The sequence below is a fragment of the Brachypodium distachyon genome, chromosome 2 (genome assembly GCF_000005505.3).
Source record: "Brachypodium distachyon strain Bd21 chromosome 2, Brachypodium_distachyon_v3.0, whole genome shotgun sequence".
NCBI lineage: Eukaryota > Viridiplantae > Streptophyta > Magnoliopsida > Poales > Poaceae > Brachypodium > Brachypodium distachyon.
Genome location: NC_016132.3, coordinates 20,244,405 through 20,312,576, shown reverse-complemented (window position 1 = coordinate 20,312,576; position 68,172 = coordinate 20,244,405). Strand labels below are relative to the sequence as shown.

The following is a 68,172-nucleotide window of genomic DNA, read 5'->3' as shown; positions in this document are numbered from 1 at the left end:
CGTATGGACGGCTCTAGCTTTGATAAATTCACGACGGACGCATGCTGGCTTAGCTCTCGATCTGCGATGGTGTGGTTTGCACCGCAAAGAAGTGCCAAGCAAGCCTGCAGTGCTAGAGCAAGGAGAAGAGAAGGGATCGATGTGGATTAAATTTGTGGGTTTCCGTCACGGCGGAAAATGGAGGAGGAGGAGCCTCGGATGCATTAATTGGGAAGGAGGAGCTAGGATGAATTCCACCGCGCCATGCACCTCCCGGAGGATGGAACGGGAAGGCTCCTCCGGGCGGCCGGTGAGTTATTTTTCTCACATGCACCCCGCTCCCGGCCTCTCCTTTTTCTCTTCTTCCTCCACCCTCTCCTCTGCTTTTTGTCATCTTTTTTCGCAGGTCGACATGTGACCATGCATGGCTGGACCTGGTCTAGCCCTCGGGGCTTGAGCAGGACGGATTTTTATTTTATTTTACTAGACGGGTAAGACTAAATCCGACTTATGTTTATCGGTCGAAACAGAAATGCGTCGTCTACGATATACACAGGGAGTAAAATGGTCAACGATGTACACTCACTATTGACCATGCATGGCTGGACCGCTGGACCGTATTGGGCATGGGTATTGTACCAGATCGATCTGAGTTTCGCAAAGCCCATATGTCCTACTACCAGCCATGAGCCCGCCGCCTGGGCCGTATAAGGCCTTAGCGGGGCCCCACCCCTGCCAGCAGGCTACAGAATACAGAATACAGATACGCGGCCGCGTCCAGCAGCCCGCAAGACTTCTCTAAAATAAAACCTAAATAAAATCAGCCTGCCAGCCTGCAAAACGAGATAAATCCATATTAATTGTCGAAGTATTACATGTATCTAGACGTTTTTACGCATAGATACATCCATATTTGGGCATATTTTAGACAATTAATAAGGATCTGAGCGAGTAGTACATTTTACTCACCGCGGATTCGATGTGTCCGATCATATGGATTTTGAGTGTCTGTCAGATCCGTTCATATGGATTTGACGAGTCTTTGTTAGCGTGTCATGATGCTTTTGTTGGTCTGATCTTTTTGGAGTCATTCTCTAGCGTTCTCGTGAAGATATTGTAGTTCGACGACTTGCACCTTAGGTGATTTAGGTGATCACCCCTAGCCCAAGTACGTTCAACGTTCGTGACTTCTCCTCTTTTTAGATGGGCGATTCAATAGACTTTTAAAACCTTTGAATCCAGTCAAGTTTGTGCAGGGTACCAATGATGATGTTGCCGCTCCGGTCTAATTTCCTTTTGCTGAAGGTTGGAGAATATTTCGTGTTGCAAAAAATGATACCATGGGGAGTATCTTTTCAAGAGATTTCGTTGTAATTTTCAGTCATAGGTGTTACTTTGTAGTTTCTTGTATCTATGAACCGAACTTCCGAAGCACTTTACATGTAATGATTTTGGAGTTTGAATAAAGTTACGGTTCATTCTAAAAAAAGTAATTTCGGATCAATGCGCATAATTTTTTTTTTAATAATCACATCGGAAACACATGGTAGTGACCATTTTGTGTTGTGCAGCGGGAAAAGGAGAGTAGGGGGTTTAGTTGGCATTTGCATGCTTGAATCTGGCTAGCATGTGTATGGTCAAATTCTGTGGTGCAGCTGAACCTACCTTACCTAGGTCGAACGAAACATTTTTCACTTTTACTTTTGCTTGCAAAAACTCCATCCTGGGATGAAGAGTATCATAAACAAACCTGCATGACTTTCAGTTTTTTTTTAAACACCATGATTTGCAGTTTGCCCATTGGCACTGGCAACCCCTTTTGGGTTATCATCATGCTCATTAACCATTTCAGAAGTTGTATTTACATGTGGTCTTCCCACTTTATATTAATTGGATTCCTCCAGAACCTTTTTGACCGAATTCACAGATACTATTAATTTCTTTACCCTGTTTAAGCTTTGCTTAGACCAATGAAATGACGAATTTGCCCATGGGGATCCCTCAAGATTGATTAAAGAACATATTGATAGAATCTGGGGGTAGTTTTCTTTCAATGTAATTACTGAGTACTGAGGGTTGTAAGTGGGCAGCTTCTCGTTTTGTAATCTCCAGGGTCAACATTAGCATCCGGGGGGACACATGTTCATGCCTAGTGTTATTCTCTCCCAATCTCTTTGTGGTCGATTCGTCCAAAAAGGGCACGGCCATCATTTTGGTTCTTCCTGCATTTCTTTTATAAGAAATAAGGAACAGGATGAGATGTGAAGGAAACACCTCATCACATGATTCCTCTTTTCTCTCTCCACTTGGCAAAGCTATTGGTTCCTCTAATTTGAAACGTCTTGTTGACCATCCCGTATGCAGCGGTTAGTACCTTTTTTTATTGACTAAATTTTAAGAAGCCACGGTACTTGGGCAGGTTTCTCACAGAACCACACTTTTTTGTAATTTGCTCGTAGAACCACACATCTTGGGGCTAATTGTCTCAACTTACCCAAAACTGATGTTTAAGCCATTTTGATAGTATTCCTTACATGTGGGGCCCGTTGTAAGTTGCCACGTCGGACGCAAACCCGACCTGATCGACTAGCTAACCCGGACACACTTTCAACTCTTTTTCCTGACATGTAAGGAAAAATGTCAAAATGGCTTAAACATCAGTTTTGGATAACTCGAGACAATCAACCCGAAGAAATGTGGTTTTGCGAGCAAATTATCAAAAAGTGTGGCTCCGTGAGAAACCTGCCCCGAGAATTTTGGTTCCCTGAAATTTACTTTTTTTTTATTTGTAAAAACTGACAAGAGCACTACTATCTTTTGTAAAGAAGAAATGGAAAATGCATATAACATGATGTACATACAGGGGGTGTTTTTGTGAATCGAACAATGTCCGAACAAATAAGAGTAGTGGGTTTTTTAAATGGAGGCAAAACATCTACAACGCCGTCATGAAAAGTGACAGCGCGCAAGCACCCCCAACCGACCTAGCAAACAACGCGGACTCTACACCTTTGATGAGAGGAAGACCGTTGTGACTCCGCACCTTTGATGAGAGGAAGAGCGTTGTGCGCGCACGTGTTATCGTCGTCGGACATTACTCCTCTCGAGTTGGCAACGGCCGTTCCACCAACAAAGCTTCAACCGCAACAACCACACAAAGTCTGAACCCGACAATGCCAAACAGCCGACTAACGCGTCGAGAACAAATACATGTAGTATAGTTAATTAGTACTTCACTGCAACAACGCATTATTACTATATATTTTTCGGTTTTGCTATTTCTTAGGCGATCGAGAAATAACTATTTTTTAGTCGATGATAACAACCTTTTGTTTCAATGATTCGTGTAAGATTAATGTAGGTCCGATGGATAAGAAAATTTTCATTGGATGGCTACGATTGTCAACTGAGAAATAACTATTTTTTAGGCGGGTGAAAAATAAACACTCCCTATATTTTTCATCAAAAACTCTTAGTTATGTACTACGCTTTTCTACACAAAATCTCGTACATCGCTACTAGCTGGGCTTGCAATCATGGTGAAAAATTAACAAACTTATCAGGTGCTTGTTAGTCGGCATTAGCGGCCGACAGAGAATCCGGCAGCCCTCTATGTGAGGGGGGGGAGAGGCAGTCAAGACTCAGCCGTAGTCTCCCTTACTCTCCCCTGCGATATATGCAACTCACGCACGCATAGGCTTTTCGCTAAAAGGGAAGGGAGATAGAATGATCAATGGTGCATATTGTTTTAATTAGCTCGCCACTGAATCTCCTGGTCAATTGCCCTAAAATAAGAGAAGTACTTAGTACTTCCTGCACTGCACTTCTCTGCTAAATTAATCTGTTCTCGATAATTAATCCCTGCCTCTCCATGTATAGGGACCCTGCAATATTTTGAATGTACTAACCTTTAATGTGTACTTTTCGCTGTAGTGAAGCCTTTTGTCATCGTTGACTTAATAGCTTCAATGATCCCTTGCTTACTCATTAATTCCTCAGCTGAGCTCTTGTTCATTGGATGTTTGCATGCCCATTTGCGTCTCTTTGTGGAGCTACGTTTCTAGGGCAACTGGAGCTGCTTTTTTCTTGATGATACTCATTTGCTGCAGCTGAGCGGTTTTAGATGGTCAAAACTGAAAAATGGATGGTGTTGAAGATTGGCTCCACTTCTGGTCTAAGGATCACATTAGTTTGTGCCTGCAGAAAGATCAGTACTCATGAGGTCTAGACTCTAGTTCCGGCTAATGTTTGACGGCTCTGCTTCGGTGCTCCTTGTATATAGAAGCTACCGAAATCTTAACCCATAGTTAGTAGAGTCTAGAGTATAGGTTGGGGCAAATTAATACCAACCTACAAAAATAAATCAAAGTGAAGAACACATACTTATACAAACTTTTGATCATAATTAAGTATGTACAAACTTGAATTTCACTCATCGACTACCAGACAAATCACACCCTCAACTCTCCTAGGCTGGTCAAAAGCAGTAGTGCAGTACTAAGATGATGTGATTTGGTGGCTCCTGAGCTCCATTGGGGCCCGAGAGTGGACTTTTGGAGCTCGAGACCATGGAGCCCAAATTTTTCAGAAATTCAAAAATAGTATTCAAACGTTCAGAAATATGAAAAAAGTTCCATGTGTACATATGTATGTATGTTTCATAGTTGTTAATTTTCATTAAGAAATATCTTAACATGTGAGCTACATAGAAAAGGCAAATATGTATATCTACCCTAGATGTATGGCAACGTATAAGGTGAAAATGAAAATATTTCAAACAAATGTCTGTCTGTTTTGTGTAGCCTACAAATGAAAATATTAATCAACAATTTTTTGCAGGTACATATTACACATTCATATGTATGTGTACATTTGTTTCAGAAATATTTGAAACTTCTAAAATACGGTTTTCAATTTTTTGAAAAAAAATCAAGCTCCATGCTCTAAGGAGCCCGAGCTCCGTCATGCAATTTCGAGTGATTTGCACCTTACATGTCTCGATAGGAGATCGGGATCCATTTTTGTATGCCACATCAGAGATCTATAAAATTTGGAAATAAAGAAAAAAGACTAGAAAATTTAGAAAAGGGGGGGGGGGGGGGGGCACAAACGTATTTCAAAAAAAAAAAAGTCTCATGTTGGTTAATACAGATTTGCTCGCACTTAAGATTTTAAAAAGTGCTTTTCTTTAAGATTCATAAACTTTCCTAAAAAAGCATAACCGAAGCATGTGGGCAAATTCCCATTTCCAAACTATTTGAAGAAAAAAAATCTTGATAGTTTGGAAGCTAGCAGCGTCGGGCTCCGGTTCTGACATGTTGGAGACAACAGTGTCACTACTAAAAAAAGGCTTATCAGTAACGGTTGAAAAACAGCATCAATAACGGTCGGGGCCGCCGTTACTAACTTCGTGTTACTGATGATACCCATCATCAGTAAGGGTCGCAGCGACCATTACTGATGTATATATACATCAGTGGAGGTTGCTCCTACACGACCGTTACTGATGTATATATCATCAGTAACGGTCGCTTTTCCACTCGACCGACACTGATACATTTTCGGTATTTAAAAAAATAATTAAAACCACAGAAAATACACAGAATAATATATACATCACAGAAAAATGTATCTCATCACAGAAAAATACATATAAAGCCGCATCACATCACAGCACATCACATCACCTAAAGCATACAAATGTATATAAGCCGCATCATTTAAAGCATATAAAGAATACAAATGTATCTCACTTGACGACATTGATTACAAAGTGTCAAAATTCCATAGAAGCATAATTACAAAGTGTCAAAATTTCTTGGAAGCATATAAAGAATACAAATGTATCTCATTTCAAGCTTGAATCTATTGTCGTGGGTGAATCCTAGACACAGCTTGTTCCACACGTTCGAAGAAGTCCCCACTAGACTTGATGACCTCATTGTTTATGAGATGGGCGAACTCCCTTTGAATGTTATAGACGACCCATTTAGGTCGGTGTCCCATTGTCATTCGGGGCCGCCAGTACTCTTCCATCGCCGCGACTGATCCTTCCCACTCAGGCTTGAACATGCTGGCATTCTCCATAAGGATGTGACAGCAGTAGTAGCCACAGAACACACTGTCGGGCGACTGTTGCTGGCAAGGGAACCTGTGGTTGTGATGAGGCTCATCTTTATAGCCTTTACCAGCTAGTTTTCCCTTGGTCGCCACATTCCAAGCAGTGTTAATGAGTGATTTGATGGGTTTCTAGAACCTACCTCGAACACCCTTCTTCGGAAGTAGTGAATCGAAGTAGTACACTGCGGACCAAGGCAAACAAATGAGTATTGTCATCCAATGGTCTCTGTTTTCAAAAGAAACAAACTTTAGTATCTAAGGGTGTATAAGAAAGACTGAATTAGAAAAAACAAAAAGTTCCATATATAAAATTGAACTTACTCCAAATTAAGGAAGAAGAGGATGAAGTCGTCGTCCGCGTATTTCTCGAGACATGCCACCAAATATTTAGATGCCATGGTTCTTGAGGCATCCTTTTCTGGCTCAAGACCGATGTCACCGTAGTTGAACATCGCGGGGTCTAGAATGGCTACTTTTTTTTACCTCCAATCGCCGCAGTTCTCTTATTTGGTAGGCAGACCACAGTCTTAAGAGGTTGATATCAAGCTTTTGGCGGTTGAAGAGGTGGAATAGTTCGTTGAACTCCACACGAAAGGTGATAGGACGTTCCTGAATGTTCCCGGTTTCTTGGTCAAAGAAGCCATAGTCTTTTGGGATTCTAACATTGATCTGTTGGGCATGCTGTTGAGAACCAGCTGATGCTTGCATGTAGAACTGATGAAGCTCTTGCATCTCTCTGGACACGGCACGCAGGGAATCTTCGGTGACCATCGGTCTTCCAGGATAGTAAAGAAGCACCCGGTCGAACTCCCTAGCCACAAAATATGATCCGTCTTCAAATCTCTGGCCTTGATATGGGTTCTTGATGAGAATGTCAGGCCTATTGTCCTCCCAGACTCCAGTTATGTCAGGCACATGGTGCATCTCATCTTGAGTGACATTGGAGGACTCCTTGATGGTTTTGCCGCCGCGCCCCCTCTTTTTATGCCTCCTCTTACTGTCCCATGCCTTGTACTTGTTATCGATCTTGCGGCCACCCATGGACTCAGCGGCACCCAAGAGAGAGAAGGTGGGAGGGACGCTTCCAGCCTATGCCGACCATGTGGTCTGGCTATCTTTGAGCTGTGCAGGCATCGACATTGCCCGCTCTTCATCTCCGCCGACATCGACAGGAGGAAGTATCCTAGGGGAAAGGCCGAGCGACGAATGAGAAGTACCTTTGTGGGCGGAGGGAGATGGAGTCATAGAGGGCCGGCGCTGGTTGTAGAGAGATACCAAGCTCCTAGGCCACATAATCCGGTAGTTTGGACAACCGCCTAGGATTTCCACGCCTTCCTCCGGAGGTAGCGGGATAGCATAATCCCGATGCTCCTCGACGACGGAGTCCACCATCACACTCACTTGTGCGTCGTTCATGAGAATGCCGTGCACCAGTGGCGGGGATTGTCTGGGCATCAGGCGGCCAATGGCGCCTACAGGCTTCCCAGGCTTGTCAACGTGGATACGACACTTCACCGGTGCCTGCGAGTAACAAGAAGAAGGCATATGTGTGTAAGATCTTTATTCATGAAGGTAAGGAGTGAAAAAGAGTTTGAAAAGATTGCTTACAAGGATGTTGTCACTCGGACCCGGATCGTCATCCCGGATGCCCTCGCTTGGGGAAGGTTGGCTACCGGGGGGGGGGGGTTGTCCATGCTAGGAGTCGGGCTGTAACCTGGGGTGTAGGTGTCTTCGTCCTCCATACGTGTGTCGGAGGCGGCGCTGCTCTTCAGCGGGGTGCTCTTTCGCGGGGGAAGAGGAGGAAGGAGGTTCCTCAAACCTTCCACTCCTCCCCCGAGTATGGTGCCAAGGGCGGGGTGGTCTTTGGCCAATGCCGACACCAAATGATGGACGGCTTGCACTGCATATTCCCGCGACACCTCTTGAGACATGATAGATGCCGGCTCTCGCGCCTCCGCCTTAGCTTGTTCTATTATCTCAGAAGAAGCAGGGAGCTTTTTCTGGACCCTGCTTCGTTTCGGAGCAGGCGGGAAATAATCATCCCAACATGCCCCTTCGCCTTCTCCTAGAACACGGCCTGTGTGCTCCGCCTTTTGCAAGCCAGTGGTCACAGCCGACTCCCACCTCTTGCTCTGCACGGAGTGTCGGAGGTTTCTGACCTCTTGCTCTCCTCCCATTTGTGGGCATTTTTCTGTTATCATATAAGACAGGACGTGAGTCTATATGGATCAGAAGTGTCATAATTAACGCCGAAAACAACTAAATGCACGTGAACCCTTACCATAATTTTTTTAACAGGCGGCTGCATTGGCTCAATGCCCACCCACTCCTCGAGTGTCATGTGCTGACGTGAATATTCTCTAGCACGTTGGTCCTCTAGCATGTCATGCACTGGAGGCACCTTGCCTGCCGCCTCGAGAATTCGGTTCTACTTGCGCCAGACCTTCTTCTTCCCCTCTTTCCCTGCACTCCCTAGCCTGTGGTTATAGGGCTTCCTCGCGCGCAACGCCCTCATGCGTTCACTCTTCACAATGAAGGCAGGGTCAGACGATTCCTTCTTGAATTTTTCCCATTTAGCCTCATCAGTTACGGAAGGCCATTTCTTCTTGATGATCTCGTAGGGTTTGTCCATCCACTTTCTAGCGGTAGTTTTCCAATTAGCAAGTCCATTGCGGACTGCTATGTTGACGGCCGCTAGGAATCGCTCGCGCCACTCGTCGGTGACTTGGAACCTCCTTGCAACGTCCGTGATGCACGTGTTTCTAACGACTTGGGAGATGTCACTCCACTAGTCGGTGATCTTGCAATACTTGCGTGCAACGGCTCCACAGGTCGTTGCGAAGGCCTTCTGTGCCCTCTCAGGCGACTCCGGGAGACCTCTCTCAGATTGCTGGGTGACCACATAACAGAACTCTTTCAAGTTGTGTCTCCCCCTCGGCGTCTTCTTCCTTTGCTTCTTAGCGGGAGTTTCAGAAGGCTGCAGGTTACTCTCTTCCACCCCTCGCTCGTTGTCGCACTCTTCTGAACGAGAGCTATCTGAGCCAGAGCTGGCAATTTGCTCTCCCGATGAAGACTCTTCATCGACACGATCTACTTTCTCCCGATCAAGAACTGGTTTCTGGCTACTCTTGCCCATTTCGTACCTATGCCATCAAAACCATCAAATATATATCAGCCGAAAATTTAGATGGACCATGATATCGAAGAATGATGGAGGGAAGAACATCTCGAGCTCGCACAGAATCTGTATCATACTATCCTTCAGTATCTGGCATCGTCTAACGGTGATTGACTTCTGCGAGATGCTGTCAAAGAAGTCAGAAAGCTTCATGATTGTCTCCCTTACGTGCGGCTCCATGATACCTCTGATTGCGACTGGAACTAACTGAGTGAGTATGACATGGTTGTCGTGAGACTTCATGCCAGATAGCTTGTGACTCTTCATGTCAACTAGATGCTTGATGCTCGACGAGTAGTTCGATGGGACTTTAATGCCCTGCAGGCACTGGCACATCCTATGCAACTCGTCTTTGTACATGTTGTAACATGCAAGACGACACCGCGTGGTCACCGTCACGAAACCATTCTTGTCGGCTGCCGACACGTGATCTTTGCCCCACAACTCTTTCCTGATAGACATGAGTTCCAGGTCCTTCCGTGCATTGGGTCCATCTTTCGTCTTCTCTGGAATGTTCGTCAGCAACCCCGACACGCTGTCGCATACATTTTTCTCCACATGCATGACATCTATGCTGTGGCGGCATTCTAAATGTGCCCAGTACTCCAAGTCCCAGAATACGGACCTCCTTTTTCACACGACGCCTTCAGGTTCCTTATATTTCTTCGCAGCAATCTTTCCGGGGACAACCTCAAGATCGTTCACAATTTCGAGAATTTGCATACCAGACTTCTTTTTCGGCGCTGTCCCGTGCTCCGTCTTCCCATTGAACCTTTCCTTGCCATCCCTCCAAGGGTCTTTAGCATCCAACCACTTTCGGTGGCCCATGTAAACAATTTTGGATGAAACGGGCAACTTCTCCGATGTCGTGTTTTTCCCGCACTTTGTACAGGCTTTGTACCCATGTGTCACCTGGCATGAAGTATTTCCATTCGCGGGGTAGTCATGCACGCAGGTCAGAAGCTCTGCTCTCATCGTGAAGTACTCCCTCCTGTTTGCGTCCCAAACCACTCTGCGGGGGGTTCCAAAGCTGCTTCAGCTCATTCTTCATTAGCTGCAGATACACATTTAGGTCAGCTCCCGTCTGCTTTGGACCCTGTATGAGCATGCACATGTGGATGTACTTTCTCTTCATGATTAACCATGGAGGAAGGTTGTAGACAAACAAGATCACTGGCCATGTGCTATGCTTGTTGTTCATGTTTCCGAAAAGATTTATCCCGTCAGTGTTGAGACCGAGCCTCAGGTTTCTGGGCTCTGCCCCGAAATCTGGAAATGCCGTGTCGAAGTTCCTCCACTGAGTCCCATCGGCAGGGTGTCTTAGGACCCCAGCTTCCTCCACACGGTAGTGCCCGTCAGGATCGAATGCAGCCTGCGCCGGATCATGATAGACGAGATACCTCGCATCCTTAACATTCTGCATCCAACGCTCAACTCGGCCACCTGCCGTAAGATACCAGACGGTCTTTGCCGGCCTTCCCTTCATCACTTCTTCCCCATCGTCTTCACCAGCTCTGGCGTTTTTCTTCTTGTATCTCGATGCACCGCATATGTGGCAGCTCTCATGGTTCTCGTACTCTCTAATGTATACCATGCAGTCGTTTGAACATGAATGATGTTTCACGCAATCTAATCCGAGCAGGCATGTAATCTTCTTCGCCTCGTATGTGCTCTTGGGCAACTTGTTTGGCTGTGGAAAAACCAAAGCAAGGTAACTCAACAAGTTCGTGAAGCCCTTGTCTGACCAGCATGATGCTGCCTTCAGTCTCAAAAGTTCGAGCGTCACTTCGAGCACGTTGTTTTCTTCGCCAGCTCCATCATACAAGGGTGTGTTTGCGTCCTCCAACAATTTTTTGAACTAAGCAGACTCTGCCTCATCTTCGGGGTCCTCCAGCTGGTCCCGTAGATACGGGTCATCTAGCATTTCGGCAATCCTGCCACGTGGAGCTCCTTCACCTTCCACATTAGCATCCTCATTGACCCTTGTTTCTTCCTCGGAATCATCGCCAAATCATACCGCAGGACATTATCATCTTCGCTACCGCTACCGACATCAACCGCATCCTCCCCGTGACAAGTCCAGCGAGAATAACCCTCCACAAAACCCGATGCCAGCACGTGCATCTGAACATTTTCAGGCTTCATCATGCATGTGTACATTTGCGACATGGACAACGCATCATCAAAAGTCATTTTCATTCCATATCACCTTTCGCGACTCCAAAAAAGACCGTCCATTCGGTTATCCATCGAGCATTGATTCTTTCCTTGGCGTACATCCAAGAACGATCCTTCGATCTACAACACAATACACAAGAAAACAAACAAAACAAAATAGTTAGCCTAATCATTGACAAGGGGATTAAGGTGTTAATTAACCGGAGCTAACTAAAAATTTGAAATTAGAGACATTCGGAGAGAAATTGGAGGCCGGCGAGAAAGATCGGGAGGGAGATAGAGCTCGCAAGCGAGAGAGAAGCTCCGGGCGACGACGAGGAGGCCGCATTTTGGCTGGCGGCCGCGGAGCTCAAAAATTTGAAATTGGGGAACTTCGGAAAGAAATTGGAGGCCGGCGAGAGAGATCGGGAGGGAGAGGGAAGCTTCGGGGTCGAGAATCGGAGCTCGCCGGCCGCCGGAGCTCCAAAAATGGAGCTCGACAGCCATGGCCACCCACCGGCCATGGAGGCGGCGCCGCTGGCGCAGGGGGGGGGGGAGAGGAGGAAGGGGGAGGGAGGAGGGGCTACCAGGGGGGCTCGCCGGCGGCCATGGCGCCGTCGGGCAGCACCTCGCTGCGTCGCCGGAAGTGAAGGGGCCGCAGCTGGTCCGTTACGACGCGCGGCGCGACCAGCTGCGGCTCTGCCCAGTCTATTTAAACCGCGACGATTATCAGTGTCGATCGGGGTTTGGGCGACCGTTACTGATAATCGTGGGCACATCAGTAACGGTCGCGCTAGGACAACCGTTACTGATGAATGGTTCATCAGTGGCGGTGGCTTCTTAACCGACCGCCACTGATGTAACTCGCGAGCTATAACTGTTCATCAGTGGCGGTCGCTTCGCGCGACCGCCACTGATGTATGGCTGGGCGGGGACGGGCATACCCCACTCTGTTCATCAGTAACGGTCGCGCCGGACCCGTTACTGATGTGCCGTTGCATATAGACCGTTTTGTAGTAGTGTGTATTTGTTCCTTCAAAATAGGAGAAATTTTTGCAACCGCACCCAGGCAGAAAGCTATTCCACCAACATTCTGATTCCACGATGCTGATGGCTGAAACAGCGTGCATCTCTTCCCCTGTCTAAGCACCATCTTAGAAAAACATGTTTTTTCAGACAATGTAAGGCATCAAGCTCTCCAAAAGACCAAAACCAAAACGACCATGTACAAAGACAGTTATGATACATCTTTCCAGGAACTCCATCTCAGTGGGCTCCTCCATCAGCAAGCCAGTGACCAGAAATGTATGCAACCAGCACTAACATTTGCCAAGTGGGAGCGAAGAACACGAGACAGAAACCAGACCCGAAAATCACAGCACTAATGTTGATTTGTTTCTATTTTCCAGGGATGTAGAAAGCAACAGCAAGGTCAAGCTTTATGGAAGACGATTGTAAAGGAGTACTACTACTAACTCGGAACACACCGAGAACAAGCTGAGAAGTGAGAGGTTCTCTTCCTCCTCGCCTCCTTTTCTTCTACTAAAATCTAAGCTGCACTAAGGGCATAAGAAGGTCAGCGACGCCGCTCTGACCGCTGCACGGCCTCGGCAGCCGCCGCTCGGTGCTCCTTGCACCAGACAGCATCAACCCAGACACTGGGTCAGGTGCCGGAGCACATGTCCGCGAGGCTGGCCCACAGCTGATCTTCGTCATCCAAGTTGAAACCAAGCTGTTGTGGTTGTTGCTGCTGCTGATGCTCATTGGCTGCCACCGGCATTCCCCACCACCACTTGTTGTCGTTGAACGTCATGCTGCTGCCGGTTTCCCTGTGCTGGTTCTGGCTGTCATAGCTGTTGCTGCTAAGGTCGTTGTACGAGCAGTACTCGTAGCTGATGTCAGACCCCACGTCCCTCTCGAAGTCTGCGACCACCTCGCCATCAGTCTCGACGTTCCTCGCGAAGCGGCCCTGGACCCTTGGCCTGCTATCTGCCAGCGTCTTCCTGCATGCGTACTGCAAGACAATAGGTATTGGTGAGCAAGAGATGCATTAGAGTTGGCAAGACAACGGAACGCATTTGCAGGTTGTGTGTGTGGGGGGTGGGGTTCAATACGGTGATCTTCTTCTGGAAGTTCCTCTGCTGGCGCTTGGTGCGGTACCTCTCAATCCTCTCCTTCCGTTCTTCGGTGCTGTAACGCCCCACCTTCTCAAGAAAAGGTTCAACTACTTCCTGGCTGCAGTTGTCGCCTGAAAATTGGGGTGGTGGCGGCGTCGGAGGTGAAACATTCTTCCCCTGTTTTGCATCATCAGATATGAAAAATGGTTCACAGTGGTTTTGTAGTATGAACTGCAGTTCCAACTTCCAGCTTGAGGCTTTGCATTACCTGCAGGTCACCTGCACTGAAGACACGCCGCATGGTTCCTGGGCAGAACTCCAAGAAGCCGCCAGAGGATGATGAAGGGGAGTAAGAAGCAGGAGGTGGATGCACCTGGCATGCTGAAGGAGACTGGCAAGAGAAGGTGGCATTACGGTTGAGGGCGTCAGGATATTGGAGGTGAAAGGGGAAGGATTGTGTGTTGTGGACATAATAGGAAGGGAGGGAAGAGGGGTAGGGAGGTGGCGCTGAAGCAGCAACGTTGGAAGGAGATATCACAGCACCGTTGTCATGGAAGAAACCACTGCTGCGGCGAGGAATTTCGGTTGGAGCCGTGGGCAAGGAGGCAGTAGAGAAGCTCACTGCATGGTGCATGGAGAGGTCATTGTAGGTGGGCACCGACGAGGAAGAAGGATTGAACATGGCTTTTGGATATGAATCCCTTTGGTGTGTTTGGGGCTAAGTGCAAGTGAAGGGGATTGGTATAAAAAGAGAACATCTGGTGTGCATAGTGTTATACTATACACCAAAGAGGGTAGGGCGGCTAGGGCCACTACTTTTAACAAGGCAGAAATTTCCTAATGTACCAGCTCAGTATATGATCTCTACAGCTAAGAGTAAACATGTCAGAGGATATCATCTACGGAGTAGGGCGGCTAGGGCCACTACTTTTAACAAGGCAGAAATTTCCTAATGTACCAGCTCAGTATATGATCTCTACAGCTAAGAGTAAACATGTCAGAGGATATCATCTACGGAGTAATGCATAGTGAACAATTCAAACTCAGTCAGGCTTACTTGGCAATCAAGCTGTCCAAATGAGCATCAATGAGCTGTGTGGCGAGGCAAATAGCTCCTAGAAAAGTTGTCCCTCTTTCTCTCTAGTGAAGCCATTGCAAATGAGACTCTTTTCCTTGAAAGGAAAAGATGTTAAAAAATATGCTTTCCTTTGATAAAAAAATGAAAAGTAAGCTGAACTTCATAGTTCAGAAGACTGAACAGGTGTCGAAATTCACTGCTAAGGAATATGCTACAACCATATATTAGTTAATAAACACAAGGAGATTGATGCCATTGGCTCTTATTTTTCATTCAACTGGCACAAAAATATTTTTCCACTCAATGATCCTTGACAACAGTACACGCCATGTTTCACAGCTCCAGAAGGAGATTCATTTTCACAAATGAGAACACATCACTGAGAAGGATTTTATACAACACATGCATATATGTGTGTCTACATGGAAAACTTGCACACACATGGATGCAAGAATCAGAGATGATTGACAGTATAATTCTAATTCAGTTGCACAGTCCCTGAACCTTTCATCATTGGAAAAATCTTCAGCCTTGACCCTTGTCTGCAAAGAACAACCCCACCCCGTATGTTCCAATCCTGCAAAGGAAAAAAAGCTGAGATGTGTTACATCTACATGTAGTGTAAGGTTACTAGAAGGTCCAGAATAACAGGTTCAAAGCCTACAAGGGCAGTTCAATGAGAACTAAGAGTGGTTTCATTTTATTTTTCAAACTATGGATTACATGTTAACCAAAATAACACCGAATCTCACAAAATCTGCACCTGGTAGAATCAAATTTACACTTTGTCATGTCTCCACATTTTTACACCTCAGTTTCAAGTATGAAAAGACATCACGCAGAGCATAAGAATGATTACAGGAGAGGTTACCTGATTAATCAAAGCTCTTCGGTGACGCACGTTTCCGGCGGCGAAGTCGACGATGCAGATGGCCGCTGCTCGCTGCAGTTTGCTCCGCCGCCAACACCGATGGATGCCGCCGCCGCGGCGCCGCCGCCACCACTACCACGGAAGACCCAATCCGTTCTCGACAGCGACCGTCGCAGCGAACGAGGTGTGATGGTGACCGTCATCCCCGCCGACCTGGGCTCATCTCCATGCAGGGCTAGGTGGTGGCGCCGCATTTTCCCCCAGATCGAGCGGTGGCGCTGCTCTTCTCATCTCCGGTCGAGTGGGCGGCTGCTGCTCCATCTCTTCCTCCCATCTCCCCTCAGCTGGCGCGGCGGCCAATTAGAGTGGCGGCTTCGCCCGCTCCGCCAGCAGGTAGGCCCAATCGCAGTGCGGCGGCCTCGTCGTGCGGCCGCTGGCTTTTCCTTTTCTTCAGATGGCCGCGGCCGGTGGTTCGGTCGCACGAAGCTTTGGTATTTTCTTTTAAATTGCAAACCAATATTCAGCAGAGACAGGACCAAACTATCCTCGCTCAATTGCGATTTTGCCCTTCAAGTCGAGATACTATTTGGGTGAACCAAGTAGATTAATGATGGAATACAAAATAATACGGACCGTTCGATCGGGATAAATTAACGGCCCATATTAAATCCGGAGTAACTCTCTACAAAAAACACTTGAGCAGCAGAATGCTTAATTTGAAAAATCCATGGATACAAAGCCAAAGCCTAAACAGAACCATCTTCCTCCGAAAACAAAAGCAAAAAATGGCTTGAGTTAATAACATGGCAAAATTGTACATCACTGACAAGAAGTTCACTTGTTCAGATGCACCATACAACAGGAGTAGTAGATCTCGGGACTGGATCTATGAAGAGTAGCATTTGAATAAGAAACCTATTACTACAACACTGAATTTGCAACCTCATGAAATTGGATTAAAATTATTAGAATGGAAAATTTCGGGAAAAGATTGGTAATTCCTCCCTGTTTCGACGAACTGATTAAAGTTGTCAATAGCAAGCAAAGCAATGGTTTTTCATTTTCTGGAAAAACACCAAAGACTCATCAACTTTGACAAAAACTAGCATTTGTCAGTTACAAGTGGCTAAATCAGCCCAAAAAGAGAGAGGAAAAAACAGAGAAATCTTACAATATCCAGAAAAACTTTAAACTAGATAGCAAAACAATATAGATGAAAAATTTTAAACCTCATTTCATATCATGTTATAAGAGTTCAATTTTTTTAGGAACGGGCAGGAGCACTGACTTTTCATTAAGAAGAGAGCAATAAATATTTACAACGAGGTAACGTTATTTCTATAAAAGGGGGAACGCACGAAACCCCGGCACGACACAACCGAGACACCTAGTCAGGCTCAAGTGGCAGACCGACGGCCGAGAGGCCGAAGGCCAAACTACGCTGGGTAATCTCCTCAAAGGCCAGATAGGCAACCTCGACGTAGGTAAGGTGCGTGAGATTGAAGATGCGGAGGTTGCGTTCCTTCCAGGCGTTCCACCAGACATAAATGAGGTGACCGCTCATCCTCCTCCTAGCAGTCTTGTCTTCGTGGGGAAGAGAGGCGTCCCACCACTCATCGACGGAGGCAAAGGGCGCCGTCGTCGCCGCAACCACACCCGTCCAAGCGGCCACCATCCGCCACACACCACGAGTAAACGGACAGGCCACGCACAAATGATTGGCGGTCTCAGGAGCTCCCAAGCACAGTTGACAGGTCGGGTCATGAGGCCATCCCCGAATGGCGAGCCCATCGGCCGTGAGGATGCAGTTCTGCAGCAGTAGCCAAGAGAAAACTTTGCATTTGGGCTCAGCGAAAGCCTCCCAAATTTTGGCGGCCGTGAAGCGGGGATGAGAAGGCATGAATTGGGACAGGTAAGCGGAGCAGCAGGAGTAGGCGCCGTCGGAGGTCCAGATCCAGGTGATGGAATCCGGTCGGTTGGGATCAAGGACGGTGGAACTGACCATCCTAGTCAGGTCCAGGAATTCTCGCAGCTGCTGGAGGGAGGAAAGGCGACCGACAGCTCTAATCCAGTTCCCGTTGAGCAATTCCTTGTATACTGATCTGTTCTTCCGAGACGCGATCTTGAAGAGCTCAAGGGCTTGGGAGCAAAAGGGCCCCTTGCCAGACCAGTTATCGAGCCAGAATTGCGCCGTGTTACCATCTCCCACCGTGATCCTAGTGGACTAGTAGATGCCCGGAACAGTGCCATATCCGTGTTGTCGCAAGGCAGGCAGGAACCCACCCAAGGCCTATCCGGCTCAATCCATTTAAGCCAAGGCCAGCATAGCCTTAGGGCACGCCCAAAACGCTCGATGTCCGTGATTCCCAGACCACCAACGGGCTTCGGCCGACAAACCGTCTTCCAGTTGACGAGCGAGTGACCGCCGCCAGCCGTCTCGCTGTCGTCGCCCTTCTAGATGAAACCCCTCAAAATCCTATCAAGCTTAACCCTGACCCATTTCGGCAGCTTGATCACGGAGAGGTGATAGGTCGCCGTGGATGTCAGCACAACCTTGGTCAGCGTGACGCGGCCCGCCCGGGAGAGGTTCTTGCCCTTCCAACCCTTGAGGCGACCGCCAACCTTGTCAATGAGGGGCTGGAAGTCGATCTTGCGCAGCTTACGGAAGTGGAGAGGCAAGCGGAGGTATTTGCCAGGGAAGGTGGCAATCGTAGCGGGGAAGTCCTCCGAAATGTGGGCCAAATCGACCCCATCACACGTAATCGGGAAGGCCTTGGATTTCGACACATTCGTGATGAGGCCGCTCGCCTCGCCAAAATGCTGCAGGATGGCCGAAATGGTGGCAAAAATGCTGGCATTGTCAGCGTACAAGGAGATCCTGCAGCGGACTGAGCGAGCACCCACAGGCTACAGAAGGCCAACCTCCTCTGCCCGACGGAGGATGACCAGGAGCGGGTCGATTGCCAAGATGAAGAGCATGGGAGAAAGAGGGTCCCCTTACCGCAGCCCCCGGCGGTGCATGAAGGGGATCCCCGGGCAACCATTTAGGAGGACACGCGACGAGGCCAAGGCAAAGGAGAGGCAAATCCAGTCCCTCCATCTCTGCCCAAAGCCCAAATGCTCAAGCACCTCGAGAAGGAAGGCCCAGTCGACGGAGTCAAAAGCCTTGGAAATGTCGAGCTTCAAGAAGAGGCTAGGCGTGCGAGAACAGTGCAGCGCATTAATGACGTTCTGGACAAAGAGGAAATTGTCATGAATGCATCGCCTTTTAATGAACACGCTCTGGCAATTGGACACCAGAGTTCCCAACTTCGGGGCTAATGTAGAGCCAGGAGCGTGGAGAAGATCTTGGACACGCTATGGATCAAATTGATGGGCTTGTAGTCGCTGACCCTCGCCGCGTCCGGCTTCTTGCGAAGGAGAATAATGTTGGCGGAGTTGTGCAGGTGCATGCAATCCCCCCGCAGATCGGCCATCCGCATGATGGCGGTGACCACGTCGCCCTTGATGATCTCCCAACATGACTTGAAAAAGGCGCCGATGAAGCCATTCGGCCCAGGAGCTTTGACCGAGGGAATGGAGAACACTGCCTCCTTAATCTCCATCTCAGTGAAGTCAGCGTCGAGAGCGGACAAGTCGGCCGCCTGGTCCCAAGCAAAGCCCAGTCGAGAGAAGTGGACCTTGCAGAAGCCACACCAAGGTGACCCTGGAAGTGCGAGTGCAGCTCATTTTCCTTGTCAGCCTGAGTGATCGCCACACCCTGTTGGGTCTGAAGCTGCTAGATGAAGTTTCTCCGACGTCTGTCGTTCACCCGGATGTGGAAGAGCTTGGTGTTTGCATCAGCCATTCTGATCCACATGAGCCGGGAGCGCTGCCGTAGCTTGATCTTTTGGAAGGAAAGGTGGCCCAGGTAGCTGCTCCTAAGGTGACGTCGCAAGGTCCGCTCCTCCGCCGAGAGTGGACGGCTCTCCTCCACGAGGTCAAGGCGCCAAATGACCTCTTTGATGATAGCGATCTGATTATCTAAGACCCCAAACCGCTCCCGTTGCCATTTATTGAGAGATTTCGCTGCACGGCTGAGCTTGATGTGGATTATGTGAAGAGCGTCGGAGGAGTGAACGGGCTTGTTCCATGCTTGGGCAACTGTCTCATGGAAGCCGGGGGCACGCAGCCAGACTTCCTCGAACTTGAAAGAAGGCTTACGGCAACTGGGCGTCGCCCCTTGCAGAAAGAGCGGGGCGTGGTCAGAGCACAGCGTGGGCACTGCCATGAGGAGAGCATTCGGAAACATCATGTCCCAATCGTCAGAGCAGAAGACATGGTCGATCTTGGTGAGCACAGGGTTCTCTTGCTCGTTGGACCAAGTGAAGCTGCAGCCACCAAGGTTTATTTCTTTGAGCTACAGGACGTCGAGGGCACCCCTGAATTTGCCGATGAGACGACGGTTGATGTTCGTGTTGTTCTTGTCCGTAGCTTTAGTGATGACGTTGAAATCCCCGAGAAGGATCCACTCTGATTTGACAACCGGCTCCAGAAGCTTGAGTTCCTCAATGAAGAGGAGCTTTTCTGGGTCACCCTGTTGCCCATACACCGACGTAAGGGACCACGATGCCCCCTCACTACGCATGGTGACGGTGACCGTGATCGAGTGAGCTGAGAGGTGCACGTCGGAGATCGTGAAGAAGTCCTCGGAGGCCGCCAAAATCATCCCCCCTCGAGTGCCTGCCGCCGGCAGCACGGCAAAATTGGCGGAAAAACAGGGGCCTAGCAGGTCACGAATGAGGCGGTCGTTGACAACCTGCAGCTTAGTTTCTTGAATGCAGATGATGGTGGCATGAGTGTCGCGGATGAGATCACAAACCGCAGATCGGTGCGAGGGATTATTGAGCCCTCTTACGTTCCAGCACACAAGGTTGACGTTATGTTGAGACATTAAAGAAGGAGGTTGACGCCGTGCAGTAGTGTAGAAGATGAACACAGTCGAAAGTCGCGGTTGAAAGCACACACAAACAAAAACAGCATGACGAAGAGTTAACAGTACACAGGGCCCTTCCGCCTGGCCGATCCTAGGGATACAATCATGAGGAGACACACATGGACACGAACAGAGGAAGCTCTTGGTCGCACTAATCATCAGAGGTAGGGGTACACTTGGAAGCAACAGTCTTGCCCTTAGCAGCAGCCGGCTTGGCCTTCATCTTCTTCGCATGCTTGACGAGGGTCTTGATGGCCTTGATGACCGGTGCCGACAGCGGCGTCTTGAACAGGGAGACGTAGTCTTCTTTGCCCTTGTCGTCGAAGGCGGCGGATGGGTCGTTGAGGCCGCAGACCCTGGCGAGGAGCTCCTGCACGGCAGCAGAGCAGGAGGTGCCGCCCTTCTTCTTGGTGGCCAGCCTCCCGCTGCGCCACGGAGGCGTCAGAAGTGTCGCCCCCTTCTTAGCCGGGGCAGAAGGTTGGAGGATCGCAGCCTGCTTTGGGCCTCCCGATGGAGGTGAGGAAGTCAGCCAGGGTGCAACCGTCCGGTGCCTCGTCATCAGCATTCGCCGCCTCAACCCGCAACACAGCCTGAACGAAGACAGGGTCGTTGACATCCACAACAGCCACCGCGAGAGACTCCTCCTCCACCGCTGGCGTCTCCACCACCGTCGACGAAGTGTTTGCCACTAGAGCAGTGACAATGCCAGCCCTGCGAAGGCAGAGGGGAGACCGGCGGCGTTGCTGGCCGGCGTTACCAGACCGGACCAGGCTTCATTCGCCAGAGGCAACGTGGAGGAGGCAGGGTCCGTAGGAGGCGACAGCAGGGGCGCTAGGCCCAATTGCACGGCTGCTGCCGTCGCCCGTGAAAGGTAGGCCTTGGCCCGATCCAGCAGCGCCGTAGCTCTTCCGCACGCTCGGGTTGCAGGCTTGTCGGCAGCGACGCATGGGCCGTCAGGCCCGCTTGTATCTCCTTGGCCTGCACATCAAAAAGTTCTTGAAGCTCAGGGTCAGCAGCATGCAGGCCCACCGCGGAGCCAGCTCCAGGGCACGTCTCCGGGCCACGGCGGTGACCGTGACGGCCGGAGTCACTGTCGTGCCGCCTAGGGGAGAGGGTGCGCTCGCGTCGGAAGGCGAGCAGGTTCTCGCCCGAGTCGCGCTCCCCAGAGGCGCGACGAGGGGAGCGGTGGCCGCGTCGGTCGTCGTCGTCGTCTTCTCGGCAGCGTGGAAGCTGACGGGGGTGGTCGTTACCGCGACCACGCCTGCGCCGAGCCCTCAAGTCCGCGTCGTCCCGAAGCTCGGGCGCGGCAGTGGCGGCGGGTGGTGGAACGCCGTCAATAGTCCCAATCACGCAGTTGAAGGTGGTGATGCGGGGCTTGAGGAGAGGTGGCTTGCCAGAGCTGGTGTTGTAGTCGAGGGGGGCGGCGGTGTAGTCTTCGACGGTGTCGAGGTGGATGATGACGCGGTAGGAGGAACCCTGCTTGACCCCCGACGGCCGGTAGTCGGTGACGAGGATCTCATCGGCGTGTTCGTCAAGGGAGCGCCCCATGAAGCTGACCCACATCACCTTGGGGATGAGACTTGGGTTAGTTGTCCATGCCCACAGGTCGAGGGTGTCCGTCTGCTCCATGAACGCCGACCGCCTGTCAAGCTGATCGAAAGAGCAGCGGCGGCCGATGATGCGCTCGACGATGCATGGGGTCCAGGCGAAGGCCGTAACTTTCTCGAGGCGCAGGTGCACCCTGAAGGCCATGGCAGCGGCAAAGGCATGCTCCAGTGGCCGGTAAGGGCGGATGCGGACGGAGAGGCCGCGGGCCGTCGTCTGGCCCCTCGCGAGCACCTCATCGCAGTGCGCCTTGTTCGCGAACTTGACCAGGAACTGCTCTGGATGGTGGGGCGTGACGACGATGTCGGCGTGTCTGATGCGGAACTCAGCGCGGATGGCGCGGTCGACGTCGAGGGCGTCCAATCGACGAGGTGTGTTGACGGCCGAAGCGATGGCGGCCGTGGTCTCCCGGCCGATGTTGTAGGAGAAGGGGATGACGTAAGTGTCCTCCTCAGGGCGCGTGCCCAGCGCGCCGAAGCCCTGCGTGGCCATACCTGGGAGCGGCGGAGACGGCCTGGAGGGAAGGGGAGAGAGGAGTGGAGCACTCGGCGGCGAGGCAACCACAGCGGTTCAGGAACGGGAGCCAAAACTCGTGCGACTCACCGGGCTCAGAGAAGGAACGGGGGGCGGCGGAGCTGGCAGGCGTAGGCGTGGGCACGGACGGGCGCGGTGGCTGCAGCCGAAGCACTCAATGCAACAGAGCGGCTGGCGACAGGTGGAGGAGCGGTGGTCGGTAACAAGGCACTGAAAGCAACGCCCCCCAGGTTCGCCTTTTGAAGTCAAGGAACCGCTGCTGCGCCCTGTCGTCGCGTTGGTAGGCACGGCTGCCATTACTATTCCGAGTGGCGCTGCTTGTACGGCGATGAGGGCCGTCTCATCGGAATGAAGACGCGTGCCGTCATGGTAAAGGCACGTCATGTCTCGTGCGGCGACGCGACCCAACCTCCTGCCATCCTTCATCAACTTTGCGCAGAGACCCGGTTGGAGGTGAGCTGGATCGAGCGCCATGAATGCGGGGCTGACCGGTGGGTGGGCGCCCGGCCGGCGGAGGGGCAAGCACCCAGCGGCTGACGGATGGGGCACTAGGGTCAGAGGAGCGGCCAACATTGAATAGCCGCAGCTGCCGGCTGGGAGGGGAGCCAGGCGGAGGGGGGGGGGGAGCAGATCAGCCATCAATGCCGAACTGCCAGGATCCGGCGCATTGAAGACGGGGGGAGGAACGGACACTGCAGCAGGGGATCTCCGCTGCGGGGGGATGTAGATACGCGCTGCCAGGCCCGATCTGCTTCTGCAGCGGCTGGATCTGGGCCAGGGGCAAATCGGGGATGAACTCCCCTTCCTCCTCCTCGTCGCAAGCATCCGCCTAGGAGAAGCGGGGGAGTTGACCAGGAGATGGATCCGGGGCTGGGGCTGATATGGTGGGTTGGGATGGCTGGGAGGTTGGCGTTGGGGCTTGCCGGCGGCGCCAAGGTGGCCGCCGCGGGTGGGGGTGGAGGGGGCGCACGACTCATCATGTCAATAGTACATTGATCTCTTCATACTTAGACTACACAACACCTGAAATCTGAAGCAGCTTACCTCATGTCTACCTGTCAGTTGTATAGTCCAAGAACCGAAACAAAAAGGGATGAGGGTGCAAATTGCTATTCTTTTTCTTAAAAAGAAACAAATCGCTAATCTTTCGAACTATCTGACATGCAGCCCTACACATTGAGAAATAGATGCACACATCTTGTAATAAAAGGCTAGACACGGCAAGACCACAAATCAACATGAAAACTTGAAAAATAGCACCATTAACCCCCCAAAAAATAACATAACCGAAGAGCAAAAATAACATAACTTTTTGGCATTTTTGTGGGAAAGAAGTGGGTGAGCAGGTTTCCACAATTTAGAAAATGTGCCACCTAACCAAGTAAGAACCAGAACAAAGGGGTCAATTTTTTTGGCACAAATCAAACATACCCATTTGTTAGATGTCTTAGCATGAACAAAACATGTGTGGTTCCAGGACAAGTATCAAAGAAACATGGATCAACATGCGGGTTAAGTTCTGTTTCTTTTATGGTTAAGTGTTGTTGATGATAAAGTCTTGTTGGTAAGGGGGACAGATAAGGAACAAAACTCACCAAAGGATCATGTGTGGACCGTGCGGTCGACTAGATAGGAGATGGACAAAACTTCTCGGACATATCTGACTCACTTAGATTGGCGTTGCACCTACAAAAAGACTACATAACAATGAGGCCCGACAATCCAACATCACGGGGACCTAAAGGAAATTACACAGTACAACTCGCTCGGACGAGGTCCAACTTCAATAGAAAAAGATACAAAACACTTAGTCTTTCAGTGGCCTTCTCGATGTAAAATTGTTTCAAACCGAACGCTAATTAGGTATCACGTTTAGTTTCTCTACCCTGTAATTAACCCTTCTTAGCAATACGAGTGGTGCTAGATTATAAGCCGACAACACACCACAAAAGCCGTAGAAAAAACTTCACATTTTGAATCTCCATCGGCTTTCACCTTTCTTGAACCCTCATTACTTTGTAGGTGCTGCTATTCCCCTCCTCTAAGAAAACAAGCATGGGTGACTACAAAAGCCATCGCCCTCTTGCTGCAGAATCCAACTTCCATTTGCATCGAACCTTATGTTTCCGGTACTTAAATTTGAATTCCAACGCTCAGAACTTTCTCCGAAGTTAAACTTTTCAACTTTCTAAATATAAGAAGTCCTAACTTTCTCCGAAGTTAAACTTTTCAAATTTGACCAAGTTTATAAAAAAAAAATTTGGCAGCATTAAATGCATTATTATTGAGAGAGGAAAAAGCCCCCGCGTCGCCCTCCTCTGGCGACGGGGGGGGAACCCTAGTCGCCATCGTTTACTCACCCCCTCCCTCGTTTCTCCCGCTTTGCCGCCGCCAGAGGGGGTGCCGGCGAAGCTCGCGCACGCCCAGGGAAGGTGGCGGCGAGGCGGCCTTCCTCCCCTCGCGTCTCTCTCTCTCTCTCTCATTCTCTCTCAGGGGAGCTCCTCGGCGACGCGTGGTGGCGGCAGGGCTTATGTCGTCGGGTGGGGGGGGGGTGCGGCAGAGGCTCGAAGGCCGGGCGGCATCGGATGGCTTCGCGGCGATCCTGCGTTCGTGGCGATCACATGTTTGCGGAGGCGGGCCTTCAGCGGTGGTGGCGGCGCACAAAGGCGGGGGCTTGTCCCGGGCAGGCAGTTGTGGCGTGGAACGCGGCAGGCCCGTGTGGCAGGGGGCGCCGCCATGGTCGAGGTGGTTTGGATCCAGCTGATGTGGGCCGGAATTGGCGTCGGAGCATTTGTGGTTTGCCCTCCCTTTGGCTGTGGACTCGCCGGCATAATCCCCTTGGTAGCTCCTCGACGGGTTCGGAGTTCGTTGTCAAAGGCCGGAGAGAAATCTCTGCGTGGCTGTTTGCCGATGCCGACAACGATGACAGTTGCGACCGCCATAACCTTCTTGGTGGAGGCGTCATTTTGTGGGTTGACTGCGGCTTCCTCCTTTATTAGCACCGGGGGAAACCCCTTGGTCTTATCGACGGACTCGACAACGGTGGCGGTGGTTAATGTCATTCTCCTCTCGGTCAATGGTGTTCTCCTCTCTTCAGAGCGTTGGCTTGGTGGCCTTGGAGCCCTTGAGCAAGCATGGTAGTTGTGGGTGATGGTGTCGGTTCCTTGCCTGGGACGCTGGACTTTTGGGCGCGATGTACCCCTCGTCATCGCACTTTCGACAATCACCTTACTCAGTTCCGGCCTGCTTCTACCCACTTGCCGATTTTCTTCTTGGCATGATGGTGGGTTTGTCCTGGACGGTCCTGATGTTTGCAGTCATTCTTCGAGAGGATTGGCTGCGGACCTGAAGCGCTTGTTGAGGTTCCGTGCGCAACTTCTTCGTCTCTTAGGCTTGATGTGGTGCAGGTCTTCCGCGGTGGTCGCGACCAGGTTATGGTCCAAACTAGATAGGGTCAGTGGTTTTGCTTCTCTTTGCCACTTGTCGGCGTTGTACTAGCCTTTTGACTTCTTTTTTTAATGGATGATGCACCGGCTGGGTTGCATTCTAGAAAAAACTACTCCCTCCGTCCAACAAAAGATGTCTCAAGTTTGTCAAAATTTGAACGTATCTAGACATTACTTAGTGTATAGATGCATTCAAATTTAGTCAAAATTGAGACATCTTTTGTTGGACGGAGGGAGTATGAAAAAAAATTGAAGACTAATTTGAAATACTAGATATTTTTTTATAAACTTGGTCAGACTTCAATAAAAACTCTCAAAACTTTTTTTTACCAGTACTCTCAGAACTTCTTATACTCCATTTCGAAAGAGATGGACTTTATTTGAAGCTCCAAAGATGGAATTTAGAGCTGCCAATTTATTCGTATCATCATTGCGGCAAAACCCCGCCGTCCCACAGGCCACAGGCCGAAAATTTCGAGCTGGCGCGTCGCGGACCGAAATTTGAGCCCACCCCGCCACTCCACCGATCCGCGCCTCCCGCCACGTCATCGATCCGCGGCACCTCTCCCAGGATCGCCATCTCAACCGTCGACGCCCCTCCCCATCGAACGGCAGGCACCGCCCTCCTCCAACCTTTCCTCCCTTTTTAAACCCCGTCCCTCCCTTCCCCCAAATCGCCACCTCCAATTCCAATCTCTTCTCTCGCGCAGCTCCGAGGCAAAAAGGGGATCAGCAGCCATGTCCGGACGCGGCAAGGGCGGGAAGGGGCTCGGCAAGGGCGGCGCCAAGCGCCACCGGAAGGTTCTCCGCGACAACATTCAGGGCATCACCAAGCCGGCGATCCGGCGCCTGGCGAGGAGAGGCGGCGTGAAGCGAATCTCCGGGCTCATCTACGAGGAGACCCGCGGCGTCCTCAAGATCTTCCTCGAGAACGTCATCCGCGACGCCGTCACCTACACCGAGCACGCACGCCGCAAGACCGTCACTGCCATGGACGTCGTCTACGCCCTCAAGCGCCAGGGCCGCACCCTCTACGGCTTCGGCGGCTAATCCGGTGCCCCGATTCGACCCCCGCCTGCAGTGTTCTGATGTTTGTGCCGCCGTGCTCACGAGTCTTGCGGTCAAGAAATCGTAGATGGAACCACATTGTTTAGTTTCCTGTCTATCGTCAGTAGGTTTGTCTGAATCGTGCAATTGTGGAACAAAATTTGTGCTCGATGGAAATGGAAATCAGATTTGTTTCTGTGCAAATACTGCGATTGCTATTTTCCCTTGAGTACGATTGAATTTGGATCTGCATTTGAGCATTTCGATTTGAGTTACCGTCGGGAGTTATGGACTTGTCTTCACATGCAGTTTCCCTTTTATTGCTCAAACAGTCATTCCAACTGCAGAATTTGCAATTCATGATTTCTTTTGTCAGCAGCTTGAAACTTAGTTTTGATTAACAAGATTATCAGTTGTCAGCAGGATTGTTCGACTTCCATCTGATCTACTCCTACTAGTAAGATAGTCTACGGTGACACAAAATAATCACCATCTGGAATCATCTGGAATCTTGAGCTTTTCAGTTTAGTGAGCGTCATACTGTTTCTCTGCGTACAAATTATTCTCTAATCAGGAGGTGTCGAAGAAAACTGTAGTGAGTAATGACTCGTGGGTTTCAGCAAAAAGTAACTGAAGCATTGGATTAGATCAGGTTGCTTGCCTGCTATCTTTGGTTCTCCCGAAGATCAAATAAACGAATAATCCATTATGAATAGAACATGACACAATTTAGAAAACTCAAACTCTACCAGAACACCAATGGATCAGTACATCGTGTTAGGATGATATGCACAGTTAATTAGCGACTGATCTGCTATTGGCCAACTGAAATATACAATGAATGCCTGCTCCTTACAGAATAACTGAAGATCGCAGTATTACGTACGGAGTACATTCTTCCTTGTATACTGGTAGACTTGGACACTCACGCGTGATCATCTTCACACACGCCTATTTATGGAACTGAACGCTTGATACAAGACCATGACTAAATATCACAACAAACCAGGGAGCAAATACTCTGAAGGCAAGATAGACACATGTACACAACAAAATGACCCTCATTTATATGTATAACACTCAAAATCTGGTGCTCCTGTTTAAAATATACACACACCAGTCCAGGAGGAAAACAATAAATCACTATCAAGTGTGGGCAGCAAGTTGACTGAAACAAGGTGGAGATGGAAAATTCCCCTCAAAAGCTCTCAACAGTATCAAGATCTTGGTGCTGCATAAACCCTGATTCACAGTATCAGTCCGGTATAGAGTAGAGCGGTCAGACTTTTCCTGGTACACATTACATCAGTTCAGCTTGCTGTCACAGACTGAAGGGAACACCAGAGTCGTCTGACGAGGGCTGTAGTGCATTAATCTTGATGACATATTTCTTTCGACTTCCCGCAGAGCTCAGGTGTGTGTCATCTAAGCTGTCATACAAGGGGGAATCCTTGTCCTCATATGAATCGCCAATATGACCACCACACTTGCGGCAGAGCAACCGTGTCCTCTTTCTGAAGAAACCCCAGGAACACCTTGAGCGGAAGTATGGCATGCAGCTCACCTCATCAGTTTGTGTGAACCGGCTCTCGTCGATTGCAAAGAATGAGACGACACCTTTCCTGATCTGCTTGCCGTACTTTGATCCAATGTTCGCTGTGTTCCGCGTTGAGGAGCTCAAGTTTAATGCATAGCCACAGTATCCACAACTGCCAGAAAAAACAAACACAATCAAACAGGGCATAGACGGTTTCAAATCTGAAAGTACCATTCAACTATTTCCACAAGAATGTCATATTCACAAAACAACAATTCTGTGTTTTTGCTGTACGCCTTCATATGCTTAACTTATGTCCTATAGTATCGAACTGTTTTTTTTCTAGAATAATATTGAACTGTGACTATCAGGTACTCCCTCCGTCTCATATTAAGTGACGAAATATTATATGTATTTAGACGCTTTTTGGATATAGATAGATCCATATTTTGTCAAATTTGAGTCACTTAATATGGGACGGAGGGAGTAATAAAGATGTACAGTACTCCGTAGCTTTCAACAGCCAGCATTAGTCTATTCTGAAAATGCACAATCCAATTCCTCTCCTCGAATTCAAGTATTTCTCACAGGTCAAGAATCCCTCGCAAGAAAACAGAGGACTAATATTTTTGGAACCAGACGCTCTCTCTGACAAATCTATTTACTATTTTCGAACCATGTCTGATCAATCTATTTTAAGCCCTCAGCAAGGTCTCTACTCCCTATCTAACAGGAAACTAAAACAAACTAGACCAAGAGATTCAAAGACCATCCGTTAGCATCTGAACCAAGCAATAGTGTTCTAAAATTAACCCCTCTCAGGATGATCAGTTTTGGTAGAAGCACAGACAGTAGCCAAACTTCTGGACAAACAACAAAACACAGAAAACACTGCAACAAGTCAGGGGTCGTCGGTCCACCATCTCACCAAGTACTAGTCCAGATCAAAGATCAAAACCAGATTCCTGATCCTAGGGTTCAATTAGTCCTCGACACAAGCAGAGAAAAAAAGGGGGCGGCAGGAAGGAAGTTGGGCGAACCTGTAGGCGACGTCCTTGGTGTTGGTGGAGTAGCAGCCGTCGAGGGTCCTCGCCATGTTCCCTCCGGCGGTCGATTTGGGAGTGAGGGAGGGAGGAGAGGGAGGAGGGAGAAGAGGGGGGTTCGTCTGATTGGGACGGCGAGGTTGGGCAACGGTCAGTCAGGGGCAGGCAGGGTGGGGGACCGCGCCGCGCTGGCTCCCACGTCCTTTTTTCTTTTTTGACAGCCGCTGGCTCCCACGTCCTCCTCGGCTTCTTTTCGCTTTTCCTTTTGCGAAGGACAACGAACGACGAGACCTAATGAAATCAGTCGGTCGGTCGGCTCGGGTCCGGTTCACAATTCACATCGTGATGGATGGACGGATGGATCGCTGCGACGTACGTGGCCGTGCCGTGATTTGCTGCTGCGTGTGCGACGTTGATGTGCCGTCATTACGCCCAGATTGATGGCACCTCGGCCTCCTCATTTTACTAAAACAACAACGAATATATAGAAACGGAAGAAGTATTTGCCAATACTGTGCCTGTCAGTGCAAAGGGGAGAAAGGTGCAAGCTGGAACAAAAGATTTTAAAAACTTGCTTGCACGGACGTACCCTACGAATAGCTACGCAGGTGCACTGGACACAGGGTCTAAAGAAAATTTCATTGAAAATTTCATGTTTTTACAGTGACACCCCAAAATCTAAGTAAAACCTATGTGAGATTAACACAAGGACACCAGATCAATTTATGTCTAGGTCCGCCCCCTGCTTGCTTGGTGTCGGCAGTGACGAGTCTAGCAGCAACAATAACGATGATATCTTGCAAAGTCGAAGATGTTGCCGGACTATGGTATATCACCGCCGATTCATCGGCACATGAAATAATTGTGCAAATGTAGTTCCATATTAACTGACTCAAATTTGTCTAAATATGAACGTATCTATATACTAAAATATGGATAGATACATGGAGCAGAAAGTCACTTAATATATGACGGAGGAGTAACGTTTAACGACACGGGGCTCAATCATTAGAGCCCACCTGGCAAGATAAGGTAGTACGTGTTGTTTTCCTCCATGCGTTGGATTTGGTTATGTCTCTTTCTCCATGGAACAATTTCCAAATTAGAGAAACGGCCCAGTTTCCGCTCAAAAAAGAGAAACGGCCCAGTTGATGGGATTGAGCAGCGTCGCAATCTTATAAAAAGAGTTTCAAGGTAACATTCTTTTCTTCGAATAAAAACATCAGTGCCACAATTTTATTTCATTCACACCATCGAAAAAAGAACTCAAGAGATAACATATAGGAAGAGAGACGGTGATTTCAGTTGCCGAGGATACCATCGTGGTGAGCAACATGTACCAATACACGTGCTTTTAAAATGTTGACCATAATGGAAGATATATGGTTTTGGGTGTAATCCGAAATCATGAACTTCCCTAAGGTGATTAGAGGCTGTCCGTTAAAATGAGCATTGGTCATGATCTCTGAGTCCGGCAAAGACATTAATAACCAGCAAGGCCATCGACGTCACCAACACCTTTGTTAACCCTTTTCTGTCGAGCGCGATGCTCAACTAACGGTCACTCCACAACCAAAACCCTAATTTTAAAACAAAACAAAAAAGCATAGTGGAAAACCTCTGTTCCTCTCAAAAAAGAAAGAAAACCTTTTTGTTTTTTCCATCATTGATTACTCTGATCGACATTTAACGTTTTCTCCTTCCAAAATGTATTGGGATGCAATTCAAATCCGTTTGTGCTGGGAGTAGTGTTTAAATACCCATATCTTATTTTTGATAGGATTTTATTTGGTTGAATTTCAATTTCGGGTTCAAAAATCATGTTTGTCTACCACATGAATCTGTAGAGTGAGAGACAATTCCATATAAAATGATGGCTTTTATAGAGGAATAGTTGTAGTGTGGTTTCATGAAATTGCAAATTGAATTCATGTAGCCAATTCCATGCCAACCAAACAAGATAGTTTCAAGAATTCAAATTGAATTTCCCAATCTTAACCCCAAATGATGGGTGCCAAACGAGCTGTTAGACAATTTTTCGTGAGAGTTCGGTGTTTTCAGTTTTTATTTTGAAGAGACCACACCGTTTTCTACAAGCCCCCATGAAATTTTCTCGATCATCACAGCATGAAACCTTGCTCAATTTCAAAGTAACAGGAATAAACATGAAATAGGAACTCATTTCAGTCCTGTTTGCCACCTTGGAAAGTAGCCGAGAATTTAGTGGAAGAGTAAAATGCGTCATTAGTCACTGAACTTGTGTTACCGGTTCAACTTACTCCTCGATCTCAGAAAATGCCCGTCTGGATCATCGAACTTTAAAATACAGTGCGTTACGGTCCTATACGTTGAAGATATATGTATTTGGTGATGTGGCACGTATCATGCTCACGGACGATGGACGAATTGCAATAACACCCTCTTCGTTCTTTCCCATGCCAAATCCATCCAATGCGCATCCAGATCGAATATGGCCAACCTTGCGACGAGGCTGAGCATGTTCTTGCTCAAGTGCTCAACGACGACCCATGTTGTCGATCTCTGGCTCGTAGTAGTCCAACTCTTCCTTCCGGACGCCTCCAGCCGTACCAGTTCTCCGGGCCGCTGGACCACTGCGCGTCGCGGTCGTCGGAGACGACCTCGGGTGTGTTGCATGCCGCCGCGTGCACCGACGAGAGCAGATCCTTGCGGACCCCTACGCCAAGCGCCGCAGCTGGAGGAGACGTCCGGGAGCCCGAAGAAGCTCCTCGATCGGTAGCGTCATTGGCGCTGCCGCCTGTCGGAAGGACAAGGCCACGAGGGGGTGCGGGGTGCCGCCTGTCGGGAGGACAAGGCCACGAGCAGGGCATCGCGGCGCGGCTGTACCCCGAGCCGTGGGCTGGGGCGGCACGCCGGCCGTGCCGCTGGGCATTGGAGTAGAGGCGGCGGCGAGAGACTACATGCCGCCGCAGCACCTGGAGCTTCTCGTTACCGACCCCGGCGTGCTCCCGCCCGCGGCCATCGAAGATGTGCTCCTCTAGTTCTCGTGAATTCATTCAGAGTAGATGTTTTTCTGTACGTGGCTCCTCCGTAGATCTGTAGCAGCATTATCTTTTTCTGTACATGGCTTCTGCCGCCGTGAGCCCGTTAGTGCTTATTGAATTGATGCAGAAATTGGAGCTAAGATCCTTTGAATAATATCCAGTGCAGTTGCGATCTTCTTCCTCCTCTGCTTTGATTTGGGGATTAGCAGAGGACGGTGGGGTAACAGAGGAGGGGGAAGAAGGGATAGGTTGGATGCAACGGGGAATACAAACGCAGGGGGCTTATTAGAAAAATGTTGTAACCCTGATCATTGTCAGAAAGTGGGCCCTCCAAGTCAGATAAATGTCACCACCAAAATACGTATATCTTCACCGTATAGGACCATAATGCACTGTATTTTAAAGTTTGATGACCCAAACGAGCATTTTTCAAGATCGAGGACACACAAGTTCAACGAGGCATTTTACTGTCAGTGGAAATTCCCATTTTCCGCTGAACGCCAGCGAGCTCACAAATTTCACCTCTAGCCGCTCCTGCACTACGCGAACGAAGACCGACGACCGCCACGCTTATGGTTGCTTCCTCCAGTTCGCTCCTCCCGCCTGGCCTCCGCCTCCGCCCCCGCCCCAGCGTGGTCTCGTAGCCCGTCTCCGGCGATCGCGGACATGGCGGCGGCGGTGCAGCACCGGGGGCACTCGGCGTGGCAGGTGATGGCGGTGTGGCTCGGGTTCCTCCTGCAGATCCTGCTCCAGGCCTTCCGCCGCTCGTCCTCCTCCGTGGCGCGGCTCCTCTCGTTCCTCGGCCTTCGCCGCCCCCTCCTCTCCGCCGCCCCCGCGGTGACCTTCGTGCAGCTCCCCTCCGAGGCCCCCGCTGACGAGCTGCCTCCGCCGCCGCCCCCATATCCGCCGCTCGGGCGGCTCACGGTACGGTTGAGATACTTTGTCGGGCTGTGCATATTGCAGCGACCCCCATGTGTAGGCGCACGAAAGGACGGTGCCTCTGGGAGTTTGCGTAGGTTAGGGTGGGATCACCTAGGTGGTTGGGGTTTATGGGGTTAGTAGTTAACTGCAGCTTAATTTGGTGCCGTTCTAGAACTGGATTGCTGTGTGTGCAGGCAGGTTAGTGTTGAGTTGGGTTGGGCATAAGGAAAGATAATTCCTCATAACTGGAGTAAGGTTCAGCAATGTTAATTTTGAGGTCAACTGGTGGTATGATTTATTAGGCTTGAGTAACAGATAAGCAATATGTTCATCTTAAATAGAAGGGTGGGCTGTGATTGTATGTTTAGCTGTTGTTTTTAGATATCAATCCTTCTTGAATGAACATCCTTTTGACCTGCATAATCTATAAAGTATTTTGGGGATGTCTCTTCAGGTAGTGCTGGACTTGGATGAAACATTAGTCTGTGCATACGAGTCATCAAGCCTTCCTGCTACTGTGCACGCCCAGGCTATTGAAGCAGGGTTGCATTGCTTTGACATGGAGTGCATATCATCTGATAAGGCAAGCAGACGGCCATCTCTGCTTCTTTTTGGTACCATATTGATGTTTTAGTTTACTTCTCACTTTCTCAAGGTACTTATATGAACTTGTACTTGTTGGCGTAAGGGATGCTGATGGCAGACGGAGGGTGAATCATGTAACTGTCTTTGAGCGCCCTGGTTTGCATGCATTTTTGCAGCAAACTACTGAATTTGCCGATCTTATACTCTTTACCGCTGGTTTGGAAGGTTTGATCTCCCAGATATTCATATTGCTCTCCATTAAGTGCTCAGATTATTTCACCACATCTCGCTGATCTGTGCTCCCCCTAGGATACGCAAGGCCTTTGGTTGACAGGATAGATGCTCACAACAGGTTCTGTCACCGTCTCTACAGACCATCAACTGTTACTACGTAAGTGTCATTAACTTCTATATAACTTGGTAGCACTCTGTTCATGCTCATGGTTTCGATTTGGTGCTAACTACTCCCTCCGATCCATAATAAATGTCGCTGATTTAGTACACTGTACAACTTTGTACTAAATCAGCGACAGTTCTTATGGATCGGAGGGAATACCTCCAATCCATCTTTTTTATTATTATGGCGTGCAAATTGGAGGTACAACCGTAACAACACCATTATGTGCATTCATGAATCATGTTATTAAATTTTGTTTCTATTAACCTTAGCCTGATTCTTTCTTGTTTAAATCTACTTTATGCGAAGCTGGTTCTTGTTCTTATACTGATTTCCCTTCAACTCGCATATCTTGTTGGTCGTAGTATCTGTGAATATACTCCTGCTTGCAAAATTAAGATTTTTGCTGTGTTAGTTGAGCTAGTTCAGTTTTCTAATGCTGACATGCTGTCAATTTGAGAGAGTACAGAGAGCATGTAAAGGATCTTTCTTGTTTGTCCAAAGATTTCCGTAGAATTCATTGTCGATAACAATCCATACAGCTTCCTACTGCAGCCACTGAATGGGATACCTTGTCTTACCTTTTCAGCCGGACAACCCATGGATGATCAGGTAAACTTGCTCTGCAGATAAAATATATACTTCATGTTTCTAGACTCAAGATTTTCAGTGTTATTGATCCAGTTATGTTCGTACATTTTAGCTTATGGGAGTGGTATTTCCCCTTCTCAAGCACCTTTCTCTTCAAAAGGATGTCAGACCGGCACTGTATGATACATTTCATATGCCAGAGTGGTTCCAAAGACATGGGATCCCTCAAATTGTTCAGGCAGCGTAAGTTTTTGCAGCGACTGCATTGGATTATCCGGTGAAGGCTCAAAAGCGGGCTGCTCTTGTGGGGAGTACACTTGTACATTATATATTCATTTAGGTACTTTGGTACGAGCCATTGTTCAACACTGAAGGACCAAACCAAAGACAAGATGAAAAATGTAATTTAGATTTGAGAAAGTATTTGTCAGTTCAGATAATCTTACTGACAATTTTACCTATGAGGGAGTAAAGTTCTGCAAAGTTTGGTCAAGGATCTCCATCAATGATTTACCTAGTACCTCCATAACCCATACACATTTGTGACCTTAGAACGGCTTGTTGAAGCTATAATTGATCCGCTCATTCGTTATTTCTGTCACATGCCTGTAATCCTTCATCCGTATGCTTGCGTTCAACTTTTTTTTTATCCAACTCGTGCCTAGTCTTTCAGCCAATAAGAACCATTACCTTTACTCCTATAAAAGATTCAATTGGTGGTGACGGTCTGGTCACTGATTGTGTCATTTTTTTGTCTGTCTTTTTTGATTTGGCACAAATTGATAGACAACAATAGAGAACTAATATAAATTATATGATCTAAGATATTTGTTAATATCACAACATTCTTTTTTAAACATATATTTTTGGTCGGTGAGTATTGTGGTCGGTTTTTATCAAGATCTCCATTAGTAACGGCGGACTGTCGCTTTCGATCATGTCGCTTGTCGATTTTGGCAAACCATCTACATGGGAGCAGGTATCAAATTAAATCATCCTAAACAATAAAGAATGAACAACACCATCTTTAAACATATACTCCCTCCAGTCCATAAATGTCACTGAAAATCAGCGAGCAACACTTATTATGGATCGGGTACAACTTTGAATTAAACCAATGACACTTGTTGAATCGGACACTTGTTATGAATTGGACGGAGCAGTAGAGTATCTTGTTAGTCCGTAGCAACGCATATGTACTAGTATATCAGTGTACACTAGTATTCATTAACATCGCAAACGAGGCATGAACTTTTACTCAACGAACTTATATACATTTTGATGAATCAGGTTGAATGAACTAAGGATGGCTTACACACAACTTGATTTGCTATATGGTTAACTTGAAGTACATCAGAGTAGTTTCAGAGAAAACAAAGAAATGCATACCGAGTCATGCCAACTCTACAGATAGGAACCTTCCTAGTATTTACATGCAAGAGCAAGTATGTATTCACCTCGTAAAGCAGGCCAAAGGTTGCCTGAGAAGAAAACAAAACCACAAAGACAAAATCAAGTTTGGCAACTGCAAAAGGCCAAAGTTCCTCAAAACAAAATGAGAAAAATAAGTGTTTCTGAGCCGAGGAACTTCGAAAATGACCCCTCAGTCTCCGTGTTAAGGATTATCTGGAACAGCAGCTCAACGGTACTTATGTGAAAACCAACGATGCCGCAAAGCTTCCCTGGCTGTTGGTCTCTTTCTGGGGTTGATTTGCAGCAGGCAAGATAGGAAATCAACAAACTTGGAGTCAGAGCATCGCAAGTGACGCCGCAAGGAGGATTTCTCTGGGATCAAATACTCCAGCTGACCCGTTTCCTAAAATGGGAAGATACATGTAACGGGAAAAGTTAAATGACAGTCACAATTATGCGGTGATAACAGAAGAAGTGCCATATAACAACTGCAATCCTCGTGCGAAAGATCTTTTATAATGATATTATGCGCAATGATGGTTTGTGCCCAATTGGCATGCTCAATGCACCCAATGAGGGAATCACATCTCAAGAAGTAAAGACCAGCATGGATATCCCGTGGAACCATGAACAAGTGTAAACCATATCCTTCCAAAAAACACTTTGGCAGCTCCTCCAGGAACAAAAAGGCAACAGTAACTTTAACTAGCATGTTCTTCTTAAAAGTAATGTTACTTGGGGAAAGCATTTTAGTTGTTGGCTTTCATTTCTTCACAACTCAAGGTGTTGTATATGGCACAACAAAACTTGGAATACGAATCGCAATGTAAACAATTTTCTATGGGCTACGGCAGTGTGCTTGTGAATAATAAGGTTAGTGGAACTTGCCTAGTTTACCTTACCAAGCATGTGGCACATAAAGAGGCCCTGATGACAGAACTAAGACTAGTTTTTCAGATGATAATGAAGAAACTCAAGAACAAAAATGAACAGCAGCACATAATTTGGTGAAACAAAGATTGCATAAGAAGATAACAAAATAATATTGGTTTTATTAAATACACAATTTGAAATGGTCCCAGTGGAACTTATGATTTTTTATAAGTCCGGCACAAAATTAAAGAAGCAAGAAATATCCTGTACCTCGTTCTTGTGGAAAAGGTCATACTCTTCTGTAAAGTACTTATGAGTCTCCTGTCCCAACGCAAGCATCTGCGTGTCAATTGGGCCTATGGTTCCAATTATCCGAGCAATAATCGTCGATACTAATTCATTAGGAAAGAGCACCTGTGCCATGTAGGCAGCGTCATCAGTCACACGTAGGAGGTTTCTTCGAAAAATAGAAGAATACAGCTATTTGATACAGACATGTGCTATTATATCCGCCTTATATCTATACCTGTACCAGATACTCCTATCAGGCTATCACATTAGCTCCTCAGCTATTACTTTGGACTCTGAAGGGGACACTAATGCTCTAATATTGTGCTTGAAGTGTTTTTAGCAAAGACCCTAGAGGCCTAGACACATTATCTTCAATTCATACAAGATTAACAGATGGTTCTGCTGCATATGCAATGTTACTAGAAGGTCTTTCTTTGCTCAGATTGTAGTATTTTGCAGACATGGATAGTCACAACCTGTTCATCCAGTTCCTATTTACAGTTTCTTATAATATCCTAGCGAGCACAAAGGAGTTCCTACTCAACATGCCAAGGGCCTACATCATCAAGTGGTTACCATATTCTTGGAAAGAACTGAGCTGTTAAGCAACCACACATATTAGCCCCAATCAGAATCTTAACTGCCAGCAACTGCAGGATAAGCTTGGAAGGCAGACGAGGATTCATTTAACCTTATAAAGCCTGGCGTGTCTTTGATTTTTTATTAGATTAAATCATAATATTGTACATAAAATAATGTCAATGCGTATCGAGAATGTCATGTAAGGAAAACAAAAATGAAGAATAGTAAGGATGTAAACATACTTCACCAGTGTACAGCTCAGCGAAGATGCAGCCAAGAGACCAAATGTCTATCTTCTGATCATATGGAAGACCCAGGATGATCTCAGGAGCTCGGTAAGAACGTGACTGAACGTACAAGCTTAAATTGTCTGTCAAGAAGCAACTGCTTCCAAGATCAATAACCTTAATCTCACATCTGCTGTAGCTCTTCATAAGGATATTCTCTGGTTTCAGGTCACAGTGAACAATGTTTAAATGATGTAAATACACCAAAGCTTCTAGGCACTGTCGAGCTATAGCCTGCAAACAAAGAAAGTCTCAGATTCCAGAAGGTGCATCTTACGTTTTCAGTTAATAAATGTAATTATGCGTAAAGTACATTTCAACCTCTCCAAAATTATCAATTAAGAGGAAAATGTAAAAGAAGGACCAAAACAGAAATATAATTTTCCTTCTAAAACTACAAAGTGCAAGCTCAGCTGTAAATGATATCATACAGTGCCAAGTGACGAGTTCATTATAAGAGAACAGATAGGGAATGCTCCCAGGAAAAGGGCAATAACAGTCAGATACCTGTATTCTGGGCAATGAAAAGTAGACCTCGTCACCGGATTCCTGGTTATACTTTTGAAATTCATATAGATTTGCCCGTAGTAATTCGGTGACAATGAAAAGATGTTCCTGTTGAATTTTCTCAGCTCTCAGCGTTACGCAGAGTAAAAAATGAGAAATGTGCTGAGATTAAAATTGAACATGCCAATAACTGAAGCATACAAGTTGCATTAAGAAATCAGCTTACAAAATAAATGAATCATCAGGACTAGGAATGAATATGACCTGTTTAACCCTTTTTTACTGAAAGCATTGTATTCTTTATCAATACCTGATAGTAGAAAAAATCATATAGGCGCAATATATGGTGCGCATCTGCTGGGTCGTATTTATTGACAAACTTAAGGAGCTTTATCTCATCCAAACTTTGGTCAAAGAAATCCTTGTCATTTTTTATTATTTTAAGGCAGACATCCATTCCGGTGCAAAGATCATGTGCCTGTACAACCCTGCTGAATGCAGCCGAACCAAGATATTCAGTGACACGATATCTTCCGGCAACAATTGAATCTATCACGATAGGGAAGTCTTTGTTTTCCTCAAAGCCAGTCCTGCAGGAGGAACCAATCACATGATCATGAGCACATTTAGTTAATTATCTGGAAGCAGAAATAAATAAATAAAGTGTCTGATAATGAACCTGTTCTTCCGATGGAAAATTTTCAGCTCAAATTCCTCATATTCTTGGTGAAAAATAGAGCGTGCAAGATCAGCATCTGATTCCGGACCTTCGTCAATTTTGTGAGTAGAAGTATTTTGAACATCTGCCTCTGCTGTTCCAAAGTCCTCCATCTCATAAATATTTTCAGGATTAGCAATCTTAGGAAAAGGATGCACACTGTAACTGCTTTTTAGAAATTCTTTGTCATCGACAGTTTCTTCATTTGTTACAATGTTAATATCTAGGTCATTGTTCACTCTGAAGTCATGTTCAAGCTCGTGGTCTGAAAGAGATGACAAAAGTCAGAATGGAACCAACTAGTCCACAATAAAAAGAAATTGATCTCATGTGTGGATAATGAATCTTGGTATTACAATGACATACAGTTTGGATCGACCAACAAGATTACAGCAGATTAACCAGTAGAGTAACATCATAATTCAAGTGGAGCTAGGTACAATATTGCGTTGTTATGGGTTAATAATTCGATCATATAGCAATGTTCTAAAACTGCAGACAGCCAGGCACTAGTGCAAATATAATCTATTGAGAAAACAATCGAATTACAACATGAACGAAGTGAACCCTTTTGAGCTTGTAACGAATTCTGTGAAATACTACGAGAAATGATCCAGAGGAAAAATAAAAGAGGTCAGAACTACTTACTCTCAAGAACATCTTCAGCCAAGTATGGACTGAGCATCTGAAGCTCCTTCTCCAGCGCACTCAGATCGAACTCCTGGTCGTCTCCACTCCTGGAATCCACTAATGGATCGCCCTTGAGAACAACATCCTCACCTGCATTATGCCTGAACCAAAGAGCATCTGCACCGCACTCATTCAGCACCTCTGTCAGGTCATCCATGATCTGATACCTCCCGTACACAGCAGACCAAGAGTCAGTCGCACACTCCTGATCATTCTTCCGTTCCCTGCAGAAGCAACTGCAGGGTGGTGACGAGGACATATACACGTCTGCGCACCCTTTAGAGTCTGCACTGTCCTTGCTATGTAAGTGCCGTCGGCTGCTGCCATCGCCAAACCCACATGTTTCGCTCCGCCGCGAGCTGACGTCTGGGCCAACAATAAACTTGTCCTCCTCATCGCCGTTGCCGCTCTTATCACTCTCCGGCTTGCGGTGGAACAGGTGGTCGTCGCGGAGCCAATTATCGCCAAAGAAGAGGTCGGTGTTGTCGTACTGTCGCGCCGTGCCGAACTCCACCTCCGAGGACGACGCCTCCGATGGTGCGCGTGGCGGCGACCACACCCCGTACGGATTCAGCAGCACTGATCTCCACGCAGAGCAACCAAACCAAACAGAAGCACCAAAATTCGGATCAGAATTCGAGCAAAAGCACACGCACAAGCTTGAAGCAAGCACGCGTCCCTCAAATCTCAACCGCGAGCGGAGATCGAGATTTCACAGCATCAGTCAAACGCCTCTGCTCTCTCTCTCTCAGGAGGCCGCGTCGAGGAAGGTCCAGTTCAACGCAATTGGGGGAAGCACGCGGTTACCTGAAGGCGTGGAGCTCATGCTGAGGAAGGCGTCGGAGGAGGAGGAGCTGGAGCCAGCAGGGCTCCCAAGCGCGCGCCCGAAGTCGGAGTAGGAGGCGCCCAGCCGCAGCGGCGGGAGCTGGGGGTCGTCGGAGGCGGTCGATTCGTCGCCGATAGTCCTCGCGGGGGCCGCCGCGAGGACGCCGTCCCTGAGCGCGCTCGCGAAGCTGTTCCCAGCGTCGGCGGGGAACCCCATGACGGCGACGGCGACCTCCTCCGCGCCAGGCGCCGACATAGCCGGTGAACTCACTCACTTCCTCACGCGCACGCCAAGTGCGCAGCCCGCGCCCGCCGCCGCCACCACCATTTGAAGCGAAGCTAGGGCGGGTAGGGGGTAGCCGGGTACCGTGCGCGACGCGACAGCGACGGGAGCGAGAGGCGAGCTCTAGCAGAAGCGAAGGAAGGAAGGAGCGGCCTGACCGCACGGGATCCAACAACTTGTGCCCGGCTCGATCGGGCGCACGGCGTTGGTGAACGGTGAAGGCGTCGACCGACAGGCGGGGCCCACCGGCCAGCGTGTCGATGTCGGCGTCGGCCCGGAGGTTGCTATTGCCGCTGGGGCTGGGCGACGACGCGGCGGTGGTTGGTCTGATCCGATGTGGAGAGCCGTCATTATTGTCAGTCGCTGTTGCGCTGGACGGCTCGGCAACGCCCCCACCTGGGCCTTCTTCCTTCTCGGCACCCCTGCCTGCTCCGCTGGGCGGATTGGATTCTCTGCGCTCGTGACAGATCTGCCTCGAGGCTGGTATGGTTGGCCCCGGAGCACCTTTTCCGGAACCCCCGACACCACCATTCGAACTGCAACTGCCGCAGCTGTAGCGAGCAACTGAACATGATTTGCGCATTGGCTCTGCAATTATACGCCCGAGTGACCGTGCGATCGGCCAATGCGCTCACTTTTCTTACAGCGGTAGTTCCTGAACGACGCTGCATAATTGTACTGTCTACTATTTTGGGTTGGTACTTGGTAGACGAGTGTTACAGGCTAGCTCGTTCGTGGGGGCACTGTGGTATTGAGAGTGCAAGACGGGTTACTGAATGAAACTCTTGGACAGATTATGTCGGAATAACATGCCATTGTTTTTTTAGTCCTGGTTAGGCGTACCATATTTGAAAAACGACGTCGCACTAGATGACTAGAGGTTTTTTCTCTTGTCAATGCAGTTGCGGGGCCGGTTTGAAATTTCGGTGGTCTGTCCCTTATTCCTCTGTGCTTTTTCATGGTGCCGCTCACAATTCCGCAATCTGAGGTTAGGGAGTAAGGATCTTTTTATACTGCATCTACCGATAAGACTCCTGGTTTTAAATCATCAGATTTAAACTAGTTTTCAGATAGAGTTCAGATTAAACTACCAACCACGATATAGTCCATCCGTTAGGGACTCTAACTGTGGGTCCTTGAAACAAGCATCTGTGAGCAATGCGTCATGATCATGTTTAAATTCCACTGATCATGTAGGTCGACATTAGAGCTGTAATCTAATCAACGACCTAGCTCCTTCTGATTATCAACGTGCCCGGACAGTCTTTTCAATATTCATACAAGATATATTGTATTCCATTGATAATCGCTAACTTCCTTAAAACACATAAGTGTATTTAAGTATCTTCCAACAAGCATACATTCCATGCATCATATAACCATGAGCACGTGATTCCATAATGAGGTAACCGAGTATTAGAATTCCAATAAATAATAAAGTTGCAGGACACAAAAATCCTACATCTCCCACTTGTCCAAAACGATTATTCAAATACTCGTAAACCTATAGTTTTAACATGCTTACCAAATACCACATGACTAAGGGGCTTAGTCAAGGGATCAGCAATCATATTAATACTATGTTAGAAATTCAAACAAACTTTAAGCCCATTAATTACACAACGTATATTGTGATACATTCCCTCAATATGTTTCCTCTTGTTGTGGAGTATGGGATATTTCTAGTATATTGATACGGTGTTCCAATACTAATCTTCCTTAAGTATTTATTTAAGTACACCTTGAGTATGTATAAATTCCTCAAGTCATATTCTATCGTGTAATAATTCCAGATCAACAATAAAGCAACACTTTGGTACTTCCATATTATCAAGATAATAATGATACCTTCCGATGTACATTCCACAACCTTAAGTGTAGCAACAAATTCCCTTAGCCATAAGGTCTTCCTTCTATGCTTAAAATGCATCAAAGTTTTAACATGAAGTGGTTAGATTTCCAAGCATCAAAATCCTTCTCCCACGTAGCATAATAAAAACAACCAAAGATAGTTGTCATTAAACATAATGAATAGTCCATATAATTCCTTTGTCATTGTGCAATAAATATGTCAAATAATTCCAATGCTCTTTCCATGTTTCATTTCACATTTAGCAATAATTCCATCAACATGGCTAAGGTGTGGTTGCACGGATATTTTCCTTAGGAGTTAAAAAATATTATTCCTCGCTAAGTATTAGTCCTTTTATAAAGGTGTTTCAAGTGCAATTTTCCATAGATGAACAAGTAAAAATTGTTATCCATGTTTTTTCTCTCTCTCTAAACATTTAGGGAACAATAACCAAGCTTTCACTTCCATCAATGTGACTTTGTGAACATAAGAAACAAGAATAGCATTAGTATAGATAATAAAACTAAAAATAAATTAAACATACCTTTGCACATGAGAACGCCTTCCGCCATATTAAATTCCATTGATGTGAAGCTTGTTGCGATACAATAAATCAATCTTTTCGAATTGCAAAAACTGTCTTTATTTCCTCTTCCTCCAAATTCCCAAAAACAATAGTTGCAATAGGAGAAAGAGTTTCCACAAAGTACATAAATTCCTTTTGTGTGAATCATTTAGCATCAACGACTCCCACTAAATCATAACTCCTTGTAAATAGAATTCATTTACAACCTATGAGCTTGCGGAAGTTTGAAAAATAAATCCAAAACTTTATTCCTTCTCGCATTATCCACTCATAGTTGACGTTAATGTTAACCTCTAGCCATTTGATATGACTTTAGTCATTCCTCTAAAATTTAGAGTGACTTCCCCCAAGAACACATATGATAGTCCAAGTTTATTCCTCCCACTTATCCTAAGCAAGTTATTGTCTGGAGTTCAACTTGTGCTTTACAGTGGGGTCAACATTATTTCACTCTTGATAAAAATAATAAATATTGTGTTCCTACTTTCCACCAGTTTTCCTTTCCAGATCAAAATTGATACCTTTTGATCCAGCAGAATACCTAATCAAAATAAATGTTGGTGTGCTTTGTAGTTATTTCAGTTCAATACTATCAGAATGTAAATAGAAGAATTCCTTTCTAGTTGCCAAGCCATAAGGAGTGACTGTGCTAGGTGATTAATCATAGAACCTACAACAGTATGTAATGCATCTTCCAAAAGAAAAATCAAGAGAGTATCCAAATGTTTTATTCCTCCATTGAACTATGGAGTACATGATATAGTATAATGTGGTGTAAAATTGTAAAATTCCATGCTCATTCCATAAGTTTCAATTAATATTCCTGAAGTGTGTACTTCCCCCACCAATCAGTACTTAAATCCCTTAAGAAACTGATTTTCCACTTCAGTATAAATGTTACTAACACAACTTGTATTTTACAAGATACTCATAACCATATAAAGTGCAATCATCAATGAAGCAGATAAAAATTAAAACATCTGACCTTTAGCAGGAGTGCTAGAGAAAAATAAATAATCCAAGTAGTAATAATACAGTCCTCCCACTTAGAGTTTAGAATTCCAGAATCGACAAGATGTTTAATTCTGTTTCTTGAATATGACCAAGTTGTAAATACTATCATTAATAAAAATTTGAGCATGTGTTCCTCTTACGAGTATTCCTCCCTATGGAGTTATTCCACTAAATAAATAATATGGGTTACCGATTTCCAATGGATCGTCAATAAAAGAAACCATTGTATTTAAATCCATGATGCACTAATGTTCCCCATTGAGCAATATTTCCACTCTTCCTTTTCCAAATAGTATGTCCAACAAAATTCAATTGATAACAATAATTTAAATTCCTTCTCATTGTAAGTAAATATAGTATCCTATAGCAATATTAGTGGCTTTCCTCCTAAGCGAGTTAGATGATATATACAATTTCCAATTCCAAAGTATGTCATATCTATCTGAAAGGCCCAAATACACATTTCTTTCCTTTGGAATTGTCTTTATATATCAAGTTGCTATAGTATTCTAGTTATATATATAATGTAGCAGCGGAGAGCATATTCCAACTATTCTTTAAAAAAATAGTTGTAAACAAAAATTCAGTACACAAAATAATACTGGACATACCATTAACCGAGAGCAAATTTCCTTTCCAGGGAGTATTTTCACCTTCCTCCAATAATAAGTGATGCCAACCAGCAACTAGAAACCATACATTAGCACACTTGCACCATGAAGAAATATTAGTCCTTTCACACCAGTAGCCGCAACCAATAATATCCAGGCTTGTCACAAAAAGATTGAACATAGTAGTTGATTCCTGAATCCTGATCGTAGTTGAGTACGAGTAGTTGGTTCCATGTGTAGCAAGTGCTAGCAAAAAAAATACTCCATATAAAAATACGTCCAGTAGCTTTTCCCTCCCAAGGAGTATTTCCTCTGCTTTGCAAGGAGCTCAAATAATCAAGCAGAGCAAACAGAGTTGCAGTCCAGGCGAGTAGTCCGTGACTTGTAATCACGTTTGCCTTCAGTCCCTTGCTGTCAGAATACCACGACCCCATGGGTCCATGACCCATGTACTGCTTGCAGCGGCCGCGGTCGGGAGGAAGACCGGCTAGGCTGGCCGGCCGTTAGCGTCCCGGCGAACGGCGAGACGCGGGCAGCAGCTAGCAAGCAGGCCCGCGGACCAGCGGGACGGCGATATCCGACGCGGACCAGCGGGACGGTGGCCGGGGCGGCAATTCCCAAATCTTGGAGAAATTGGTTAATCCAAACAGCAGTAACAGTCCTCCAATCTAAGACCGATTCCACGACGAGGTCGTGTGTGAGCCAGAGTTTCGTGAGATCATTGGGTTTCAATTCCTGGAGAGAGAGATGTCCGGCAGCGGCTAGCACGCAGGTTGCCGCCAGCGGATCCAGTTTAAGAAGAGGCCGACGGTGCCTCGGGGTGAAGCGCGATGTCTAGCGGGTTGGAGGTGGGCGACAGAGCAGCAACCAGCAGGGCGGCTACCGGGGTTCCGGAGGCCCCTTCCACAATGAGATCGAATTGTGATTGCGAGTTCCACGGTCGCCCTGGGTGAAGCTGCCTGCGTGTGGAGGCGGCGGCGTCGAGGTCGACGACAGCGCACGGTTGGAGAAGCTTGGAGGCAGCAGCCCACGTCTCCAGCCTGGGTGGGTTCCTCAAGGCGGCGGCGGCTTGAGTGGAGGCGGTGGTGAGAGAGAAATCGACATCGACGAGGCGACCTCCATCTAAGGCGGCGGTGGCGATTAATTATGGCGAATAGGTTCCATCTTTCCTCTGTTTCAGAGTTTCCTTCTGAGCGATTGTAGTAGTAGAACACAGTGATTGTAGTAGTAGAACACGAAGCAGACAAGAGCCCACATCGACGGAGGAGCGTCGTCAGAGTTTGCGGCAGGATCATGTAACGGCGATATTTGCAGCGGATTAGGTTTTAATTTGGCCGCCATTAACCGTAAGGTCTGATACCAATGTTAGAAATTTTGGTGGTCTACCCCCTATTCCTCTGCGCTTTTCCGTGGTGCCGTTCACAATTCCGCAATCTGAGGCTAGGGGGTAAGGACCTTCTTATACTGCATCTACAGATAAGAGTCCTGGTTTTAAATCATCAGATTTAAACTAGTTTTCAGATAAAGTCCAAATTAAACTACCAACCACGGTATAGTCCATCCGTTAGGGACTCTAACTGTGGGTCCTTAGAACACGCACCTGTGAGCAATGCCATGATCATGTTTAAATTCTACTAATCATGTATGTCGACATTAGGGCCGTAATCTAATCAATGACCTAGCTCCTTCCGATTATCAACGTGTCTGGATAGTCTTTCCAATATTCATACAAGATATATTGTATTCCATTGATAATCGCTAGCTTCCTTAAAACACATAAGTGTATTTAAGTATCTTCCAACAAGTATACATTCCATGCATCATATAATCATGAGCACGTGATTCCATAATGTGGTAACCGAGTATTAGAATTCTAATAAATAATATAATTGCAGGACACAAAAATCCTACAGGGGCTACCGGGTTAAAAAGAAGTGCGTGCAGTTTGTTTGTTTTTTACTCAGAAGTAAAAGGCTTGTGTGGGAGTTGTTTGTACGCCTAATGGTTAGTTACAGCGAGCCGATGGATCTTAATTGACGGTGGAATTGGAGGTTCCTAAGGTGACCGTGCTGGAAAAAGCGATTTGAGAAAGGAAGAACGATCCAACATGTAGTTCATCATCGGTTCAAGATTTTGACAGCATAATACTAGCCAAACTACTACTACTACATGCTTTCCCCTCATTCTTTTAGTGATGGCTAGTATTTTAGTCACGTTAACATGACAACTCCGTACTAAAAATAGGGAGAAAGCGTAAAAAGAAAAGCCAAAAGCGGAGAAAGCTTGACGCGTTAATTTGACTATCGTTTACGTGACACGACACTCTGGTCTCTAGGCTCTTCACGTCGCAGTTCCAGTGCTTTGGGCGACTATTTATACTCAAAGCTCAACCCCAACTGATTAAAAAAAAGGTTTGGGAGAACCACGTGACTTGCATTTCTGTAATTTCTTTTAAACCGAACATTTCAGTACATGTTTAAGCTCACACTAAATGTGGTTACCTTGAGGAAGACAATAAGGATTACACCACCTGTTACATCTCCATCCCGTTCTTGATACTCTTTCCTTTTACCTTTATTACTTATGGAATGATAAAGTCAAAAGCAAAGCTAAGCAGCCGCTTTCTCTTATGATTTTCTTTTCCGCTTGAAAACAAAGGTAGCTGAAGCATAAGCCTGAAGACTACATGATTACTCAGAGAAATGGGGAAAGTGGCACATAATTTTCAATGACATCTGATTCGATGGCCCGAACGGCAGCCTGGCAAGTTAAACCCCAGAACATTGTATTGAACATTGTACATGAGGCCAGGCACGCTGAATCTGCCGTGACCAACTGCAGGAAATCCGGATCCCTTTTTGGCATGCGGCTGGAAACTTCTAGCATATGACGACTGGAAGTCTGGAACACATCTGCTCTGCTGGAACACAACAGCATACAATGACACCTGTGCTGTAGCACTGTACAATGTAGGCAAGTTGTAGCTACAAGGCGCCTTCTGCTCTTCTCTCCTGACAGTATGCTGTTTCGGTGTAGTTGAAGGCAAAGCTGCATTACCGATCACATCTTACTACAAGACATTTCTATTTCTTAACCCATACAAACGAATCCATCAAGCCAACAAAGTGCATTTCAGGGAAACAACAAATTATGGTACAACACTTAGCAGAAGGTACAGCAAAAGGAGATATCAGGAAGGGGGCAAGCAAACAGGAGCACCGCGGTTGGTGCGTCATTCAGTGCGTGCTCCTCAGCGATACCGTGGAAAGCTACTTACACGAGTAAGCCAATCAGGGGGGGTCCTATCTAAATTTCCGCCAAAATAATCATTAGAGAAGGAAGTCTCTGCTTACTGGGCCTGAGGTCCAGACTTACACGAGCTAGTAAGAGCACCAGCTGCAAGTCTGCAATTTCACTCATTTCCCAGCTTTACAGATCCATCCTTGATAAGCCTTATGCTAAGGCTATTGAAGCGACCTCTCGAATAATGCCGGGATGCCTTTCTCCAGTCTGTGCCAGTCTTCATCATCGCTACGAATTCTTCAAAACTAATTTTGCCATCCTGCAGAAACAACCAAAGTGGACGATTATTGAGGAGAGGAATAAGATCCAAAGGTGTACTTCCTTCTGATAGCAGTATAAAATAAACTTCCACCTTGTCTGTGTCAACTTCTTGCAATATGTCCTTCACCACTTCTGTGATATCAGCAGTCCCATCCTCCACCAGGGCCTCCTGAAGCTCCCCTGGCTCAATAAATCCATCGCCATCCTTGTCAAAAAATAGGAAGGCCCGCCGAAGGTGCTCATCATTTGCCATCCTTTGTAAATGAAGCGAGACAGCCAAAAATTCGCCATAATCTAGTGCCCCTCTACCATTTGTATCCACCTAATTACGAACCACAAGAGATCAGATATGCAAATCTTCAACATTTTGTTCTCATTAATACTAGATGACATTGCACAAGTCAAGCCATTTGGACTCCCTATTTCTCAATTTGACCCTCACATCACAATATCACATGCAGTAGTTTTATTTTTGTAATCTTATTATGGACCTAAGCGACCCCAGAAAGATGAAGGCTAATGATAAACAATTAGCAAGTTCACTGAACTCCAGAAGTCCAGATGTTCAACCTGTACAAATAATAAGTTCAGAAAAATGTTAGCCGTGACTCGTGAGGCCCTAGACTTAATTTATCATAAACAACATATTAAGTGAGTACTGAGTAGAATAGCGATGTCCTTAGTGGAGACGTAAGTAAAGTTGATTATGTCATTCCTCCCTTGTTGCTACTTTCCAAGGTCCCCAAGAACCGAACTAATGCAAAAAAGAGGGACAAAGATTTACAACACTTCCACCATCTGGTACAAAATTTGACATGGCATTTTTACTAACTTGCCGGTTAGTGGAGCAAAAGAAAAACTAAAACTACATAGCAGACATGAAATTTTGACAGAAATAATGTGAATCAGTATGGACTGTGATCAAATATAGTGACTTGTTTAATCAGATTGATCATTTTCTTCATATTACTTACAGCTTCAATTAACATCTGCACTTCAGATTCTGCAAGGTGAGAACCAAATTTTGCGATCCCGCTCTTCAACTCTTCATAAGAGACTATACCATCATTATCAGTATCCATCACCTTGAACATGTCTTTTATGTCCTCAACCTCTTCAGCCGACAAGTGGTCAGCAATAACCTAGTCAAATAATTATCCACAGTACAACATATTTTCAATGTAGACTTGAGAGAAGTATTAGTAGCAACTAGCAACAAACGAAACCAAATTCAGATTGTGCAAAAAAGAAACTCGAACCCTTAGAGCCCTTCTTTTGAATCTGTTCATCCTTGAAAATTGTTTCAGTCTTGACTTTACAATGTCTCCAAGAGGAACATTTGGAGCTTTCTTAGCATTTTGAAGCCATGTATGCTCTGCGGCAACATAAACCAAGGGTACCGATTAATATCAAACTGTCTGAACAAAGAATTAAGAAAAAGTAGAGAGATGCACAGTAACACATGGCTGATTAAATGAGTGCTTGTCGAAGGTATGGCAAACTTAGATATTCAGCCTGCCAGGCATCCCAAGATTGTAAGAACCAGATTTTTTTCATGTATCTTAAATACTTAAACATGAAGCAGCAAAATGGAGAAACTTGGCTGTGTCTAATTTGCAAAACGTTAGGCATGTTCCTACTCAATTAGCACGATAAGAATTGTGCTGTCCATGGCTTGGATAATCAACAAGCTCCTTTTTACTTGCTTTTTTATTCAGAATTAACCCCCCCCCCCCCCCCCCCCATGTAACTGTAATCTTGTACTTGATCCTACATTTCATGCCAGACCTCAGCGATGTATCTCGACTTTACAGCAACAGTTACATCTATTTCCTCATCTACTCTCAGCAGGGGGAAAGAGCCCCCGATTCACAACCATGTGTGCCTACCATTGTGGCTTCTACACTGTACATAACAGGATTTCAGCCAGTTTGACAAGTCAACAATATAGTACCAGCAAGTGCAAGTATAGCTAGCAAACTACTAGAACAAGGATTCACATTGGATCCTATATAACTTTTACAACAAGTGTTGGGCCTTCAATTGATTTGAGTATTTGATCCAGTGTGACAACAGAGTTACCACATAGACAAGACAAACAACATCATATGACTTGGGATGGACGTGGTTGATAGGTATTTAGCATGGAAAACAATTCAAATCAAGGAAGACTGATCTGGTAATCTCTGGGTGTCAGATTACAGAATGCGAAGGAAATGAGAGAAGGGATGGACTGAAGTTTACAGCATCAATAAGACATAAGAACTACTAAGGGAAATTGTGATGTTATTTGAACTTGAGATAACTGAAAGCAGCATAACACTGTACCAGCTTTGAAAAGCACTATGTACATCTTACCAAGAACTTGCTTTGCCGTTAGCCTAATTTTCGGATCAGGCTGAAGCATCTGCCGAACTAGATCTTTAGCATTATCAGAAACTTGGGGCCAGGGTTCTCTTTTAAAATCTATATTTCCACGAAGGATAGCTTGTGCCACTCCTTGTTCAGTCTCTGCAATATAGCCTGGTAAGACATTTGCGCGAGAGCAAAGCTAAAGGATAAAAGCTTCTCATAAAGAAAACGAAAACTGGAAAAGTACCAGCCCAAAATGGAGGAACGCCACATAACAAGATATACAAGATAACGCCAGCACTCCATATGTCTATTTCAGGTCCATAGTTTCTCTTCAGCACTTCAGGAGCCATATAGTAGGGACTTCCGACAATTTCAGAAAATTTCTCGCCTAAACAATCACATAGTAGCATCATATTATGTATGATACATATAATGTTTAAATATACATCTTACAGATATTTCACAGTAAATAATTGAAGGATGTGACAGAGAGCAAAGCAGATCGTCAGAATATCTAAATTCCAAATGACTCAAATAATGAACCGTACCAAATAAAAGGTGATGTTCGTTCACAATCCTATGATACTTGGGCATCACGAATCCAACAGCGTTGTATCGGGTAAAGGATGTTACATATTTGAGAAGGCTTATCTATTCCGTTCTTCCTACAAGTACACTGCTGCAAGCCACACCTGTTTCCCATCATATAAAGATGCCATATGTTTTATACCAAACGCCAAGTTTGGCTGTAAAAATGTGTTGCCTGAAAACTTTACCTATAATCAACAGCGAACAAACTGACACAAATCTGACAACTCATTTCTTGTGTGTGCAGATTATTAAATATGTAATGTTACGGCAAGATAGTAAGTCCACAATATATAACTGTTTGGTTGCTCCGCACATACATTTAAAATTAATAGGAACCTCTTTGGAATGAAAAGAAGCTAACCTGCCAAGTAAACAATATCAGTATGGCAAGGGAAACTAGGTGCCTGACAGCATGAAAGCCACGTGATACAACACCAAGGATGCAACAGTGAAAATGCCATAAGAGACTCAATGTGGCACAGTTCTGTCTGTGTAAAGTGAAATGTTCTATAACAAGAAGTCACAAAGAGAAATAAACATAAATCCACTGGACATTAATGATTCAAGTAGTTCAAGACTAGTTAAGTTCCACCAGAGGACAAAAGGTACCAGATTGAAATGGATGAATTGTGTGCCTATTGAGAAAACTAACATAAAGAAGCACAGCCATTGAGAAAAGTAACATAGATGAGCACAACTGTGTGCAATACTGGAACTGTCATCAGGATTGCTTAAAGTGTCCTGTGGCATATTCTTCTCGGTCGGTGTGTCTTATTACAAATAACCAAAAAATACTTCTGCGAAATGAGCTGATTATAGACAATGATAAGTCTAGTAAACATACATATCCAATCACTTGTCTGCACATGTAGGAATCCAGAAGTCTGATCAAATGGTCCTCAAAGGTGACTTAGAAATAGCAAAACCGATCCTAATAACTATTGCGCAGAATCTTATTTCTCTGTCACCTCAGAAATAGCAAAACCGATCCTAATAACTATTGTGCTGAATTTTATTTCCCACAATAACTGGGCTCACGTTGAGCATGGAATCAGCATACAAACTAACAAGACTTGGTACAGACTATTATGGAAATAACGAGACACTATATTTGGCAACAGCTATGTGACGTCTGCTCCCACTAATAATTTCCAAATCCTAAAAATAGCAGTCACCTATATCAATATGACCCAGCATGTCAAACCTAAAACCTAAGGTTCCAATGTCTAGACTAGCAGCACAATCCAAGTATCAAAAGATTCAATTTCCCTCAGAAGCAAAAGCACGAAGCTACATTGGCCTACAGAGTACTGACATGTCTACCAATTTGTCAAAAAAAATGTATACACCTAAAAAGTCCTACCAAAAGAGAACCACCAAATTCTCGTCAGATTACGCAAGCACGAAAATAGCACCCTGCTACAGCAACGAGCACTACGACGATTCCACCCAGAAACGGCCACCAACCCACGGATCACCCTCAAACTAAAAAAAGTCCAAAAGTGCGGCAAGCAGTTCGTCCAAATCATGGGTGGATCTCGGCGGCTCACCGGGTTTGAAGAAGATGGAGAGACCGAAGTCGATGGCCTTGAGCGGGGAGTTCTCCTTCTTGTTGGCGAAGAGGAAGTTCTCGGGCTTGAGGTCGCGGTGGATGACGCCGTGGTGGTGGCAGAGCTGCACGACCTCGAGGATGGTGCGCGTGACCGCGGCCGCCGCGCGCTCCGTGTAGTGGCCCCGCGCGACGATTCGGTCGAACAGCTCCCCTCCCTCGCAGAGCTCCATGACGAGGTGCACGGCGCCGTCGTCCTCGCAGGCCTCGCGGAGCGTGACGATGCTGGGGCTCTTGGGCAGATGCCGCATGATGGCCACCTCCCGGCGCACGTCCTCCACGTCGACCGGCGTCCGCAGCTTCCGCTTCGAGATGGACTTGCACGCGAGCAGCTCCTTGGAGCCCCGATCCATGCACAGGTACGTCACCCCGAACTCGCCGCGGCCCAGCTCCCGGTCCAGCGCGTACTTCTCGTCGATCCCGCCGCTCACGTCGCGCCCCTCCTCCCCGAGCACCGAGAGCAGCTTCTTCTCCCCGCCGCCGCCGCCGCCTCCGCCTCCGCCTCCCCCCGCGCCGCCGCCGTTCCGCGCCTGGTGGGGCTTCTTCTTCCCGGTCGAGGTGGGGAAGTGCGACGACTTGACGTCCTCCCGCGCCGCCGCTGCCGGCGAGCGGCAGCAGTTGCCCATGGCTGCGCGAGATCAGGGATGGGCCACTAGGGTTTGTACGGCATTGGTCACTTCTCAGGTTGGGGGAGGGGGGGGGGGGGGAGGAGTAGAGAGGGAGTGACCGGAGGGAAGAGGGAGAAGGGGGGCTGGGCTAAGCTAGAGAGAGAGTAGATTCATACGAGACCTGTGTCGGGTATAACGGTAGGAGGAGTCGTGGGGGACGGGTTTTCGGGGACGCGTAGCGAAGAGCTGTGGGTGGGGAACATTCCCACGTAGTACTAGCATTGTTTGGGGAAGCTCGATGGGTCACTGGAATGCGGGCCCCGGGGTTGAGGTCGGGTCTCTGCGGGGAGCTCGGCGACGGTGGGACCCATGGTCGTCGGCGAGTTTGACCGGTTTCGGCGACCGGAGTTTCGACGGCCGTGGGCGTCGAGGTGGAGAAAGGAATCAATCGGATAGTATTTCATGTTTAAAACCAAGCGGATGAGCAATTGTTTAAGTTCAGTTAATTAGGAAGATTCTGTCAGAAACTTACGATCGTATGTGGTGTATTTCGCGATTGTATTGTTCTGCCACGTGTAATGAGTAGGATACGACCGCGTGATTTCCGTATTTTAAATAGGAGTGAGCTCACTTCTAACTGTAATAGGTACTGTATAATATTTTTTTTTTAAAGAACGATCTAACTGCACACATTCGATCTTGGTTTTCAATCGACTGCTAGTGCTAGGTGTGTCAAATCACAAACCGGACTTTATTTCCTTGGTTTCGCCTAACCCCGATAGGGGCACTTATTCTCCTTTTTGAAATACCGGGCATGTGACTTTCAGTTTGTTCTCATTTGTCAATTCAAAGCGGTTGGTGCGACTGGAGAATTTCCTTCTTCAGATGTTCTTATCTGTTTTTCCTTTCGTCGGAAACTATGCATCTTATATTGAACGCAGAATTTGTATCCTTGGTTGAAGGAAAAGCCATGCATCTTATAAATGTGAAAGAGAACTCTGCGCACTCTTGCTGTCGTCGCCCCCAGTCCCAACCAGTTCAGGCCGAGTACAGAAACATGAAACACAAGATGTATCGTATATGCAGGATTTACGATGAGGTTGAAATGACATATAATGCAATCATGGGGCCTCCCATAAGATGCCATGGTTTACGCCAAACTTAACACTGTAGTGTGGTCGCTGCTGGTTTTGGCTGCACGCCTGCGCACCTGCAATATTCTTGTAGAAAACGGACGATTCTATGCTGGCTGAGCCTAAACTAATGTCTAGATGTTCACACGTTACATATCTTCCAGCGCGCGTATTTAAGCAGGCTCGATCTCGATTATCGGCAAGATTACTTGGCCGGACTCTTGGCCACTATGTGCTGTAAATCCTAAGTACACCTATATTGGAAAAGTCGCAGTGTCGTACTATTGGAAAAGTACTACTAAAAAGTTTTGTTAAACAAAAGGAAAAGTATTAAAAAATAATACTATATTAGTATCTGTAATCGGAAGATTACATAAAAATGTCGTGAGACTTGACATGTGTGCATTTCTCCCCGGGAAGGATATACCTTCAAAAGTGGTACTACTAAAAAGTTTTGTTAAACAGCAAGTACATCGATCATGTCATGAATAGTATAAGTATACATTGATCGTATCATCCGGACCAATCTGTGTGTCTCAAATCTGCTTAGGCCATTATGCCAACTAGCTTGTGATTGAATTCTCCGCCTCTCGGTGACGGAAGAAGAAACCCCGAAAAAAGTCCCATGAGTGCGTGTACCGAACACGGTTTAGCTGCCTGCCCTGCATGCCGGCCCCGCTTTTACGCCTCTCCACTTTGCGTGGCACGCCATCATGTTCCTTGTGACCGACCCGGCCACGGACGCTTTCGTCAAAAGCAAGAGGCAAACCGCTCCCTCTTAATCACTGGCGCCAACTCGATCCGATGAACACGCAGAACATATCAGTCCAGATCAGTTGTTTGGCAGGAGAATTAACTCATGGCTGCATACGGCAAGCTGCCGCTGCGTGCTCCGCGATGAAGGGCTCTTCTTCTCTCAAAAAGAGAAGTAAAAGGAAAAAGGAAAAAAAAAAGTTTCTCTTCTCTCTTTCGTAGCACTTGGACAACTTAACTTTTTTTTTTTGAGCTTTTGGACAACTTAACTTGAGCATCGTTTAGTAGAGAATAAGATCGCAGTGAAAACTCGGTTTCTAATCATGTCTCGAGTCTGTATTTTTTTTAGAACAGATTCTGTAGTTGGATATCTTTGGTAGAATATGCGGCTCGTGCCGGACCGATCTGGCGTCCGACGAGTCCAAAGGCGATAGAGCTAGACTCTTTGTGCCAAAGATTCCGAAAGATGGCTTATAGCGAAAACTGGTTTGGACTGAAACTTTATTGACTCTGAGATTGTCCGGTCTGTCTATAATCACCATTGGACATTTCTCTTGCGCTGCAAGCCTGTGAGTAGCTGATTTGTTCTTTCTGCAGAGTTTTTTTTATAGATGAATGCAACTCAAGTAGCTATCGAGCGTCCTGAGTTGCACGGAGTTTTAGAGAATATACCCTATTAATATACGTAGTTTTTTTAAGAACACTTCCTTGCAGATTTACCCGAAGTTTTCTGTACAAAATCATTGCTTGCGCTATCTTAAAAAATAAATCATACATGGGCCAATATGGCTGTGAAAGCCCAGAAGGCCGGCCAGAAGGCACTGCCCATCTGTTTTACTAGAGTAATCAATTATTCTTATCTCAAAAAAAAGAGTAATCAATTATTCTAAAAAAATAGTACTAGAGTAATCGATTTGGCCATCCAATAAATTTAAGTTTTTTTTTTACAAAATCGGCACTTTTTAAAAGTTGAGCCAAAAATAACATCACTACAAAAGCATTAAAGAAATCTTGGCATTTCACTCAACTCTAGACATTTCGACGCTGAGGTCAGCTAGGTCAGCGCCGTAATCTTAGCATTAGAAAAAACTTAGTAATCTTGCGAGCAAGCGATGATTTGGGGATCGACACCATTGACTTTGGAGTTAAGTTGTGCAAGCTCAAATACATTCCTATTGGCATTGAACCTTGATAGGTAGATAAATGTCATAAAAGTTTCGCGTGACGTGAATGACTCAAGTGCGATATCAATGAAAGGAAAAACATATTCCTGCATATTTGTCGGGGGGATGACCCCGGGTAGGGTCATGGCGACACAACTCTAGCCGAGATGACAGAGACAAGGCCGGCATAGTTATATATGCCGGCATCGTAAAGTCAAACTAACACTAAGCCGGCATCCCAGGCGTATGCCGGCATGGCTATTTTGTCTTATGAGTTTGCAGGATAAGGACGAGCACCTTGATCTCGGCGATATCCGAGATCTCTCAACGGTCTTATCCTGACCACGCGGTGCAAAGTAAAGCAGTGCCATCATCATCTCAGAAAAAGCGGTCAGCGCCTACGTACCGATGCCAGGCGACTGCAGAGAGGAAGCACCGAAAGAGAATCTCTGACGGAAGACGGCAGAGGATAGCGGTACTTTCTACAGGGTGCCAGGGAAAAGTAAAGTTGTCTTGTCCCCTACGGTGCCGCCCGGAGGGAACCAAGCCACGTGCCTGGCGGGGCCCAAAGAAGATGACGTTAGACTCGGCCCACATGTCAGTGTGACATGGGCGGCTTATAAATAGAACCTTACCCATCTGTAGAAAGGGAGGGTGCACTTAGACATCTTGGGTTTCTCCTCCTCCTCCTCCTTCTTCTTCTTCTTCTCTTCTTCTTCAAGAATACAGCTCAAGGAGCGCCTTTGTAGAGCTTCTCTATCTCGGCTAATACAACAAAGCAGGAGTAGGAGTCTTACCTTGGCAAGAGGGCTCCGAACCTGGGTAAATCCGTGTGTGCTTGTGCAACTTGTGCGTGTTTCTCTTCACGTCCTCCCTCCTCCGGATCCTCCCTCGTCCATCGGCTTGAAGTTAAGCTATCCTATGGCATTTGCCGTGACACCACCACGACAGTTGGCGCCCACCGTGGGGCCAGCAGCGGCGCTGGCTGGAGTTTTCATCCGGACGGGAAGCTTCCTAGTCCGAGGTATCCACACGTACAGGGAGGAACTCCGTGCGGCGGACTACTAGATCCGATCACAAGGATTTGGGCGTGGAGGTGTGACGGCCGAGTATAACTCGCGTCTGGACTGGTGTAACCCTGGCCGGGTTGGTCTCCTCCACTTATATATAGACGTCCCTAGTGGGCTCAACACTTGAGGCCCGTTAGGAGTCTAAGCCCGATACGAGTTGGATCCGATCCAACTCGGTCCCCACCCCTTAAGCGTGTGACCCTTCAGGTTCGCGGTCAGTCGGACACGACTAAAAGCTCGGACTGCGGGCTCGAGTAACACCTTACTCGTCCACTGGCACCGACTCAAGTCGATAGTTGGTAGCGGCGCCTAGCAGCACGTGCCAACTCCCGAGTGACCACAAGGTATATTGACGAACCATACAATGTGTCATATGCAACATTCCTTTTGCCTCACGATATGTGTGTCGAGCTCAAGGCGAGTGCTTGTCATCCTGGTGGATAGCTCGACTCTCTTCTCGTTCCTGTGATACAGATTCCCGAACGGGTTAACACTTAACCCAAGTCGCATGGCCATGCTTTCCGAATCTGATCACTCGAGAGGGTCCAGAGATATCTCTCCGAATAGGAGGGGCAAATCCCATCTTGATCAACCATGACTCGCAGGATGCTTCTCAGCAAACCCGAAAGCTACCTTTATAACCACCCAGTCACGGAGTAGCGTTTGGCAACCTCTAAGTAGGCCGATTCACATCCCAAGCTCATGCGGTGACCTCAGGTCTAGAACTGGCATATACATCGTACTTAAGATTAACAAATGACAATCATCTCGTTGTGTCTCAGTGCGGGTCTGTCCGACTCAACAATTTCATTGTCGAGTCCATGCTATCAGTCGGCAACACCTTGACCTATGACTTGGGAAATATAGTCATCATACTGATTGACATTGCTAGTCTAGGTTATGTGTCCGCATAACCTCAATGACCAGAGACCATTAGAACAACATCATAGAATACATAGTCTCACAAACAAATCACGTATTTATTGATACATATCAGTTATGATGTTCAAGAACAATAACAATAACTCATGAATACATAGAAAATAACATCATCAAATGATTGCCTCTAGGGCATATCTCCAACAGTCTCCCACTTGCACTAGAGTCAATCATCCAAGTATCGCATACCCATGGCTCGTGTGTGCGCCTCATGCTTTGGCTGCGAGAGAGGCTTTGTCAACGGATCGGCAACATTGAGATCCGTGTGTACCTTGCATATCTTAACATCACCTCTCTCCACGAATTCCCGTATGAGATGGTAACGCCTGAGTATGTGTTTGGATTTTCGGTGATGTCGTGGTTCTTTGGCTTGTGCGATAGCACCACTGTTGTCACAGTAGAGGTCCATGGGATTGGACACGCCCTGAACCACTCCAAGCTCAAAAACACTTTCTGATCCAAACGCCTTCTTTCGCGGCTTCCGAAGCCGCGATATACCCAGCTTTTGTTGTAGAGTCAGCCACTGTTTCTTGCTTAGAGCTCTTCCAGCTCACCGCACCTCCGTTCAAGACGAACACGTATCCAGATTGTGATCGATAATCGTCCTTGTCGGTTTGGAAACTAGCATCGGTGTAACCCTTTACAACGAGCTCATCCTCACCACCGTAAACCAAAAACATATCCTTAGTCCTTCTCAAGTACTTAAGGATATTCTTCACCGCTGTCCAGTGACTCTCACCGGGGTCAGCTTGATACCTGCTCGTAACACTAAGAGCATAGGAAACATCCGGTCGAGTACATAACATGGCGTACATGATGGATCCGACCGCCTCTAGGGCATATCTCCAACAGAAGGAAGTAGTCGATGTCGCTCATGCTCGACAACAGCTCGACATCTCGCTCCGTGAGTATAACAAAGCCCATGGTCTTAGTTCTACTGCGTTTACTAACCCTAGCCGAGTTGGCGAGGTGCGTAATCGTGGTAAGAACTTGAATGCCGAGATGACAAGAGATGGCAGGGGTGCACCAGCAGCGTCGGCAAGTTTTGCCTCGGCACTGAAGCCGAAATACAATACCCCTGTTAAAAATCTCAGGGCTGCCGAGGCTGCGGCTGAGGAGTTGCCGAATCTTACAGGAGAGGCACTTCGGCAGCAGCAGCTGCGCCTGAAAGAACTGCTCCAAACAGCTAACGAGCAGAATGAGGCGTATATGAGAATGCACAGCAAACCCGGCGCGTCTCAGGTTATTCACTCGGCTGCAGATGCCGGTGGCCGCGTTGACAAGCAAGCGTCCTCACCTGGTGACAGACGGGACAAAAGCGTAAACTCTGGCCGGAATAAGCAGCTGGAGCGTTATGACCCGGCTCTGGCAGAGAAACAGATAGTATGAAGGGTTGATGACAGCCAAAGTAGCCTGCGTCCCGGCGACAATCGCCGAGACAAGCAAGAACGTTACTTGTTTGATCATGGACACCGACCTCGGGGTCCGGCACCCAATACTGCTGCAGGACAGCAGGGTGTCGGGCGCTACCCCCCTCCCCCCTATCGAGGTGAAGATCGTCGGTATGACCATTACGATGACGGGTACTCGGATATGGGCGACGAGGGTTATATCAGGCGAGAGCGTGACAATCTCGGCCCGCTCGGAGCCCGAGTTGGGAACAAACAAGTATCACCTCTGGATGCCCGACATCGGCTTGACAGAATTTATTTGTCCGAGCTTCTAGAGGAGCAAGGCCCTCCAGAACCGCGTTGCTTTGCGCATCGGATCATGAGGGAGAGACCAGCCCCGGGTTTCCAGCTGCCTAGGGGTACGAGAACGTATGACGGCAGCACTAACCCGGAAGATTGGTTGGATGACTATGTCACGGCGGTGAGCGTGGCAGGCGGCAACCGCAGATGGGCTGTACGTTATGTACCCCAAATGCTGGTAGGACCGGCAAGTATATGGCTGAACAACTTGCCGGAAGGCAGCATCAATGAAAGAAAAAACATAATTCCTGCATATCTGTCGGGGGGATGACCCCGGGTAGGGTCATGGCGACACAACTCTAGCCGAGATGACGGAGGCAAGGCCGGCATAGTTATATATGCCGGCATCGTAAAGTCAAACTAACACTAAGCCGGCATCCCAGGCGTATGCCGGCATGGCTATTTTGTCTTATGAGTTTGCAGGATAAGGACGAGCACCTTGATCTCAGCGATAGCCGCGATCTCTCAACGGTCTTATCCTGACCACGCGGTGCAAAGTAAAGCAGAGCCATCATCATCTTAGAAAAAGCGGTCAGCGCCTACGTACCGATGCCAGGCGACTCAACAGAGGAAGCACCGAAAGATAATCTCTGACGGAAGCCGGCAGAGGATAGCGGTACTTTCTACAGGGTGCCAGGGAAAAGTAAAGTTGTCTTGTCCCCTACGGTGCCGCCCGGAGGGAACCAAGCCACGTGCCTGGCGGGGCCCAAAGAAGATGACGTTAGACTCGGCCCACATGTCAGTGTGACATGGGCGGCTTATAAATAGAACCTTACCCCTCTGTAGAAAGGGAAGGTGCACTTAGACATCTTGGGTTTCTCCTCCTCCTCCTTCTTCTTCTCTTCTTCTTCAAGAATACAGCTCAAGGAGCGCCTTTGTAGAGCTTTTCTATCTCGGCTAATACAACAAAGTAGGAGTAGGAATCTTACCTCGGCAAGAGGGCTCCGAACCTGGGTAAATCCGTGTGTGCTTGTGCAACTTGTGCGTGTTTCTCTTCACGTCCTCCCTCCTCCGGATCCTCCATCGTCCATCAGTCCCAAGTTAAGCCATCCTATGAAATCTGCGATGACACCACCACGACAATATCAATTTATAATCCCTATATATTATTCATCGAGAATTCAGAATGGTCACACATATCGTCTATCGTTCCAGGAATAAGATCTTCAAAATCAATAAATCACTGGTCCTATCATCGATTTGTATGCTGACAAGCGACAACTTCGCAGATGGAGGGGAAATGAAAACAAAATTCCACATCGGTAGCCATGTTAAATTGCCCAGCATGGACCGCTATGCTAGATTATTGATTCTGTTATGTGCCACGTCCAGTAGATACATACATACATACGATTGTGCAAATGCACGGTTACCGTACACTTAAACGACATTAATGACCGCCATTAGCGATTTTTGTGAGAGCGATGATACCAAGCCGACCCAACAAATCCAATGATCATAGATGTATTTTACTCTTTGTCAACCTTTTCTGTTTTGGCATCACACTTACAAGAACATTCATGGTCATTATTCTTCTACAACAAGAGAATCTATCATATGCTTAATTCCCTTGGATACCTTGAGCATAATTGCAGATTGTGCATGAGCATAATCCATTGTCACAACACTCGATATTTGGCTTGTGGCTTTTCGCCCCTGGATGAGCGTTGCACCACGAATTACAAGCCCCCTGGTTAGATATGCCATAGCGGTTATATGACGTGCATCCATAGTCATTGGGAGATGTTCCATCAACTTTAGTCGTTCCCGTCACCAATCCTAGCAAATTAAATTAATATAAAAAAGAGGTTAGATAGTGCCAGATATGCTATAGTTTTGCATCTATATATGCATATGAAGAAAATTGTTCCCGTCTACTCTGCCAACATGGAACATACATATAAAACATATAGTGTACCTGATGAGGACAAAACTAAAACTGCACATAGCAAGATCATCATGTTGCTAGCCTTCATGGTTGTTCAAGGAAATCTAAGAAGTTATGATAATACTGAAGGGTTTTGCTTCCAATGGTGGTTTCTTCTACCGTGTGACCTGATGGAGTGTGGCGTCGCTTTTATAGTGAACATGGTCAAACGATGTATATCACAAATTATAGATTAGCATATATCTTTAACGCACAATTAATGTATTCTATAACCTGCTTGTCTATACAATGGCCATGCCTTATCACTTTTGGCATGAACTAAATAAGGATACAAACGGAGCATATAATTAATGCATACACTTAATGTACATCACTCCCTCCGTTTCGTAAATTATGACGTATATTGTTTTTTTACCGAGGCTTTGACCAAAGAATTAGTTTATTAATATATATTTTTTGTAAAATAAAATTGATATCATTGCATTCGTATTCAAAAGTGCTTGTTCATGGTTATGGTTTGTATCATATAAGTTACACATTGATAGATTAATCTTTGGTCAAATGCGCGGTTAAAAGAAACAGTATACATTCTAATTTAAGGAACGGAAGGAGTAACAGCACCGGGCAGTTGTGTTATTCTTGTTACTTGCATATCTCTTGAGTGTGTTTTATTAGTTTTTCTTTACAGAAATATACCATTCGATCAATGATCATTGTAAAATATGGAAGAAATGATTAAACAGTGGAGAAAAGCAGCGTCCTTAGAAAATGTGAAAATACCTAAAGACGTACGCGCACAACTACGCATACGTGCCAAAGTCGACCATGGATCATTGCATCTGGGGTTTGTGCTCAGGCCGGACATGTTTTTTTTTTCTGCGTGTAGGCGGCAACCATGGGTAAAAAAGGTGCCAGGGGCTGGTTGCAAATTTACCATGGCTCTAGATTAGTTTTATTATATCCTTCGTGATATATATCTCCATAGTTATATTTATTTGATATTGTAGATACTACCCCGTAGTATATTTTGTTATAAACTTGTCAAATTTTAAAAACATTTTTTTAAAAGATAGGTAAAACACGTTGTATTTTTAAAAAGAGATAATTGCACCACTAGTCCAACAACTCGAGAGATGTGAGCAGTTTAGTCCAACAGGTTGTAAAATGAGCGAAACTAGCCCTATAAGTTGGGATATGGATTGCTTAGAGGTCCAAACCAATCAGACGTTGAAACGTGTCTTGTGTGTTTTTGCTGAAAACCTCCTACGGTTATTGCGCATCCCATCCACCCCCTGAGACGTGGCCAGCAAGTAGAAGGCGGCGCCGGCGAGGTGGATGACGCTGGGCGACTCCTGGGCGAAGTAGGCTGGTGCGGCGGATCCATTAGAGGAAAAGACCGGCGATTCCTGGGCGAAAGTAAGAGAAAGGGAGAAAGACAACCGAGAGAGAGAGGGGCTCCAACGGTGAGCGGGGTCGGGGACACCGGATCCGACGGCTGTCGAGGTCAGTGGTGCCGGATCCAGCGCGGTGCAGGGTCAAGCTGAGGGCGGCGGAATTGGCAGCAGCACCTTGACGGCGGGGGCGCAGGTCTGTCCTGGGCGGTGTGGTGGAGGAGCATCTCCGGTGTCGGCATGCCTGTCGTGGTGGTGTCATGGCAGATTCCATAAGAAGGCTTAACTTGGGGCCGATGGACGATGGAGGATACGGAGGAGGGAGGACGTGAAGAGAAACACGCACAAGTTGCACAAGCACACACGGATTTACCTAAGTTTGGAGCCCTCTTGCCGAGATAAGACTCCTACTCCTACTTTGTTGTATTAGCTGAGATATAGAAGCTCTACAACGGCACTCCTTGAGCTGTATTCTTGAAGAAACCCAAGATGTCTAAGTGCACCCTCCCTTTCTACAGAGGGGTAAGGTTCTATTTATAGGCTGAAGAAAGGGCCGGCTCCGAGCGAGCCGGCTGGGAGGGCTCGGACGTCACTCCGGCGGACATCCAGTGGCTCCGCCGCTCTCGGCGGATCCCGGAGGACGTTGAGTGCCGGATTCCCGGTGGCGAGACCGTGCCAACTCCAAAGGCCGGTGAGGGCGTTGTCTTTCTTGCTCACTTTGAGCGCGGTTTTGCTCTTCCTGCTAGTGATTTTCTTAGGAATTTCCTAGATTTTTTTGGCCTCCAGCCGCACCACCTTCCGACGAATGCCATTCTTACTCTCTCGGCATTCGTCACTTGCTGCGAAGGCTATCTTGGCCTTTGGCCCTCCATCGACCTGTGGTCCTGGTACTTCATGTTCGGTCCACAGGTTCTTCTTGATAAGGACAATCCTGGCGCCGCGAAACCGATGACCCAATGCGGCGCCGCCACTGTCATTCCTCGCTGGGGTTCCGCCTTCCCCCGGATTCAGGGTCTTGAGTCATGTAAAAAATGGCTCAAGACCTTTTTCTATGTGAAAAATTCCTCTGAAGCCGACAAGATCAATCTGCCAGGATTTGAAGTCGCCCCCCTGGAGGAGAAGAGAAACTGGTCTTACGACCCGAAGGAGGGCCTCCCAGATGTCAACGAGATCTACGCCGCCATCCTCAAGCTCAAGGACAACGGGATGACGGCTGACGATCTGTTGGCCCCTTTTGTGTACCGGCGGCTGTGTCCACTCCAGCGCCGGGTACACAAGATGTGTTTCTATGGTGGCCAATTCGACCCGGACAGGGTGTCGAACTTCAAGCTCACCCACGCTGAAGTCCGGCGCCGGGTCAAGGCGATCACCAAGACGAACATGTCCGAGAAATGGACATGGGGTATGCCGGCATACAGCCGGGATTGCCGCGCTCCTCCGGTAAGTTTTAATTTTTACTTATCTCCTGTTCATATCCGACATATGGTTATGCCGGCCCTTATCTGACGAATACCTTTCTCGGCTCAATTTGACTTCTTTGTGCAGAGGTTCTCTTTTCAGCGACGCGAAGACGGGAATTCCCCGGACAAACGTTTCGCAGCCCCACGCAGTTCTATCGACGCTGAAGATCCGGATTTAGAGGACTTCATGCCGATCGCCCATGCCGGCCCTCGACGTACCGAGAGTAAGGATCTCCGACATCCCTTTGTAATCCTTACCATACTTGTTAGCAAAGTATTTACTCTTGCTTTATCCCGTAAATAGCCGACTCGGGCGAGCCTGCTGCGGCGCCGGTCCGGGAGAGGCGCGTAGTCTCGAAGCGCACCGTCGAGAAAGATCTTCCGCAGAATGTGAAGCGGAAGAAAACTGTGGCACGTGGCCCCAAGCCTAAGCCCCTGATCGCAGAGTAAGGCCAATATTACCTCAACCTCTGATGTCGGTTTTCTTCTTTTGTTGTCAAGCAAGCAACTAACTTTTATTTCTGTAGGGAGGCTCTGACGGCCACGCAATCTCAGACGTGCATTGCGTCTGAGATCCCGGCGGCTCCGTCTTCCCGTGCCGAGGCTTCAAACCCGGCCACGGGTGAGGCCGAAACCGCCGTGGATTCGACTTCAAATCCGTCGACGCCACGATCGTTGGCCAGACGAAGACTCCTGCGGCCGGAGCCTCGGCAACCGATGCCGCTCCTTCCTTGGCTGCAGTCGAGACGTCGACGGAGCTCCAAGCCTCGGAGATGCCACAGCAGCCGGCAACGGGTCCCCAGGAACCCCAAGGACCACAGCCGACTCCGTCTCCATCACAGCCAGAAGCCGCCCAAGTTGCTGCCGCGCGGGCCAAGAAGGCTAAAGGCCCCGCTGCCGCGGCAGGATCGGCAGCTCCAGGTTCCACTGGTCCACAGCCTTCCGGCAGGCATCAAGGGGTTCCCCTCCGGACGACCAGCGGGCACAGCTGGAGGTCACTGGGCCAGTTCGTAACGGACTAGAACCGCACCGACAGTTACGAGGTGACCTCCAGCACCCTCCAGGCGGCTCGGCAAAGCCCGCTGGTGGGACCTCCACCCGCGGCGACTCCAGAATCGGTGGCCACCCGGATGTACCAAGCAAGGGTGGCCTTGTTTGAGGCCAACCGATCTGCCGAGGTATGAAGAATTCCTTAAAATATTTTTCTTTCAATTCCAGTATAGTACCCATATTCCTAGTCCCCGAGGTTTAGGGCGAGTACGAATTAGTCGGCCTGAAGCTTATCCCCTTAAAATTTCAAAACTCTGCAACACTTAGAAATGTCAAACACTTATTCCCCGAGACTCAGGCGGGGTTTAGAATAGTCGACCTGAAGCTTTAGAAGATTCAAACACTTATTCCCCGAGATTCAGGCCGGATTTAGAATCGTCGGCCTGAAGCTTTAGAAGCTTTAAAAACTTATTCCCCGAGATTCAGGCCGGGGTTAGAATAGTCGGCCTGAAGCTTGTAATTGCCGACTTAGTTACTGTACCAAACTTACCAGCGAATTGTTGATTTGCAGTCCTGCATGAACAAATGCACCGCTACTTTCAAGACTTTGCTTGCAAAGTACAAGAAGCTGGAGGCGGAGCACGAGGCTCTAAAGGCTGATTGCAAGAGCCAAAGTAAGTATATTTTATCGGAATAAGATCTTTGTCCGAGTATCAATGTTATTCAAAGACTAACACTTGTTCTAGTTCACAGCCGGGGACACCGCTCAAGTGGAGGAGCTGCTAAAGCGCGCCGCCGAGGTCCAAGGTAACACTTCATCCCTATTCCAGGTTTCATCCATATTAGATGTCAGCCTCTGTAATATATGTCTGCTAAACAGATGAGTAAGACTCGGCTGGCCGAGCAGCATCGGGAGGAAATAACCCGGCTGCAGGCGCAGATTGCGGCGCAGGCCGAGGCGCACCAAACCGAGGTGGGTCAACTCACCTCGGCCCTCTCTTCCCAGGCCGATGAAAAGATCCGCCTGGAAAGTGAGGTGAAAAAGTGCAAGGGTCTAGTTGCCCAACTCGAGACCCGCGCCACCGCCGCCGAGTTGGAGGATGCCGAGAAGACCCAGCTGTTCAAGGTCGTCCGGCACGAACTCATCAAAATTGACAACATGCAGACAAGT

General features: G+C 47.2%; 8 protein-coding genes across 11 annotated transcripts in view; 2 read left to right on the top strand and 6 right to left on the bottom strand.

Annotated features, from left to right (window-relative positions):
- LOC100829691 (transcription factor FAMA) overlaps positions 1-315 on the bottom strand; it is a 2,395-nt gene extending 2,080 nt beyond the window's left edge. Inside the window, exon 1 of the mRNA XM_010232974.3 lies at positions 1-315. This exon is cut by the window's left edge and continues 27 nt beyond it. The gene's annotated coding sequence lies outside the window, so the exon portion shown is untranslated.
- Positions 316-12,809: 12,494 nt separating this feature from the next.
- LOC100829384 (two-component response regulator-like APRR5) lies at positions 12,810-15,992 on the bottom strand. Of its 2 annotated transcripts, none has more exons than XM_024458369.1 (4): positions 15,501-15,992; positions 13,820-15,206; positions 13,549-13,728; positions 12,810-13,448 (listed from the first exon to the last, which is right to left on the bottom strand). In XM_024458369.1, exons 2-4 carry the CDS (start codon positions 14,231-14,233, stop codon positions 13,098-13,100), a joined length of 945 nt encoding a protein of 314 aa, XP_024314137.1. In that variant the 5' UTR covers positions 14,234-15,206; positions 15,501-15,992; the 3' UTR covers positions 12,810-13,097. The 2 variants fall into 2 exon arrangements, with proteins under 2 accessions (XP_024314137.1, XP_003566168.1); XM_003566120.4 differs by lacking the exon at positions 15,501-15,992 and having other exon boundaries at positions 13,820-14,421; positions 14,609-14,632.
- A 3,907-nt stretch (positions 15,993-19,899) lies between these two features.
- Positions 19,900-20,433, bottom strand: LOC106866036 (exodeoxyribonuclease-like). Its single transcript, XM_014898559.1, has one exon. The coding sequence runs from the start codon at positions 20,431-20,433 to the stop codon at positions 19,900-19,902; it is 534 nt and encodes a 177-aa protein (XP_014754045.1).
- Positions 20,434-26,740: 6,307 nt separating this feature from the next.
- On the top strand, positions 26,741-27,382 carry LOC100829799 (histone H4). Its single transcript, XM_010232973.2, has one exon. The coding sequence runs from the start codon at positions 26,799-26,801 to the stop codon at positions 27,108-27,110; it is 312 nt and encodes a 103-aa protein (XP_010231275.1). The 5' UTR covers positions 26,741-26,798; the 3' UTR covers positions 27,111-27,382.
- Positions 27,383-27,906: 524 nt separating this feature from the next.
- On the bottom strand, positions 27,907-29,881 carry LOC100830729 (uncharacterized protein At4g08330, chloroplastic). The gene is made up of 2 exons (XM_003568223.4): positions 29,685-29,881; positions 27,907-28,816 (listed from the first exon to the last, which is right to left on the bottom strand). The coding sequence occupies exons 1-2, from the start codon at positions 29,738-29,740 to the stop codon at positions 28,429-28,431; spliced, it is 444 nt and encodes a 147-aa protein (XP_003568271.1). The 5' UTR covers positions 29,741-29,881; the 3' UTR covers positions 27,907-28,428.
- Positions 29,882-33,212: 3,331 nt separating this feature from the next.
- LOC100829084 lies at positions 33,213-35,805 on the top strand. Of its 3 annotated transcripts, XM_010232972.3 has the most exons (6): positions 33,216-33,634; positions 34,086-34,225; positions 34,320-34,441; positions 34,526-34,607; positions 35,156-35,225; positions 35,317-35,805. In XM_010232972.3, exons 1-6 carry the CDS (start codon positions 33,377-33,379, stop codon positions 35,449-35,451), a joined length of 807 nt encoding a protein of 268 aa, XP_010231274.1. In that variant the 5' UTR covers positions 33,216-33,376; the 3' UTR covers positions 35,452-35,805. The 3 variants fall into 3 exon arrangements, 1 of the variants encoding a protein (XP_010231274.1); XR_002962949.1 differs by having other exon boundaries at positions 33,213-33,634; positions 34,086-34,441; positions 35,083-35,225; XR_002962951.1 differs by having other exon boundaries at positions 33,217-33,634; positions 34,086-34,441; positions 35,169-35,225.
- A 671-nt stretch (positions 35,806-36,476) lies between these two features.
- On the bottom strand, positions 36,477-41,889 carry LOC100828781 (dual specificity tyrosine-phosphorylation-regulated kinase mbk-1). Its single transcript, XM_003566118.4, has 8 exons — positions 41,373-41,889; positions 40,524-41,144; positions 39,837-40,140; positions 39,468-39,747; positions 39,158-39,265; positions 38,606-38,884; positions 37,761-37,904; positions 36,477-37,020 (listed from the first exon to the last, which is right to left on the bottom strand). Exons 1-8 carry the CDS (start codon positions 41,644-41,646, stop codon positions 36,844-36,846), a joined length of 2,187 nt encoding a protein of 728 aa, XP_003566166.1. The 5' UTR covers positions 41,647-41,889; the 3' UTR covers positions 36,477-36,843.
- A 6,900-nt stretch (positions 41,890-48,789) lies between these two features.
- LOC100829491 (calcium-dependent protein kinase 16) lies at positions 48,790-54,572 on the bottom strand. The gene is made up of 7 exons (XM_003568218.4): positions 53,797-54,572; positions 51,900-52,043; positions 51,659-51,811; positions 50,560-50,675; positions 50,275-50,442; positions 49,392-49,622; positions 48,790-49,298 (listed from the first exon to the last, which is right to left on the bottom strand). The coding sequence occupies exons 1-7, from the start codon at positions 54,479-54,481 to the stop codon at positions 49,149-49,151; spliced, it is 1,647 nt and encodes a 548-aa protein (XP_003568266.1). The 5' UTR covers positions 54,482-54,572; the 3' UTR covers positions 48,790-49,148.
- Positions 54,573-68,172: the final 13,600 nt, after the last annotated feature.

What these genes read in the sequence shown, in the direction of transcription:
- LOC100829799 (XM_010232973.2), top strand. Translation starts at nt 26,799, where the DNA reads ATGTCCGGACGCGGCAAGGGCGGGAAGGGGCTCGGCAAGGGCGGCGCC.
- LOC100829084 (XM_010232972.3), top strand. Translation starts at nt 33,377, where the DNA reads ATGGCGGCGGCGGTGCAGCACCGGGGGCACTCGGCGTGGCAGGTGATG. An exon ending in TCTGATAAGGCAAGCAGACG is followed by an intron (nt 34,226 to 34,319) that starts GCCATCTCTGCT and finishes TGTTGGCGTAAG; the next exon opens with GGATGCTGATGGCAGACGGA. An exon ending in CTTTACCGCTGGTTTGGAAG is followed by an intron (nt 34,442 to 34,525) that starts GTTTGATCTCCC and finishes TGCTCCCCCTAG; the next exon opens with GATACGCAAGGCCTTTGGTT.
- LOC106866036 (XM_014898559.1), bottom strand. Translation starts at nt 20,433, where the DNA reads ATGTCTCAACATAACGTCAACCTTGTGTGCTGGAACGTAAGAGGGCTC.
- LOC100830729 (XM_003568223.4), bottom strand. Translation starts at nt 29,740, where the DNA reads ATGGCGAGGACCCTCGACGGCTGCTACTCCACCAACACCAAGGACGTC. An exon ending in ACCAAGGACGTCGCCTACAG is followed by an intron (nt 28,817 to 29,684) that starts GTTCGCCCAACT and finishes TTTTTCTGGCAG; the next exon opens with TTGTGGATACTGTGGCTATG.
- LOC100829491 (XM_003568218.4), bottom strand. Translation starts at nt 54,481, where the DNA reads ATGGGCAACTGCTGCCGCTCGCCGGCAGCGGCGGCGCGGGAGGACGTC. An exon ending in CGTTCCTCCATTTTGGGCTG is followed by an intron (nt 51,812 to 51,899) that starts GTACTTTTCCAG and finishes GCTATATTGCAG; the next exon opens with AGACTGAACAAGGAGTGGCA. An exon ending in TGCAGATGTTAATTGAAGCT is followed by an intron (nt 49,623 to 50,274) that starts GTAAGTAATATG and finishes GTTCGTAATTAG; the next exon opens with GTGGATACAAATGGTAGAGG.
- LOC100828781 (XM_003566118.4), bottom strand. Translation starts at nt 41,646, where the DNA reads ATGTCGGCGCCTGGCGCGGAGGAGGTCGCCGTCGCCGTCATGGGGTTC. An exon ending in GGCTGAAGATGTTCTTGAGA is followed by an intron (nt 40,141 to 40,523) that starts GTAAGTAGTTCT and finishes CATCTCTTTCAG; the next exon opens with ACCACGAGCTTGAACATGAC. An exon ending in ATTTTCCATCGGAAGAACAG is followed by an intron (nt 39,748 to 39,836) that starts GTTCATTATCAG and finishes TTCCTCCTGCAG; the next exon opens with GACTGGCTTTGAGGAAAACA.
- LOC100829384 (XM_024458369.1), bottom strand. Translation starts at nt 14,233, where the DNA reads ATGTTCAATCCTTCTTCCTCGTCGGTGCCCACCTACAATGACCTCTCC. An exon ending in TCAGTGCAGGTGACCTGCAG is followed by an intron (nt 13,729 to 13,819) that starts GTAATGCAAAGC and finishes GATGCAAAACAG; the next exon opens with GGGAAGAATGTTTCACCTCC. An exon ending in ACTTCCAGAAGAAGATCACC is followed by an intron (nt 13,449 to 13,548) that starts GTATTGAACCCC and finishes ATTGTCTTGCAG; the next exon opens with TACGCATGCAGGAAGACGCT.